The 58,353-nt window shown below is 40.0% G+C and overlaps 5 protein-coding genes and 1 long non-coding RNA gene across 10 annotated transcripts; 3 read left to right on the top strand and 3 right to left on the bottom strand.

Moving 5' to 3' along the window:
* Window positions 1-2,268: 2,268 nt before the first annotated feature.
* On the bottom strand, window positions 2,269-4,439 carry LOC137949531 (RING-H2 finger protein ATL13-like). The gene has a single exon (XM_068795596.1). The coding sequence runs from the start codon at window positions 3,888-3,890 to the stop codon at window positions 2,475-2,477; it is 1,416 nt and encodes a 471-aa protein (XP_068651697.1). The 5' UTR covers window positions 3,891-4,439; the 3' UTR covers window positions 2,269-2,474.
* A 2,997-nt stretch (window positions 4,440-7,436) lies between these two features.
* LOC137949529 (probable E3 ubiquitin-protein ligase XBOS32) lies at window positions 7,437-15,563 on the top strand. Of its 4 annotated transcripts, none has more exons than XM_068795592.1 (11): window positions 7,437-7,680; window positions 8,280-8,420; window positions 8,565-8,624; window positions 8,762-8,833; window positions 8,918-9,093; window positions 9,201-9,361; window positions 10,347-10,405; window positions 10,490-10,536; window positions 10,740-10,877; window positions 14,199-14,290; window positions 14,787-15,563. In XM_068795592.1, the coding sequence occupies exons 1-11, from the start codon at window positions 7,453-7,455 to the stop codon at window positions 15,290-15,292; spliced, it is 1,680 nt and encodes a 559-aa protein (XP_068651693.1). In that variant the 5' UTR covers window positions 7,437-7,452; the 3' UTR covers window positions 15,293-15,563. The 4 variants fall into 4 exon arrangements, with proteins under 4 accessions (XP_068651693.1, XP_068651696.1, XP_068651694.1 ...); XM_068795595.1 differs by having other exon boundaries at window positions 7,584-7,680; window positions 8,280-8,431; XM_068795593.1 differs by having other exon boundaries at window positions 7,593-8,202; window positions 8,280-8,431.
* A 3,038-nt stretch (window positions 15,564-18,601) lies between these two features.
* Window positions 18,602-22,930, top strand: LOC137950742 (uncharacterized). Of its 2 annotated transcripts, XR_011111988.1 has the most exons (5): window positions 18,602-18,833; window positions 19,334-19,498; window positions 19,575-19,671; window positions 21,315-21,390; window positions 22,358-22,930. It is a non-coding gene; the product is annotated as an uncharacterized lncRNA (long non-coding RNA). The 2 variants fall into 2 exon arrangements; XR_011111987.1 differs by lacking the exon at window positions 18,602-18,833 and having other exon boundaries at window positions 18,849-19,498.
* A 233-nt stretch (window positions 22,931-23,163) lies between these two features.
* LOC137950741 (VAN3-binding protein) lies at window positions 23,164-25,281 on the bottom strand. Its single transcript, XM_068797349.1, has 8 exons — window positions 25,102-25,281; window positions 24,969-25,031; window positions 24,810-24,878; window positions 24,361-24,709; window positions 23,753-23,920; window positions 23,596-23,645; window positions 23,462-23,522; window positions 23,164-23,363 (listed from the first exon to the last, which is right to left on the bottom strand). Exons 1-8 carry the CDS (start codon window positions 25,279-25,281, stop codon window positions 23,164-23,166), a joined length of 1,140 nt encoding a protein of 379 aa, XP_068653450.1.
* A 7,935-nt stretch (window positions 25,282-33,216) lies between these two features.
* LOC137950490 (transcription factor IBH1-like 1) lies at window positions 33,217-35,436 on the top strand. Its single transcript, XM_068796976.1, has one exon. The coding sequence runs from the start codon at window positions 33,714-33,716 to the stop codon at window positions 34,269-34,271; it is 558 nt and encodes a 185-aa protein (XP_068653077.1). The 5' UTR covers window positions 33,217-33,713; the 3' UTR covers window positions 34,272-35,436.
* A 12,260-nt stretch (window positions 35,437-47,696) lies between these two features.
* On the bottom strand, window positions 47,697-52,067 carry LOC137949846 (very-long-chain aldehyde decarbonylase GL1-1). The gene is made up of 11 exons (XM_068796054.1): window positions 51,640-52,067; window positions 51,230-51,450; window positions 50,886-51,118; window positions 50,539-50,758; window positions 49,821-49,942; window positions 49,297-49,553; window positions 49,062-49,169; window positions 48,643-48,849; window positions 48,422-48,532; window positions 48,166-48,339; window positions 47,697-48,075 (listed from the first exon to the last, which is right to left on the bottom strand). The coding sequence occupies exons 1-11, from the start codon at window positions 51,688-51,690 to the stop codon at window positions 47,920-47,922; spliced, it is 1,860 nt and encodes a 619-aa protein (XP_068652155.1). The 5' UTR covers window positions 51,691-52,067; the 3' UTR covers window positions 47,697-47,919.
* Between the last annotated feature and the right edge of the window lie 6,286 nt (window positions 52,068-58,353).

Below are 58,353 nucleotides of genomic sequence, written 5' to 3'. Positions count from 1 at the left end.
ACAATGGCGGAAATTGATCTTAGGAGATCGCGACCTTTCAACATTATTCTCTGACTGTCAAATCAATCAGCCTTCTTTCCTGTTTCTTACCCATAATTGAAAGATCTGTCTTCTTCCCCCATCGGTTACGGAGTTCTTCACCTTTTAGCATTCTCTGTGTCGGTGGATGAGAATTAAGAAGCCTTATAGCCTTTATCCTGAACTGATTCCAATAGTTCCACCTCCCAAACCCATCAACTTCAATTGTTTAATTACGTACTTCGTGGCTCACTCTCGTCGATTCTTGTATCTGCCTCAAGAAATAAAGTCGGCGTTGGCAATTCCTGGCCGAACCCTGTTTAAATTCGGGTCGCCATGGCCATGGACTTGATCTGTCACCGTTGGGTCCAATAAATTCATTCAAGATTTCATTTTCCTGCTACCAACATTAGTTCAATGCAGGGTTTAGAAAATTTACACTAACAACTTCGCTGCAAATTATAATGAAAGTTATATGTGGTTTAGAGAGACGAGAGATGGAGAGAGGAGCAGGGAAAAGCAGGGGGAGGTGGTTGACTGATGAAATGATCAATCATGGTAGTGGTCCATCCTAAGCCTTTTCTTGAATCATTAATGGAGTTATCGGTTTCTCTCTCCACCCACATGTTTCCTGATGGACCTCGGCGTGCTGTCTCTTCTACCAAGGGACCTCAGATTCTTTCAAGTAAGAATTATTATTGCATTTGTAGGGATGTAAATATTGGTCAACAAGTGATAAATTCTTGCCCGTTAAGCTCATTATTATACTAACTCGCCATGCCTGCTGGTGTTATATAAATTTTTTGACAGGGGTAACATTAATTAACATGAAGAGAACACAGAGAAGGCCATTATGGAAATCGATATTTGATGGAAATCTAAAAAGGAACTGAAAGTTATTTCCAGTACAAACGGCTACCAATACCATCCACCATGGACGCAGCTAAGCAATCTTCTTACAGTAAAGACAACACCAGTACCTTACTTACCCTCGTTTCTTAATTCCATTAAAAAATCGTGTATTGATCTTCTCCTTCAGAAACCTAACCATGTGAAGATCATACAGTGACAGTCTATTCATCTTAAAAAGACTCCAAATACGACCCAACTCATGTCTCTCTGCTTAGCAAATAGCCTTCGCATAAGAACAAACTCTTCCATTAATAAATTTGGGGCGCTTGGCCCATTTTGGACAAGTTGAGCTACGGGTTTCTGTTCCAGAAAAGAAACAGAAAGGAGTGAGGTCATCGAGGTTTTCTGTGATAAGGTTTGAATCAATGGCTAGCTTACGATGGGTAGCAGACAACCCATGAGGGGTTTGTAGGACCCGCATCAACTGCTTCTTGTGACCCAAATTAAATGAGCAGTAAAAGCAGGTGAGTGCCTCTATCCTTCATAAATCAGTCGCAGTTCAGCGTCTTCTACCCTGTTGCAATTACTCCAACAGCCTGTACACGCGAAGCAACTTGTTTTGCACTCCTGCCTTTTTCATCTTTTGCGCAATGGTGTCTTCGGTTCGAGGAATTGGAAGAAGATTACTTCCAGAACTTTGAAATTTCAGAATTCAAACTGCTTATTTAAGGAGTTCTTATTTCTGCTTATACGGATAGTTTGGAGCTCCAACTGTGTGTCAGGTGTGTTTATCTGATTTTGGGTGCCCGAAATTAAAGAGGAAAATTTTACATTAATAAGAAGTCGATAGACTTTGTAAGTTGAGATTAGAATTTCGATGCAGCCCTTTTGTTCATTTACTAGTTGGAAACAGAAAATCAGCCTTATGTCATACTTTTGAGATGCTTTTGTTGCCTCTTCTGTGCTATCATCTGTGGTTCGATCGAAAGTAAAGGAGAAGAAACCAAGCAGAGGAGTGAAGACTGAAAATTTTGGATGAATGCGTCTCTGGAATGAGACGTTTCACTTCCCATTTTGCTTCGTGTCTGGAGCAATTAACTAAACAATTTCAGAGAAGGATGGAACAAAGAGAAAGAAAAAGCGAGGAGCGCAGAAGGAGAACAACAAAGGGAAGAGACGTATATTTGAATTTGAACAGAAGAAACTTTAAGACAAATAAAAAGCTCTTGTTGGGTCGTTTTCCCTTTCAGGCATCTCCTGCTATACCTCTGCTGCACATCATACCTAAAAAATGGGTCGCGAGGAAAGGGAAAGTTAACAATCTCCTTCACGAAACCGAGAACATGCAATCTGGAAATTTCAAGAATCAACAAGATGAACAATAATCAACAAATACAGTAAAGCAAGGAGGAAACGTTTGAAATTGAATAAATAATCGGCCTCCTACATTCATAGAAACATTTTAACATTTTACAACAAAACTGAAAGATTTTGTATGTTTTTCACTGTCACTGTTCTCAAAAAAAAAAAAATTTCTTTTTTTTTTTCTTTTGCCCACATCTGCTCCTGTTTCCCTGCAAAATTCAGGAACTACTGTAAACAGCTCATACACTAGGCGTTGAAGACGAATGGACCACCTTATTTTGTCTTCCCACAAGCCAAAGCAAAGTTCTCCTCGCAAACGAAGGTGGGTTTGGCTGCGACTCCAAGCTACGGCAACTGCCAGCGTCCTCATCGCAACCGAATTCGCTATGATTCACCCATTCTTCCAGATCGATTTCTGAACCAGCCCTTCTGCTAGTATTACCCTTCGGCTTAGAATCGTCGCCTGCCGCGGCTCGATGCAAGGGCAACCGGAAGGAGAAGGCCCGCCTTGACGTATCCCCTGTTTGAGCCTTCTCTTTCTTCCCTCGAAGCCAGATTTTTGAAACAGAAAAGCTCTCTCTTTTGCTCCTTTCAACTTTAGCAGCGCCAGCAGCAGTGACGTTAACAATACTACTGCCATTGATCTCAAACCCATTAAATCCTTCTCTAGTAGAGTGACAATCACAATCAGACATGGCCGCTCGGTGGCCGGGTGTGGAAGGCAAAGGAAGCTTTTTGATCGCCTGTTTTTTGGAGGGGGGTCTAATGGGAACTTGTAAGGAGGAGGTCTCATCCAAAACATACTCGAAAGATCCCATGGAGAAACACCTTCGTCCATCCACACTACTATTGGTACTTGTACCTTCGCCTCCCGCAACAGCCCCGTCGACATTCCTGAACTTCCCAAGCTTCACAGGCACTACTTTGTCCGGCAAAATGTCAGTACCCACGTCGTTGGTTACCCCAATTTCGACCGACTTCTGAGAATTTTCATTCCGAAAAGACCCAAATTCTTCTTCTCCTGAAATGACCACCTGGGAATCGGCGGAATTCGCCGCGGTGGAAGCAATGGCTTCTCTATCTGCAACGACTTCTCTGGAGCTTTCGCTGCCGGATTCAAGAACAAGAACGATTGGACAGGCATCGTTGGAGGAGCAATCTGGGATCAAGCTCCCTCTGCAAAGAGGGCAAGTAGAGTGTGACAAAAGCCATGTGTCTATACACTCAAGATGGAAGGCGTGACTACATTTCGGTAGCAGCCTCAGCTTGTCATCTGCCTCAAATTCACAGAGACAAACAGCACAATCAAATGGGTTTTTCAGGCCAATAATGGCTTTGTAAAGAAAAATAGGGAGGGTATCTATGAAGGATTGATCTACTCCAGAATCATGGAGGTGGAATAACTGTTGTAACTGCCCTTGTAGAGCAGTTACATTGTCCGCGTCCTCTGGGTCTCTGATGGAAGGTCTGAGAAGGAATCTCACAAGGAGATGAAGCAACCCAGATATGAAGAAGATAACCGCAAGAATTATGATGATTAGCAGGATACTGGGACTGATCCTGTTGTCGACACCGGAGGTAGAAGAAGACGGTGGTGGAGGCGATATACCGAGAAAAGGCGCCTCTGCTCGGCCTTCCAGCAAAACTCTATACATCTTGTCAAGGAGAGCATCAAAGAGGAATCACCAGAAAAGCAGACCCAGATCCGTTTCACCGCCTCTCCTGAAATCCATCCGGGAAAGAAGCTGAAAGGAAAACGCCAGAAACTTTTCAGCTCATCACCTGTGGTGATGTGGTATTATGTAAGACCGGCAGACCATTGATAAGGTTGATAAGGACATCTGGGTTTTCGCCGTGTATTTTGAATCGGAAAGGGAGATCCAAACAGAAGCAGAAAATAAAAAGGAAACTGCGTGAGTCTGCAAGTCAATGGAAGAGGCAGGAAGGGGTGAAATAAAAATAGAACCAGCGGCGAGGCGGAGAAATAAATGGAGGCAGTGCAATAAATCTTTATCAGAGCAAATAAATGTTTCCACTCACTTCACATCTACACTTACAAAAATCAAAAATCGATTTACACCGCGCCAAACAATAAAATAGAATGCCTATCCACAGGAACCAAGAACTCTTCTACAAATCCAAAGCTTCTGTTGACTAGCAGCACCTCCAATGCCCATTAAATTCTGTTTACGGAAAAAGAGATAAATCCAAGCTATTGAGTACTGTGTAAATTTGCAAATGTAACTGAAATTGTTCCGAGAACGACACTCTCAGAGGTCTGGAAGATGGGTTATGAATCTAAGGCAAGAAACCATGCGACAATCAAGCTGGATCACAGAGCAGTGATTGGGCATCATTTCACACTCATCTCCATCTTGCATTGCAAATTGGATTTATAAAATTAAAATTATTTTTACTATTCTATTTATTTATCTGATTATCTATAAATAAATAATATTTACAATTTATATTATATTACCATTTATGGCCCTTTATATTTGGATATTATTGGTGCCTAAACTGGGAATATTAAACCGAAGACAAGAGGAAAGTTTCAAAAGTGGCCCAGAGAGAAGTGAAAATTTTCCGGCTCCATATTTTTGACAGTCCGGTAGATGATGCATTGGATACGCCGGTTTTGACATTGAAAAGGCAGACAGTAGAAGCTTGAGGTGGGAGAGTGCGTTTGGGCATCATTTGGTTGCACTCATCGATCCATGTATTCGGTCTCACTTTTCGTGCCGCCAAAAGGGGAGCCATGCGCTCACACGACGACTAATTTCTTCCCAAAAGTTTGATTACTTTTTGGTCTCGGGTCTCCTCCACCGTCCAGAAACTCTTCTTCTGCTTTCTTTGGCCTGTAGCAACGACAACCACAGTAGCCAGATGGGTTTCCTCCACAGTCCAGAAACTCTTCTTTTTGCTTCTTTGGCCTGTAACAACGACAACCACAGCAGCCAGATGGGTCTATTCTAATATTGACTTTTTTGGCGCCCAAACTCGAAAGGTTGTGTGGATCACAAATTTGCTCCAGTTGATTGCCACCTGATCGTTTATACTCGTTTATGGTTTGATGGATCAGAAGTGTCTAACAGGCTTAGGAAAGCATGAGGTGTAGATGAGGCCGCATGCAGACTGTTTGTGGAAAAGACGCAGAGAGTTTTTATTGTTGTTTTAAGAGCAAGGGTCAATCAAAAGCAACCAACGCGTTACCTAACTTAACAACTTCTGTCTCATGCAAAGAAGAGCTGCACTGGCCGCCTCAAGTTCAATATCACACCCGAATCCAATGCAACTTCCTCGCCCTTGACTAAGTTTGGTAGATTGAAAATGAATCTCAGAATAGAGCAGAAAGTCTGCCCAAACTTGTTCCAGCTCTAGTGATTGGATCAAAGTTCAAATTTGTCAAACACAGGGGAATTAAGAAGACGATGGCGGGAGAGAGTGGTTTGTTACGCCACTTTAGTGATTGAAAATGAGGAACTATGGCAAACACTCGTGATACCTTTTGATATTGTATTATAAGTTGTTGGGCAATCCTTACCTGCTGCAGATGTTTACAACCAGTGTTGAGTGTTCGTGCATTGATGTTCTCTCTTTCAGACTTTTTTCTTCTTGATCACGGCCAAGTGAGGCAAAAAATTTGAGAAATGTTTTCACGTTCGATTTAATCTGGCTGAACTGATCGATTCAGTCCGATTTTAACAATAAACTGTAAATTTGGTAGATATTATTCATACCCGATCAGGAAAACAAAAATTGTAAATGTTTTGAAATTCGAGCTCAAAGAATTATTAATTCATCGACCGGATAGATGCAACGGGTGGAAACCCTGTCCACCATCTTCCTTATCTCATCACCGCTCGAGAGATTTATCAATGCGGGTTGGTGATAAACTTGATGATAATACTCGTGGAATTCCATGTGCGACTAAGGTGTCTCTCCTGAGCTGTTCCAGAAGAACTGGAAAACCAATCGGGAGACTCATTAGTCAGATCTATCAATCTTCAACAACTGACCCCTTGATATACTGAGCCGGGTCGAGATTCATTCGAGTAAACTCAACTGGAAGGTCATGGTAAGCAGCAGTCAGCAGTCAAGCAGTTTTCATGACCTTTCGAGGTGCCAAAAGAAAGAGATTCTGATCCTTCTCTGTCGGAAATGTTCGGCTGTTCTCATCGACGTAGCTATCGATTCTGATTTCAGAGCTCATTAATTCGGCCGAGCAGCCTACAAAAATTTAAAAGGTAAAGTAACTGGAGACGTCTGAAACGGGTAAAGTTTTTACCAGACCAGACGTACTTTAGTCTTTCGCATCAATCAAAGTAAGAAGAAGATAGTGGCCATGGAACCAACCGAACCCCTTTTCTGATTTACTCGATTCGGATTTATTCATTATTTCAGTTTTTTTTATCAAGATTATATCCATTTATATTTACACACATGATAAGAGGGTGGTCTCATGAATGGGACCTTGATCAGTGATCATCCACATGAGTAGGTCAATTACAATTCCTTGTTTCAAGTACTTAAAACCACCTATTTTCTGAATATAAATCCTATTGGTTTGGACGGTTCATACATAGTCGTGTTTATTAGAAGATAAGATATTGGATTATTATCTTCTTAACAAAAAGAAAGATTTAGCATAGGATAATATCTCAACTGAAATTTGACTGAAAAATAGTAGAGTCTCAAAGTCTGAAAATTTACCAGAGTTTTTAGTTTCATGTAATCTCAGTTTTTCTGTTTCTGCGAAGAGGATCGCCGTGGGAGAAAAAAAACACAGAAGTTGCTGCTCGTAATCGTATACTGCGTCAGTAACAAGGAATCATTTATCCATGTCGCACGGAGTCTCGGATTTCCATGCGGCAGCTCAAATATCCTCGCAGAATGTCGAGGACGGAGGAGTGAAGGGGTGGCGGAGGTTGATACATGGAAGGGCAGAATCCGTACCGTACCCAGAAATTTCCGGAAAACATAGTGGTGGCCCACGAAATGAGCCGGAGCAAAAAAAGAAACCAGAATACAGCTCCCTTTGACTGGCAGCCCTCCAATCATAGAGACACGCTTTTCCTGCAGGCCTTGTTGGTTGGGCTATGGAGACAGCGGCAAGAAAGCATATAACAGTTTTCTTCTTGTTTCTTCATTATTTATTTTGTTGTGATGTTGCATCCCCATCACCCCGTAACTATTCTTCTCTCTCTTTTCTAATAAATGTTAAAAACCGTTAATGGGAAATGTGGGATTTCCACTCTTTCTTCTTCTTCCACGTACGGCTGTAAATTCGTCTTCTATAGTTGGCCCTCTTCCTCATTTGGGGAAAACTCTTTTAAGGATCAAAACGCTGAGACAGGATGCCCAAATGGGGAGACTCTGATGGATAGTAAGGAAATCTCATCTGGGTCGTCCTCTTTTTGGGTGGAATGCAAGGGCTTTTTGGAGGTACAGGAAAAGATTCCCGTATGTTTCCGCTTGGAGTTTTCTTTGATTCAGGATTTTGGGGAGTGGCGGTGGCGGAATTTTTCCACTCCTACTGGAACTTGAGGTTTCTTTTCATGTAAATTTGTCTAGTGATACGAGCCGAGTGCTGATTACGATTTTTTCGTTTTGGTTTTTGTTTGATTTTTGGCTGTGAATTTCATCATTGCGTTCTTCTTTCGGCGAGACTTAAGGGTTAGTCATTTGTACAAAGCGAGGCTGGGTTCAGTACTCTCGTGTAATTGAATGATCACGCGACTGGTTGGTATCAACGGCGATTGATATCTCTTCGGAGGATGTTTTGCTAAGGATTGACATCCTTGGATTTGTTGTAAGGGATTATTGCTGGAGAAGATTTGATATTTCTTTGTTGTCGGTAGACAAATTTTTGCATGATCGTATTGGATGGTTGGTGTGGATTTCTAATGTGGTTTTCGATTCTGTGGTTCTTGTGGTGGAAAATTGAAGTAAACATTTCCAAGCGAGGTGTGGTTCCGCCTCTTTTTCCTCTATAAAGATCATGGGATTTTTAAGTATTATGAGAAATTCATTTGGATGTTCAGCATCGGGCGAGCGCCTGGTATCTGCTGCTAGAGATGGGGATCTTCAAGAAGCTAAGGCTCTTCTGGATTATAATCCTCGTTTGGCACGTTATTCTACCTTCGGTGTCCGTAATTCCCCTCTCCATTATTCAGCAGCTCAAGGTCATCATGAGGTGATCCTTTTCATTTATATGGTTTGAAGAGTTGTTATCTATTCGATAAATCCAAAAAGCGATAATGTTAAACATTACAAATTCCATCTTTCTCATTATTTTTCTCCGATGCTTCCTCGGTTCTTGTCTTCAGATTGTTTCCCTCTTGCTTGAATCTGGAGTTGATATTAACCTCAGGAATTACCGTGGGCAGGTGATAATTAATTCTGAAGATTGTTTGTTGCTTATTATGGTTTACAGATAATACTGAACCCGTAAAAGACTAATTTATTTTCAATGGCCTTTTGGCTATAACATTTTTCACCACAACCATGTTCTTGCCATGAACAGACGGCTTTGATGCAAGCCTGCCAATATGGTCATTGGGAAGTCGTTCAGAATCTCATGCTTTTCAGGGCCAATGTAAGATGTCCATTTGTTTGTTCATTTATATTAGATATAGTTTTGTTGCATTAACTCTGATTGGTTTTTGTATTTTTATTTTAGGTACATAAAACTGACTATCTAAATGGAGGAACAGCTCTCCACTTTGCTGCATTAAATGGTCACACTCGCTGCATACGCCTTCTCCTTGTTGATTATGTGCCTAGTATACCAAATTTCTGGGACCTTATAAGAAGAAGGTCAAGCCAACAGAATCCAGTAGTGGGTTTTGAAATGGGGTACAAAATCTGCTATTTGAACTCAAAGTGATCACAGTGTTATCCTTTTGGTCTTTTATCTCCCAGATTGGTCTAACTCTGTACATGTATTATTTGTTTTCCCGTAGGGCCCTGTTAAGAATAATTAATAAACCTGCAGATGGTGGGATCACTGCTCTGCATATGGCTGCTCTAAATGGGCATGTTGAGAGCACCCACTTACTCTTGGACTTTGGAGCTTCTGTATCCGATGTCACGGTGGAAGATGGGACTACCATTGACCTAATTGGTAGCTTCTTTCTCTCCAAGTTACTTGCATTGTTAACAAAATAATTGGGTCACTTTAGATGGTGTGAGAGAGTATTTTTTGTTTAGATGCTCTTTGTTCCCCATGGAATTATTCTTTGTTTTTTGGTAATGAAAAATTTGTCCAGGTGGTACCTATCACTTTTCTCAACAAAGTACTTGTATTTTAAAGTGTATTGGTTCTCAAAGTTGTATGAAGATGAAATTACTCATGAGTTGCATCATGCATGATCAAGAAAGGAAGTGATACTGTTGAGTAGAAAACTGTTCAAATTTTAGAGTTCATTAACATAAATGTGGATAACTTGAATATTGTGTTATTTGGAGAAAATCTTTGTCGGAATCTTAAATATTGATACTACCACTATTTTTCCTGTTAGTCCTATTCATTGACTATCTTATCTATTTTTTGATTTGTTTTATTTAGTCCAACAGTAAAACCTTATAGCTTTCTTATCAACAATAAAATGCAATAGAAACTTGAACTAGTTAGATTTATTCATGTACTAACCTAAATCAAGTGAAAGGTATGGCAGTCAAAGATTTGGTAGGCGACCTGTCTGAAAGTCGTAATTACTAAATCTTACATAGGAAATCATGTTTCATTTGATTAATTTGTAAAACTGCCAACTTAGGGGTGTTTATGTTAGAGCAGAATCAAATGAAAAGAACTATACCAGTAGAGGATTTGTTAGGCCAGCTGTCCTAAAGTTGGGTTGCAAAGGCTTATTTAGGACACTGTATTTCTTATGGTAAATTTCCTAAAGACCTATTTGTTATTGATGCAATCTGTGATTGAACTCAATCCAACATAATTTCTAATAATTGCCGCTCTGACTGAAGTTTTGAGGCTTCTCAGTTTCTGTGATAATCTAGGTTTTTTAATGTCAAGAAGGTTTAGTAATGACAAAGATCCACATCATCATACGAAGTGCTAATGAATTTTTCTGCTTGATGCTATGTTGCAGGAGCTGGAAGTACACCCCTTCATTATGCTGCTTGCGGAGGAAATGTACAATGCTGTCAAGTACGAAGTCTTGATCTTGACTTTCATTGTAGAGTTTTAATATATCTTTTGAAAGGTAATTTACTTTGTGTTTATGTTGAACAGGTTCTTATTGCCAGGGGTGCCAGTTTGACCGCAAAAAATGCAAATGGGTTCGTAAAACAATTATATCTGATAGAGCATATACTCTGTTATTTTTTGTATCTTCATTGCTTGGTTGCCATATGATGTCAAGAATTGAGCAAACTTTGATATCATGAGAAGTACTGTCTGGGACAAAGAACTGATTTAGAAGAAAAGTAAGTTAATATAACAGATTTTGTTCTTAATTTTTTCCTTATGTTCCTTCTTATAGTTGGACCCCGTTGATGGTTGCTCGTTCGTGGCATAGACACTGGCTTGAAGGGATTCTGAATAAAAAACCAGAGGCTCGCCGTGTACTTCCTTCCTCTTATCTGTCTCTCCCCCTAATGAGTGTTGTGAAAATTGCAAGGTGAGTGAGCCTTCATATTTGTCAACGTCATCTGAGGCTAATCAATTGAATATTTGCATTGTTTTCTTACATATTTGGGACAATGATCTAATCTTTAGTATGATGATGAAAACCAATTAACAATTTTTTTTAGTGAAATATTTCAATAGGATTCTTCAAAGAAAAAAAGAAAATCTATAGGATTGTGGTTTCCAGTATCCTAGAAGTTCATGAATAATCAAATGAAGTAAAGCTGCACATAACTTGGATGCATCTGGTGCTACCGACCAAAAGAAAAGAACAAAAAATACACCATTACAAAAACGTATTAATATTTTGTTGTAGCTGACTAATAAATAAACATTTAACAATAAATGTGGCCTCTTTTGTAGAGTAGAAATGCCTAGATTTATTTTACAGCGTAGACCAGCAAAGAACTAGTGAGTCATACTTAATTGCATGCCAGGTCAGCAAAAAAGTTGGCTGTCCTGTGCTCTCAAATTGTATGGATGCTGGATCAATCTCATTCTGTAGACTCTTCGATTCATCCAGTGGAGCTTAGTATCAGACTGTCAACTAGGACTGTGCAATCACAGTATACTATGCAAATTGTTGTCCTGCCTATTAAATAACCACTAACTTGGCTGGGCGTGATATGCTCATCGCACTAAACATACATCACAGTTCTTGTAACTGCTTCTAAGGCCAATCTATATATTGGCTGGTTGGTAGTTGTGATTAGGATTTACTTTATATGTGCATTATTAAGAATCCCATTATTCTGGCTCTAGAAATCCATAATGGAACTTTTATAATTCAAATAGATTAAACTGTTGATTCCTGCGGGAGCTAAGCCTGCATTAGTTTTTTCAGACCATAGGTACCATCTTGAGTAAGAAAATAACAGCAGATTTTGGAAAATTTTGCGTTTTACATCAATTAAAATTTTCCAATAGCATAACTGCTTTTTTTTTTTGCTTTTAAAATATATAATAATTGGTAGAAAAGTGGCATCTAAATGTCAATCTAAGGGTCCATTCAATGTCAAATAATAAGGTAAATTTAAAAAATTAAAAAATTAATTACTAAAAGGTTTGAATGGTAATTTGTATCTGGACCGATAACTTTTGTGCATGGTTGTGATCTCTGTTTGAGACTCACAATCAATGCTATAAAATCGACCTGGTCACCGATCCAGTGAGGTGATTGGGTCTGATTCAACCCAGGTCAATTGGGTTTAACAGCCTGATATCTTTCTCCTCCAATTGTCATTTTACAGAGGGAGAGGGGTACCTCGCCCCTCCTCCTCCCCCTCCCCCTCCTCTCTAAAAACAGAGACCCCTAAAAAATTACATCTTTTCTTCCATTATGTGTGCAAAATCCACAAACTTCACATGAGCCCCTCCCAGCTTTGGTTTCTCCTCTCCTTTTTCATACAGTATGAAAACCGATGACGAGTACAAGTGGAAAAAAGTCTGCTCCTCAAACAAGCTTTGAGCTCAAGATTGCACCAAAATCTCCTATGAATCATAAGCAGCCGATGCAAAAGCACAAGCTTGTTCTGAGTCTTGACCACACTCAGTTCAGACAAGATGAACTTAGAATAACCCTCACATTCTCCACCTTGAACCCTTCACAACATTCTTTTATCTGACTTCCAAAACAGAGTCTCCATTACTGACCTACAAGTTGGAGACCCAAAAACCCAATCTTAGCAGCAAAATCTTCACTCGCATTGTATAGGGTATTCTTTCGAAAAATCGCCATGTTAGGAACCTTGGGCAGAATCTCAAATCAAGCTTGGTAGAAAGGTAGCCTACAGTGAGAAATTCTCCATCACCCATGTCCACTCCCTAAACTCTCTGTTCATTGTCCTATGTAACTAGTCTCTCCATGATTTGTCCAAAAGCATTCCCTTCAAATAATCCCTTTTATCTATTCAAATCACACAAGAAAGACAAGAGAAAATGATAGGATTGGCACCTGTGACGAGGATGATAAGAATACACAGATGTCCATCATCAATAACATGAATGCTCTAGAGAGCAATACCGGCCATTTTCTTGAAGATTTCAGCCAGCTGATGCGGGACTCATCTTAAGATTAATGATGGAGGGATGGGAGAGATGATCAATAAGGTCCTGCAACAGGAGATGGGATGCATGCCAAAGCCATGGAACTCATGAGAGGAAGTGTCTAGAAGAAGAGAGGAAAAAAGTAGCAAATGGGGGATGGAAAGCAGGGGAGACTAACCTGGCTGACCAAGTTGGGTTATCCGGTTTGCCAGTTAAACCGGTAAATCCAGCCAGGTCAGATGGGTTTTAGCCCTCCGCCATTTTTTCTTATTAAACGAACTGGACAAGGAGTAGGGTCTGGTTGAACCCAGTTCAACTAGCCGGTGTAGTACAGATTTTATTACACTGCTCAAGATTAGTTTATTTTGAGTTTCAAAAAGGTTTCGGAGAAGAATTAAAGAACAAAAGATTCTGTCAATTGTCAACAGCTCTCTTACGGCACTTCCTTTTTTATTTTCTCCTCATTTCTGTTTTTTGACATTTGACCCTTTGTTTTTGCTAGTGCTGTAGTTTATTTGCTTTTTTCACTTTGTATCTGTATCGGCTTGCTTATGAATTTCCTCTTTCTCATAATTCTTAAAAAAAAATGATTTCTGAGAAAGAATAGCTTTTCATATTTGAAACTAGTTGTCTGTGAAATGAGTTTCCCCTGCACCTTAAACTTTGATATCTAGCAGTAGTTTGGACCTAGAAATATGGTATGTTGTGCTGAGGCAATTTCATAGGTGCTCAAAGAATGGATGGCAAAGAGTTTTCACGTTAGCTTTTGAAATGTGTTCCTTTTCCATTACCTCTTGAGTTAAAATAATCTGAACTATCACTCAGAAAAACAGGCATGAGAAGGTTGCAGTGAAGAATCTGTTTCATGGTGAGGCAACTCTACTACTAAAAGATGAATATCACTAAAAGAATATATGTAATCCAAGCAAATTGGCTAGTTTGAAAATTTCAAGTTAAAAGATGAAATTTATTATCAGAGGTTGCGCTACCTCCTTGATTAAGGTCTTTCAGATACAGAATGATGTGAAAGTTTTATGACTTTAATTCTCAAAATTAAAACACTCGGGTGCTTTAACATCTGTGCACTTTTCCTTATGGGTTTTAATATCTTAGATGGACTGTGGCTGCACAGGCGATTTAAGTCTGAGCAACCATGCATACCTTTTTGTAGAATGATACAGAAAAATATTATCAAGAGTTTGTACTGAAATCTCAAAAATTAAATTACTGATTGCTGTTTCTTCTTGTCTTATTCTTTTCTTCGCAGAGATTGTGGATGGAGGAACTCTGACGTGCAACCCTCTTGCTTTGATCCATGTGTAGTTTGTTTAGAAAGGAAGTGCACTGTAGCTGCTGAAGGTAATCTTTTCAGAAAAACTTGCAAATTAAGGCCTTTTTAGGGAAAGTTTAGTGACGCCTTCAAGTCCAAGATACATGTATGCCATGCATAGTGACCATGGTGGTCTACTGGATCATCACAAATATGGGACTAGGTTCCTAGAGAGGGAGGGAGAGGGGTGATTTAGATCTGCTAGACCGTGTTCTAGCAAAACGGTTGGTCCCTTCCAACCATACGGGAAGGAGAAGTTGAACCTATCTCTCTATGTAAATGGGTCCCATGTGATTGGAGGGGTGTTTAAATTTGATTTACATTTTAAAAACGGTTTCTCTTTTACATTGTTAAAAAAAGAGCAAATGCTTTTCCTCTACCGTTATTTGCATATGACCATAGAACTTCATGTAATTCTTGTTCACTCTGTTTGTCTTGACGTTTCCCTTCTGATTCTAGCAGTCTTGATTCGCACTATCTTTCAATTGATCAAAATAACTTGTAATTCATTCATCAAAATTGCAGGTTGTGGACATGAATTCTGCACGAGATGCGCATTATATCTCTGCTCTACCAACAGCACTTCCGCTGTTAAGACAGACCCTCCTGGTTCCATCGCCTGCCCTCTCTGTAGAAAAGGGATATTCTCCTTTGTCAAGCTTCCTGGCACACACCCTATCAAGGAAATTCCAAGGACAAGCTTGTCATTAAGTCTATGCACCGCATGTTCAAGTGAAAGTTCGGATTCTGTTTCCATTTCTGCTTCTCTTTGCAAACCAGATTTTCATTGCGCCCAGCTCTCTCCTTCAACCAGATGTTCTCTTCGCACCTTCGGCTGTCAAAAGCTTCCCACGATGAAATTTAATGCCAGCCTCTGCCTCGGAGGTTCAAAAGCAGAACCTTCTTTTGTTCCACATGGAGAACATGATCAAAGGGTGAGAAACCAGTTGAGGTGTTTAAGAGCTAGTCTCCGCCGGTCTGTGTCAGAAAGTGATACTAAAACATCATGCTTCCCTTTTGTAAATCCGTAACCCTCGTCACCATTGTTTGTTTGGCTGCTTCCACTGGTTGTATCAACAAATCTAGAACTCCTAAGAATATTTTAAATTCCACGACCCATTATGAATGCAAAGCTGTATATACCAGTATATGGATCTCTATCTATCGATGGAAAGACGATAGAACTGTCCGCAGTCCTGTAACGTGCAATGACTGCCAAATTTTAGGCCATTTTTTTACATTCTTAAGCTGGTAGAGTTGTAATTTGAAACCAGTGCAGTTTTATACTGAATTTAAACACAAAATTTCCATGGTTATTGATGGACTCGCGCTCAAAATTGTAATTATATCTGAATTTAGAAAATTCCTTGCAAATGTATTAGCAGAAGAGAGATTAAACTTCGAGCAGTATTTCTGATGGACGAAGACTTGAGAGTTATTATCGGGTAGGCTGGCGTTCGGAATGTAAACCGTGCGGAAGAAGGAAAGAATCGTTGCGCCGCCAACCGAATGAATCTTTCGTATCCCAATGAAATCTAGATTTCATTGCTTAAAACAGATTTTAAGCACATATAATGAGAGCCGCAATGGGTAGGGAAAACGACTGAAACACAACGGCAATTACAAGACGATATTTTCTTCTTCGTAGCAGTCAGTCCCCCACGCCAGCTTTATTTTCTTCAACGTCCGGCGGTTTAACTGGCCATCCTCGATGAATTCAGTAAGACGTTCGATAAACACGAAAGAAGTTTTATCAAGTGAATTCTCATAGATGCTGGTTGGTTATTTTACAAGCAAGAGGGATAGACTAAGAAGGGAGAAGGTGAGAGGAGAGCAGAGAATAAAACTACACAGATAGATTGAAACGGAGTCGAGGGCGGCCATGGAAGGAATAACAACTTTTGAAGCCTTGCAAGGTCAAGAAAACTTAACGAAGTGGGGGAAAAAAAGAAAATTTCCCGACAAAGGGAGAAAGCTCCGGAAAGATAGCACCTGAAATCATCAAAGCAGCCTTTTCCACTTCCGATTCTTGTAAACTTCAAAACCGCCGAGGAAGGATACGGAACCTTCCCGTCTGCTGAATGATGGATAAAAATGCGAAGGGACCGGAGAAGAGGAAGCCGGAGAAGTGAAGCCACCAGAGGAGGAATGATGGAAAGGCATCACGTTCTTGATCTTGACGTATCGCCGTCAATTGAAACGAAAAGGCACGTCGAAGTATTATTAACAACTGAATCGAAAGGGGTATATATATAGGATAGAGGGAGATAAATAAATGAGATAACAGAGGCCTGACATTCCAAACGGGTGTTTCTTCCCAAAACGACGAAGGAATGGTGACTGATTTGAATGGAGAGGAAAAGTACACAAATTTTCTTCAGCAGCGGAGTTACCACGAAGACCAAATCTTTTGCCGTCCAACACACGCAAATCAGAAACAAAAGGTACTCGCAAGGGGAAGAAGTACAAGGGGGAGGAAGCTCTCTGTTGCACGGCTGTGCTCCGCGGGATGCCTCTGCAATCTCCCTTGTAACCTACATTCATTTGCAGACTGAGCTCTGAAGATTGGTAGTCATTTTTGACATGGTTATCGGAAGAAGGCTACTCTGGTGAAACTAGACTGCGGCTTAAGCCTCAAAATAATTCCTTTTGGAGCTAAAATGTTGATTGACTAGATCGTTTTAACGAACATTTTGGGGAATTGTTAGCTTCAAGCAACATTCATCTCAAATACTATGAATACCCATTAAACCTAAAACCCTGGAAATGCTGCGATTCAAGGCATGAATCATCAAATCAAGTAACACACTTCAAGTTCTATCGCCATAGTCATGCATCAGAAGATAAATGGAATGCATGCAATGGTGGGCATGAGTGGATGAACTAACAGTTAACGTCCGTACTGAGTCCGAGATTATACATCTCAGCTCGTATCTTTTGCTCAGCTTAGGCTGAGAAAACCATAAACTAGGATATGCTTTCTGCAGGTTTTAGGTGATATACCGAGGTTTTTCTTCTGCTCTGAGGCCTATTTTTTGAGGAATGAACTCGGTAGTCTAGAACCCTGAGTAGGCAGAGAATCTGTTCAGACATGACTGCCCTTCTCTGCTTATTTACGCAACCTACCTACACAACAGGCTTATCGAAGTCCAGGAAACTATTTTAAAAAGCAAGCAGAAGACCATAAGGGCAATACGATCTTTTACGCTCAACGGAGGTTCTTCACTAGAAGCCAGATATGTATAAACGATGGCATAAACGAGGATGAGATCAACAAAAATGTTAAGTATGTATCTGCCTTTGTAATTTGCATTTTTTGTCTGCGAAATTTGTTTCTTCTTTCGAGTCTTTCACCTCCCTGTTTTAATTCCCTGCCGAAGTCTCTCTCTCTCTCCCTTGCTGAAACTGACTTCGTTGTCGTCATAGTCTCCTTGTGGACATGACAACACATGGTCAATCAGTCTCCGCGGCAGTGAGATTTCAGTACACTTACGTAATATCGCTCCCAGCAGAGAAGGGAGCGAAGCTCAAAGTAGGACAGTTTTAGCTCCGATCAGAAGGCTGTGCACTCATTTAATGTAAACCATCTTATCCTGCAGCTCCTCTCCTCTTTCACCGACTGCGTTTACGTGCTGTGGAGGCGAAATTAATGGAGGAAGCACGGTGGGATTACTCCATTAACTAGACTTGAGTTGAACCTCCTATAATTGAATCCACCGTGTAATATAGTTAAGTCTAAATTGAAGAAATTAATGGTTTTTATCATTTTAGACTTAACTAGACTTGAGTCGAACCTCCTTTAATTGAATCCACCGTGTAATATAGTTAAGTCTAAATTGAAGAAATTAATGGTTAATACCAGTAACCTCAAGAAGGAATAAAAACGAAGTCGAAGGAAACATCTGATTTCTGACCAGACCGACCTGCATCAAGAGCAGTTAACGTTCTAGTCTTCACGACTGACACCCTTTTTGTGCCCCTGTATAATTAGATTCGAAAGCAAATAGGGGACATGGGAAGGACTTGTCCCCCGAACGTTCCTCATTTCACTTTTGGGAGAGAGCTCTACTGACTGTACAGCCGAGATCAATTGAAGATGGCAATGCAGCCAAAAGAAAATATGTTCTTAATCGACGGACAACCCGAGGAGAAGAAAAGATTCGATTCTCCTCCTGCTGATGCCAACAGAATCACTCCCTTTTTTCGAGGTGGACCAAATACTTGCATACAGAGAGGATAATGGAGCTTCACTCTGCCTCTGTGGAGCCTCTCATCCCTTCCACCTCTTCCGACTATTCCACTACTCCTCGGACTTGCGCGCTCTTTCTTAAGTACCCATATTCGTTGCCCATATGCGCTTCTTGTGTTTCTTTATCTCATATAACTTGCGCGGAGAGATTTGCTGCTCGGGGTTCCCGTTTTGTTGTTGCCCGATTTGCACGCATGAGCCCTTAATCCTTGACGGGTCTGCTTTGACTGTGTGAGGCTGTTTCTGATTCGGAGCTTTGGGCTGCTTCTCGTCTCCGGGTTCGAACTTTTTACGAGTGTATTCAGTCTTCCTATGGGGTTGAGGTGAGGCGATTCATTTGGGGCTTTATTTACTTTTTCTTGTCTCCGCTTTCCCGAGGAGTAAAATTCTGCCTCTCCGCTTCGTGATTGCTGGAGGTTACAGTTAACTGAATCGTGGTTGTCTGCCTAACCTACTCGGAGGGTACTGAGATCAGCATTTTTCTAAGCATCATTTTTGCTCTTTGTTTTTATCATTACCCTTGGAGATTGAGCTGCATTTCAATTGATTTCGTTGTCTAAGTAATCATTTCTCCATATAGACATAGTCGAGGACGTTCGATAACTGTTTTGCTTGATTTGTTTTCTCTTTACCTTTTTTGTCTTCTTTCTTTATTTATTGGAATGAGAAAAATTCTCCATCATCCATACTCGTGACGTTTGGATAAGGTATTTGGTCTGTCATTTGCTCTCTGTGAATGGCTTCAATAGAGCCCTTTGGACCGGTGGGCGTTTACAATGCTTCAATAGCATTGTAGAACTGATGGTACGTGTACGATGTCAAGTGATGTTAGGATCACAAGAGGTACTTGGCGGAGCGTGAGTTTGAAGCCGTAAAGGATCGAATTGCTGGGAAGAGGTTTGGTTTTAAAAGAGTCTCTTGCGTAAATGCCACCCTTCCAGTCCCTCAAGCATTAGGATCTGCCGTTGAATTGTGCTCGTCTTGTAAGGTAAGAACAGTTAAGTTTGACCATTTTATTGGTGATGAAAAACTCACAGGCATGTTAATGGGGACGTTTGTTGTAGTTTTCCGAGGACGGAGAGGAGCTGAGTGCTGGTTGGGTCCCTTGATCTTAACCAGTATCCCAGACTTGCAGATGAAATAACTGGAAAGAGACCAGAGGTATATTTCGTTTAGACATTTAAACTTTGCGTAATTTTTTATTTTTTATTTTTGGGTGGGGTGGAAGAGGGATGTGAATCCAGCATGGATACAATGTACCTGCTTAGGTTATTTTTCAATTTTTATATATGATGCCTGTTGCAAGTTTGGACATTCTTGGAATGGAGCTTGTAAATGATCTTATGGAGTTTCTCAGTGAAGATTTTTAATCTGATATGGTTATTGTTAGGTTGGAGGAACAAGTAAAATGAAGGTGTACCATCTGAATATAGGTGTGGCTTGAAAATATATTGGGGACCGAGGGCATGCCACGAATGCAATTAGCTAGAAAAAACCCAGGCTTTGGCTAAATGGCCACATGGGGGTTTCTATTGTGAGGTCTTAGGTGCAAGTCTGACTAGGGTTTGGGGTTACAACATTCAAAAAAGAAAAAAAAATTACCTTGAGGCAGAAAAATATAATAGAGAGTAATGTGATACAAGAATAATGGAACCATTTGAAAAAACAAAAAAACATTTTAACTAGGCTCAATGAAATTGAGAAAGTTAAATGAAAAACACCATTGTTGGATTTCTGTTCTCCTTATGAATCTATCATGTTCTGTTTTGAACAAGCAATGAACAGATTATCTTCGGTTATTGGGCACTGATCGAAGGGTGGCATTATTTTATAAGAGAAGGACTACATTTATCCATCATCGCCATGCATTTGTCAGTAACTACCATTTAACTGGGAGATGAGTAGGAATGTTGAAATAACCTTTGAGGGGTGAATCCCAAAAGAAAATGAGAAACTATTAGCAAGACGAGAGAACACTCAGAGCAATTTCATTGCTCTGTTTGATTAGTCACATCTTTTTAGAAAGTGTATTTATAAATATATATCAAAATATTATTTTCTAGGGCAGTAGTATAAGTTGAGTAATAGCCAAATAATGCCAACTTATGCCACCAACATCATGTGTGTATGAAGGTAGTCATTATTTGTGACTAGTAGTGGCACATCCTCTCAGAGATGGTACCAAATGCTATGATCATTCCTTCACGTGCATGAAAGCATCTTAGCTTCATATATGAAGTAGATCTCCAACTCTAATAATGTGCATGTCTTTACTGTACTGGGGAAATTTTGGTGTTCTGTTGTAAAATGTTAGAACTATCTAAATGTGATTGAGTTGACCTCGTTATAAAATATCTTAGGTCATGCAGTTCATTCATCAGGAAGGGCAGTTGTGTGTCTGCAGATGGCTTGTTTGTAGCACAAATTGCCTGTGCCGAGTGCTGAGCTGCACAATTCAAGCAACACGATGAACAGAGGATCAATCATTCACAATGTCTGTTCTAAAAATGCTTTATGATAAGGTCATCTGGTTATCATATGGATACTTCAGTCTGTTGATTATAGCAGAAATTTTGTTAGAGAGTGATTTAAAATAGTCTAGATTCTGTTTTGTTTCTAAGAATTCTAGATCTAGGATATGTTATTTCCAGGAATAAAGTCTTGTTATCATTCTTGTTTGGTAAAGAGCTGCCTGTGTACAGAACTCCGTCTTTTGCCAACTCTGAACCTACCTTCTTTCACCAGGATAAGACTATTGAGCAAGATTTAGCTTATGGTTACTGTTGTTTTTTTCTTGATTTCAGCACTCGACTGTGCCATGTTGTGTCTGATGCTGTGCTTTCAAGGGTTAGGAAGTTTTTTGTGTTCACATGGATTCAAGTAAGCTTTTATCTGCTGTAGTTTCATTACAAAATGCTTTTGAAAAGTAAACTTATGTGGGACACTTGGATGTCACCAGAGATGTCAGGTTGTTGAAAAAGGAAGAGATGTAGCTATAATTTGTCATGAGACCTTTCAAAAAAATAAGCAGTGGGCCTTTTGTTTCTTGTGCTAGATGGCTTGTGATTTCAGAAATCTCTAATTTAATATAGCAGACACATGTCAGCCACTGCTTTGGTTATAACACATGGCACCATGTGGTCCAAATATTATATAGCACCATCTCATTGACAAAGGGGGCACTCTCTCCCAAAGACAACTAATGTGATTAGAATTTTGGAGGGGGCTTATTCCATTGGTGTATCTGCTTGCGTCAAATATGCGCAACAACTTTGATAAAAATCTTCCTCTTATGATTCTTCACCAAGTTGCAACCTGCTGCATCTTTCTTTGTTTTTTGTGGCTATTGCTGAATCAAGTAAGCTTAAAGAAAACAAGAACTTATTAATCTACTGGTCTTAATTCATGTGAAGATCACTTAGATCAAGAATGCATTCATATTCCGAGAAGTAAGCTTATTTAGGTGTGGTCTTATGAAAGTGAAATCTTTAAAATCAACCAGATACACTTTCCATAAGAGCCTTGCATAGTTGTATTTGGTTGTTGCATGCTCTTTGTTTATTAAGACTTTCTCCATGTAATGTTAGCCTGTTTCATTTCTCAATCTTGTGGGGGACCAAAATTTTCCCAGATATAATTGACGGAAATGAACATGTTGTGGTTTTGTGTACCGTCCAATTGTTCTCAATGGTTTTTTTTGGTTACTGTACTCATTCTTGTTATTTATCTGTCAAGTTGCTTCTATAATTTTTGCCATGTAAGTCTTTCTATTGTTGGATTATATTGCAGAATTCTGTTCAATTTGAGAACGATCTTTCTTTTTGTAAAATTGGATCAACTTTAACAGGGCATAGGAGCTGATTTTGCTAGAGCTTACCTGAGTAACGTGTGTGTGGCCAAGGAGCTGCATCAAAATGGTGTGGGCTATGCACTGGTTTCCGAGTCGAAGAAAGTTGCTCATGAATGGGGTAATAGTTCTTTTTCTGGTAATATGTCAAATAGAGAACAACTCCTTTGGGAGCTTTTTCATTTTTATTGAAAAAAAAGGAACAAGAAAACATGTATTTTTCTCTAAGGGTTTCTTGAGATATGCTGCTATCGAGCTTGGAAAATATATCCCACTTCATTTAGATGCTTAGAGGGTGAATAACTGAGATCATGGTTTTCTTCAAGCGTTACCGATCTGTATGCCCAAGTAACCATTGACAATGAAGCATCAAAGAAGTTGTACACTAAGACTGGTTTCATCTATGAGAGATGAACCTGCTTGGCAAGCCAGATTCCTGGATAGGCCTGGACGACTTCTTCTATGGGTTGGCCTCAACTCTGAGACATAATAACAGAGATATATCTGCGACTATGTTATCATTGTTTGGTGCTATACAATATTGTTTTTTCCATTGTAATATTTTCCTGTTTATCAAACAAAAAGATGCAGATGTGTACTTCCGTTTTAGAAGAACGAAATAAAGTATTATTCTCTCTCTTGAACTGGGAGCATATCATCCTTGCAGGGAGACCACTACTGCAGGCCGAGAGATCTTTTATATATCAAGGAGAAAACTGAACTTCATTTGCAATAACCTACAGTCCCTCGTGGACCACATCTGGAAAATAAATAACTTTAAAAGGACACCAGGAGAAGCATTCAGATCAGTTTCTGTAGTACTGGAGTTCGTAACCACCGAAGGACGTGGAGAGCATTAGCATGTGATTAATTGTCAAAAGCCACAGTTTGTACTGATCATAATCATTCATCTCTAGCTTCATCATCCCTCCACTGGTTTTCAAAACTACGGAGGTTGGCCCATCGACCTCGGAGATCGAGTCTTCATGTAAATCTGTTATTGTGCCTGTCACCAATAGTGATTGATGAGATACACTTGCCCTTTAAGATAGAATTTCAGATTTGACTGCTCAGAAGTTAATTCATTCAAATTCATTGGCTTACTTTCTTTGGTACTGGTGAAGGCCTGCAACGAGCTCCTCCTGTTCTTCGATCTCAGTAGTACCTGTCACAGAATAGATCAGAAATATTTTTGTTCTAATGTGGTGGGATCAAGCTTTAGTAGATAGAGAAGCAACCTTTGCTTGGGTATTCAGTATAACTGACACGAATCTTAGTTTGCAACGTCCTGCATATGATATCACAAGAGGAGAGAAGCAGTAGAAGGTTAATGAGAAACTGAACCTGGAAATGAATTAAAGCAGTGATAACTGATAAACGTTGCCTACAACTAACCATCTGCTGTTCTAACTTTTAGCTCAGAGCCTTTTGCCAGCACTGCCCTGTACTTGTCGTAGTCCATCTCAAAGCCCTTATGTCCCTCAAATGGAAGAATGTGCCCACCACCGTCCCCTCTCTCTTTACGGCCTGGCCTTGCTTTAAGTGTCGCCGCCCCTCTCAGTGCTACAAAGTGAATGAGATGTCAATGACTCATATAGTACTATATTCTTATATTCTTCAATTGGTACAGTCCTTTCCCAAAGAAAATTCTCAGAAGCTAGTCCGACTGGGACATTCTAGATATCAGAGTTGGATCATTTTATTAGTTAAACGACCCTTTGGTCTGTAAGGCCATCAACTGGTTTCTGTAGGGCATGATTCGTCATATCGTTCAATGTATCGGGTGATGGGTGATCTCTGCTGGCACAGCCTAAATACCAGCGGACATAGTTTGGTTAAACAGCACAACCCATACCGATATGACGATCCATGAGCAGGACCTCAGGTGGAGCTTTTCAAGGAAAGAGTACAGACAGGTTTTGTGTCCACGAGCAGGAGCCTAGATGAGGAAGGACTGTACGAGTCTTTGTTTAAGGGAAGGAAGAGAGTTTGGGACTACATACACGTTGCAGCTGCAGCAGTGAATGTTATTATATCACTCACACCAGTAGCCACCATGGCTGAACTCATGGCAGTGCTTAGCTGCTCCCGGTTGGCACCCATGTCTTCTGCTATTTGGGCACATTGTGCTGCAACCAGTGCCGCTGCTGAAGCAATGGCAGCCTCTTTTGTTGTGTTGTGTTGGTTTTCCTTCACGTTTTCTGCTGCAACAGCCGCGAGTGCGGCTGCGACACTTGCAATCGATACTGCTGCATGCACTTCTGCCTTCTGCAGCCTTTCGTCCTCTTTCCTCTTTTGCTTGAGCTCCTTCATCCATTTCCCGATTGATATCTCTTTCAACGGAATTAGCTTCTTAGGAAGATGTAGAGACTGTTTTGTTGTTCACCTGTCAGCCAATGTAAATTTCGATGTGTGTGCTTACAAGTTTCGATCAATGAAAAGAGGTACATACCCATTTCTTTCGGAAACATCGCTTGTAGTTTAGTTCTGGGTGAATTGCCTGCTGCAGCCATATCCATGACTAAACAAAGCAAGATGTCATTAAAATTGCTACCTTAAATTTGTTCCTTCTATTACAACCTTGTGTATGGAGTTCGGTTCTAAAAGGTACCTTTAGATCGTCTGTTTTCCAGGGTGGTAATGGCTTTGTATCTCCCCTGTCCATGTCCATCTTCTGCAAGTTCATTTCCAAGTCAACCAGAGCATTATATCGTGAAGAGTATGGATTAGATACAGCTACTTACTGATGATGGAGGACTGGTATCGCTCTTAACAATCTTGATGAAGTTCTCTTGAAGTGCCAGCGATCGATCGTGTGGTGCTGGTTGCATGACATGAGCTGCAGCGTTGCACCACAGCTGTGAAAGAGAATCTGCCATGTCTGAAGGAGCTTCAGGAGCTTTCATCTTCAAATTTGAATCCATGCAATCAGACTCGGAACGAAACAATAAGGAGTGCCAGTAATGAACCAGCAACCACCAATATATTGAGCTTCAAGGGGGCTAAATGACTAAGATGACCCCAACTAAGATTTGAAATTATAACTCTACCCTTCATCAAGCTTTCTTTCTCAACAGACTCAACTGTCCAATAGCAAAACATGTAGGAGATGAAGCTAATCTGTTGTCCAGATTTAGGGAACATTAAAGCCTGAACCAAGGAAAGTAGAGAGCCAGAAATAAAAGAGAGAAATTTTACTGATCTGACAGCTAGCATTATCACCCACCAGACATTATAAAATATTTGAAGTTGGGAAACAAAGCGGCCTTTCTGCATCTACAAAAGCCTGTGTGAATCAGGTTTTGATTGAAGAATGCTCTAAGAACCAATAACGCAAACACATGCCAGCCATGATAGTACCATATATTTTTATTAGATAACTCATTGACAAAGAGAAACAGCAAATGCTAGGCCCTCATCTTTGCTGCCTTTAGTTCCTAGCCAGGAATTCTGGCTGAGCACAAAGTGTCTCCTGGAGAAGATTGTTGGAAACTCAAGCTGGGTGAGTCTTGAGGGCCACTATATTCATCTCTGTAACCCCAAAAGAGAAACTAAAAAGGGATGGGGATGGCCATCATCATCGCCCAGCGTGCCCTTGGGCCACATTAATAAAATCGGAGTCCTCTAAAGGGAAGACATATATCATTGACTCTAACCACTGTTTACTTGTAAGAGCACAAGGGATTGCCTTCCCAGTTCTTGAACTTAACGATGACGCCGAAACCAAGCTTTGGTTTGATCTTTTAACATAGAAGATTCATCATAACTAGCTTCTAATTTGAAAGGGTGGACAGGGAACAATAGTCTGAACACCGGGGGGGGGGGGGGGAGAGGAATTTTCATGGGTCTAACGCCGATTTGGCGTCGCATGCTTGGAAGAAATAAAAACTTATAAAGAGCCATCTTTGATAACAGAGAGAATCGAACTAAAGCAGGAGATGGTGATTAAATCATTAGAGTTAGCCTTTCAGAACGTATCTCTGGAGAAAGAAAGCTAGAAAAAAAAGGTGCAAAGCATAAACACTAGGTTGTAATCAGTATTAAATCGACTTGTCGATGAACAGAATCCATCAAATAGACCAACATCACATTATGCCGATCATCATGAGCTGAACCTTTATGAATTACTGCACGCGGTGTTATGAGTAGGCTTATTTAACTAAACTAACCTGATTAAGATGCCTTGTTCAAATCGTTCGTCCATTTCTTATCGCAATCCCAATCAATGATATTAAAGTTTCATTAGATGCATTGAACTAAATAAAAAATTACCATCTAGGTGAGCTCCAATAATAACTTACTGAAATAGAGTCAAAATTTTCTAAAGTGGAATTTATACACTTCGCCTTTTTGTTACCTGAGGTTTTATTTGCTTCCTCCTACCAGGTTAAGATTTGTGATGTTTTACCATTGAATTTCCTTGTGAAGCTTTAAAACCTAATTAAAATCTGAAAGTTGAAGAGATAACATCCATTAATGGCCTCTAGGCCCATTGCCCACTCGATACAGGAACGTACATAAAAAGGCCACCAAGAAGGAAATCTGAAACTTGGGCTCCTTTAGCAGTAAATGATTCTTTCATCTCCTCTTGCAGAGAAGAAGGATAAAAGTTGAGATGAGCTGAAGATGGTTCAGAATCATGTACCGCGTCGAGCAAGGGGCCGGCAGCTGCTCTCGTCTTCCCTTTCGAAAATAATCTTTAACGGGCAATATAAAGTTCAGGGGTGGTGATTAAATGCTTAAGCCTTGATTTCAATTAAACATGCTAAATGATACTACCTTACCCATTTGGTTTCAAGTCAGTGGAGGGATTCAAGCCCACCCTATCGATTGCCAGCCCCAGCGGAAGTTTGGCATGGATGGCTTCCTTATAACGGGGTAAAACAAGCTTTCTTCAAGCAAATTTCACCATCTTCCCCTCTTCGTTGAGTTGGTTCAATCTTCCATTCAGAGGATGTTTGATCTTATGCGTAAACTAAACCTAGCCATGGAAGAACTGGTTTCGAATGAAGTGAAATGGTCCAGGTTAGATGTTCGTTGAGTCATTCCATGCAATTTCACTGAAGAGTGAGAATACCATCCGGCTCTACTCTGTTTAGTTGTTCCTTGAGAAGCTGCTGATTCGGCCTTGGTCACTCTCACAATGCTCGTAAGTTTATTCGTGAGAAGACAGGTGAGTTGATAAGCTGTGGCAAGTGGGTGTCCTCTGCCTCATTGACGTCTCCTTTGCGATTGATTTGCCATTCATATACAAAGTGGAGTTGGCACAGCAACTTGTGCCATGAGTGTTATGTCCCTACGTCCAATCTTCTCTCTTCTTTGGCTCATGGGTGTGACACAAGTTACTCTGAGATTGTGACTCTTCTGTTTGTTGCTATTCCAGACATTTCAAACTGTCAACCATCCAACGACTAGTCCAGTTCACAAGCTCAGAAAATAGATCTGATGGAGATGGAGAACCTCTTATTCGTTTCATTTTTTTTTCCCGTTCAAAACTTTCAAGGCCTTGGTCACTCTTAAATCTCCCCTATCCCATAATTTTTGTCTTGATTTTTTTTCCAAATTGGTTATTTTAAGTTGTGTTAAAAAGAATAGCCTTATATGAGAATTATGTTTTTAAAATCTTTTTTATTATTACAATCCATCTCAAAACTTTCTTTATTGGAGTCTTTTTAGGTGTTTTCAGTCATACATGTTCGTAGTGGAATTATTTTATTTCATTTGAGTAAAATGATAACTTTTTCATCCATCTATTGGCATCATCTTTTTATTTAGAAGTATAAAGAGTTGCATTGTACGCATCCTTCCATTTGAAGTATGAAAGTGTTGAAGACTCAATAGCTAACCAAGTCACCCAAAGGAGGTGCCGCTGACTCACTAAGTTAATTGCTTTTAGTTTCATATTTTTTATTATTTTTAAGTATATTTTTCATTAAATGTTTAAGGCAAGAGTCCGTAGGGGTAGAATTGTAACTATTAAACCCTAAACTCTATTTGCGTCAAACCCTATTTTGAGGGCAAATGAATGAAGAAAAGACAAGTCTGATTTTAAGTTAAACAAGGTTAAGAGTTTTCCTTGATGAGCTCTAGGGTTTGGAGTTCTCCTTGACGAGCACTAGGTCCAGGTTCCCTCTTGAATCTAATTCCTCTCCTACCCCTTTTTTATATCTCTTGTTCTCCACAACCTTACCAAGAGAGAAGAGGTTCAATTTCTAAATTTTTGTGACAAAAAGAGGCTAAAAATCCTCTCTTTCTGTGAAGCGCAAGAGGTTTCTCAACCTTTCATCCATGAGCAGCAAGGGGGTCATTATTTCTCCTTTTTCGAGTTCCATAAGAGGTTCTTATACCTCTTACCGAGAGCAGTAGCATCTACTAATGCTAAACTCGTTTTTCACATTCTGAATTCAGCACTCCCACGCCGAGTTACTAGATCTATGGCAAGGGACCATAACAACGTGGTATCAGAGTTATACCGATGTTGCGAGTTCGAATCCCAGAGGCAGAGACCTAGAGCCAAATGTGGTTAGAGCAATAAAAGCGGACCACGTCTCTAGAGTGAGGCCGCCGTGGACGTCGGCTCATAACGGTGGGAGTATTGTTGTGGTCTTGGGGTTAAATGTTTGGCTTTTTATTACCTACCAGATCGATCTTTTGAGTATTATTAGCTAGGTACTTAACATTTGGTATCAGAGCTATACTGCTGTTGCGAGTTCAAATCTCGGAAGGGACGACCTAGAGCCAGATATGGTTAGAGTGACAAAAGCGGGCCACCGTGGACGTCGACTCATAATGGTGAGAGTATTGTTGTGGTTCTGGGGTTAAGTGTTTGGTTTTCCGCTACCTACCAAATCGATCTTTTGGGTAGTATTGGCTAGGTACTTAAATGAAAGTTGTTATCTTTTTAATCACATGTTTCAATTCCTCAAATTATTTCTTCAGAACAGCACCTATAGACTCTTTTTTTCGCCCTAAAATTGGGCTCGTCTGCCATTAAGTTTGAACGGACTTTTTAGACTAGTGTTTGGAGTTTAGTCGTTTGGCTAGGAGTAATTTTTCTTCTCTCAAATTTATTTTGTGCAAGTTGGGCTTCTTAACAAAGAAAAAAGTGGTCCCAAGTTTGAGAGTGAAAAGTAGAAGAAGAATAAATAAAGAAGTAGCCAAAAATGAAGACTTTTACACAATGTCTTAATCAATTTTATGAAATTTTAGATGACTAGAATATCAAAGGGAAAGAATAAAAAGAAGGTTTATTTTTTAATTTTTTAATTTTTCAGCCACATAAGAATGTGGACTAAGATTTTTTGGAAGTTGAAATTACAAACTCCAAGTTGAGTAGTGTTGAAGAAACCATATCAAAGAGTCTAAGATGAGTCTCATGCAAAACATATTTCACAAGTTTCATAGAGTAAGGTGAATCTCATGTAAAACAAGTCTCACAAGAGAATCAAACTCAAAGGAAAAAACAGGAATTTGTGTTTTATCTCTTTTATATTTAATTTAATTAAAAAGTTATATTTTGGGTGTAATTGGGGTTTTGAGAAAGTTTATTTTTAGGAGGATTCACAAGTTGTTTTCCATTAAAGAAGGACATGATGTAAGAAAGCAACCTATCTCTCTCATTATGATTTCAAAGCAAGACCAATGTACCAGTCTTTGTCCTTTAGTTTTTTGTCTCACGTTTCTTCTCCATTCTTCTCTCCTATTTTCCAAAAATCAACAAAAAGACTAGGTTATACACAGTCATGTTAATTGGGTCTCACTCCCAAATCAGAACATGGGTTAGATAGTCTTGGTCGGGTTCAACAAGGTCGAATCTCAGCTCCTTGTGCTTCGAAAGAATGGATTTGTAAAGCAAAAACACAAAAAAAACAAAACTATACATGAAAACCACAAAGAAGGCTCATGCACAGAAAAAAATTGCTGAAAATATTACTACATTGACCTCGGATTAGAGAAACTTGTAACTTCTGCTTAGTGAATTTTGGATAGACTTTTTTGTTTGGAAACCTTTCAGGCAAATACTGCCATTTAGTTTTGTCAAAATTTACTACAGTCCCATCTTCTGCTCTCCAACAAAGAAAACTGAAAACTGAAGCAGAATGTCGGCTGAGTTTTACTGTATTAAATAAAACTTCATTCACATGGGACCAAATGAAAACCCGAGGGCCTGCTCTGGTAGAGAGTCACCTCAGCAGTAATCTACCATAGGCAACATATATGGTCCCGGAGGTTCACCAAAAAAACCCATTAATCTGTTCGTTCTCTTCCCTGTATTAATTTTTATTTTCATCTTCTCCGAGAGTCCAATAATGCAAAGAGAGAAAGGGTTGGTTAAATTGCGTCGCCTGGGGGAAGAGAAGAGGAGAAAACTGGTGATCTCTTCCACAAACACATGATGTTCCCTCCTGTCCAATCTCCAAACCAGGGCTCATTTAACCCCCTCCACCCACCATTTCTCTACACGTGCACCCCATTCAATGCTGTACACGAGAGATCGAGACATTCACGTGGTTACCCAATCCCTCCATGATCCACTCTTCCCTGTCCTCTTTTCCTCCCAAAAAAGACTCCTACTGTCTGCTCTTTGATGCACAGTCTCCTTCCCCACCCTAGGTGGACCAACTCTCTCCGCAAATCTCTCCCCCCCTTCCCTTCTCACTCCATTATTCTTCTCATAAAAACTTGTTAAAACAGTCCAGTTGTTACCCATTGCCATCAATCTAGGCTTATAATATGTACCAAAATTTTACGATACAATGAGCCTCATCATTGTTTGAATTCAAGGAAAGTGTTTAGAGCTCTTTCCCTGGTATATTTCTGATTGTTTCATCGTCTTTGACCAAGTGTCTCTCTGGAATGATACTCTGGATAGTGAAGAATCTGATGAAAATCTGTGAACAGAAGTTCAAATCCAAGATTTTATTAAACGCCTCCCTTGATTTTAGTGGGTATAAAATTCCTTGGTGGAACATGACTCTCTTTCTCCAACATGCTTTGTCTCCTCATCTCAAGGACACTGTACTGCTTAGATTAGGAGACGAAGACAAAGTTTAGCAAATAATGCTTCGATTCATCCCTTGTTTTAAGGAGAAGATAACAGTAATCAAATAGATATTGGCTGGAAAGCTAATTAGACAACAAAAGAAGGTAAGGAAGTTAAACTAGAGTGAAACTAAACCTAACCCTTCAAGCCCCACTACCCTGTTATCTTACCATTATTCCAGTCTTTTCCTTTGCTTAATCCTCAAACAAATTAAATCAATACCAAGCCAAAGTGCTTAAGTATTGATCACTACTGAGACAAAGGTGCACTCTCCTCTCATCATTCATGGGTGGAGAGCTGTACAGCTTTGTAGAGACATGGGGAGCCCATCCATGTGTCTGCATGTGTGCCCAAGCCGAGTGGGGTTTGGCAATGCACACACACACACACATGTGGAAACACATGCACACACATGCCACACATGTGCATGCTTTGGTGCCTAAGCACCCAACCGATGTAGGACTCCAATGGTGCACACCCATTGCCATATACTATCCTCGACTTTCCCATGAGATTGTTGGTAAAGAAGCCAATAATAATAGTCAAATTCTCATTTTCTGTTTTGTTGGAGGTTGAAGACAAACCCAAAGTTGGCAGATAGAGTGGTAACAGTAGAATTGGGGTGTAATGGTAGGGCAGGGAGGGGAGCACGCGCGTCTGCACTCTTGATTTCATAATCGCTGTTGAAGGAAAGCTGCGGGCGAAAGAATGAGGGCCACAGACTCATTCCCCAAAGTACACAGGCAGCCGGATCCATTAGTCATCCACACAACCAAAGTTGCTCTCCACTACTCTTTTTTACAGAGTAAAAATCAAATGACTTGGAAACTGAATTCTGCTAAGAACAGTTCCAGTATTTGATGATTAAAAAGTCTTTTGTCTAACATTAAAAGAAGGGGCCCAGGTCGGGAGGGGAGGAGATATTTGGTTTGAATATCCGGAGAGGGAGAGCAGGTGAGGTAGATGTCTCTGTAGCTTCTGTACTTTGGATTGAACGAGGAAGAAAGGGGAGGAGGAAGCGGGCAAAGTGGGAAGGCAACCGCTTGTGAAAGTCCAAGTGATTAAAAACCCCATGTGGAGACCATGTGAGATTTCGCAAACCCAACCCCCAGAATTCTTTTTGGGTAGGTCCCATTTAATATTGCCATGTTTTCCGGATCCTGCCAATCTGCCTTTTCAATCATCTGCAGCTTTGATAACAACTAGGAAACCCTTGCCTTTTTTTTATCTGCAGCCTCCAGCCTCTGGCCATGTTTCGTATCAATTTATCTGTGAAACACCGGGAAAAACAAAAAAAAAAAAAAAAGTCTTTCTTGCTTTCACCGTAACAGGGTTTTCAATTTCGATGATGGTTTTTGAAGTTTTGGGAGAAGAAATTGCAGCAATGGAAGATGACGGGCCGTGTCTCGACCTGGATAAGGCTCGGAGTAACATCAATTAATTCCTGCAGAGCTACTAGATCGATCAGTAAAATAAAAAAACCAACTAGAAAAAAGGATAGGAAACAGAAAAGCAAATAGAATCTGTACCTTTTTCATAATAGACAAAAAAGCAAACACTCGTTTCCTAGGTTGCACAAGCATTCGATTTCTTTCATTTGCTAGCTCCTTAATGTGCATCTGTTTTTACAAGGTATGGTGGTGGACCAGGGCCTGCATGTGCATGCATGTGATGTGTCTGTTCACTGCAGGCCCCGCAGCCCTCTACTTTGAGCAAATAAATTGGCTTCCAGCGCAAATCTCTGTGATTTTTAACTCTCCTTTTTTTTTCCCCTTTTCAAGGCATCTAAAACTTTGTAGGTCCTTCGAACGCCTCCCTTCCCTGCAACCCTACTCTCTTCTTGTACTTTTATCTCCTACAGTTTTCTCTTATTTCGATTATTCTGCCTCCAGCAGACCACCTTGCCAGGTACATGTCATTCACTCTTCCTCCTTCCGTCCCACCGGAGGAACTTATAAAACTCCTCTTTTCAAATCATACTTCATCCATATTATATGCTTCCGATCAACGCCGGTTTGGAGCTTAAGGCCTTCCTTTCCGCTTCTTCTTGGGTTGACAGCTTTCTTTCCTGAATATTAGACCACCCAAAACTCCTTTATCTGATCCCCTGGAGCAATTCCCATGTCATATCACAAACTTTTTTTCCTTCCCCTAGCTTCTCATTTCTACAAAATCAACCTGTCAAGTTCTTGCTTTTGAAGCCGCTGGGATTGATCTCATTTCAAATCACAAGTCTTCTCCTTGAAGCTGTTTCCTGCGGATCACGAGTTTTCTCCGCCGGCTGTCTTTTTTATATTCCTCTCATCTGCAGCAATGCAAGTCTCAAACTCCTTCAAGAGAGATTTCCTGAGGAAGCTCTTGCTGGGTCTTCAACAAAGTGGTATTCCGTCCAAGAGCATGAGTCTTCTGGAAAGGAAACGAGCCATCAAGCTATCATCGGATGTTGCCTTGGCCGCGACCAGAGATGGAGGAGTCAAATGGAGCCGAGCACTCATCACCAACCTCTCCAAACAAGAACCCAGCAAGACCTTTGTGAGAAACATACTGGGTAACGAATTCCAGAGGCTCACAAACCCACCGCTTTCTCCTCTCATCTGCAAGCAAATGAAGAGCCGGAGCATCTTGAAGAGAAGCTGCTTGATGCGCAGGATGAGAAAGAGTGAACCCAAGAGTACTGTTCGAGCCACCACCCTCGCTATGAGGTTGCAAAAGAGGAGGACCCAAATACTGAAAGCGCTTGTACCAGGGGGACAGTACATGGATGAGCTCTCTTTGATGGAAGAAACCGTTGATTACGTTCTCTACCTGAGGGCTCAGGTCGATGTAATGCGCTATCTGGCCAATGCATTGGAGCAACCGAGTAACGAGTAAGATTATCGAGCATTAGCATTTTGTTCATTTCTCCTTTTCTCTCCCTTTTGGCCTTTTCCTTTTTTTTCTTTTTTCCCTCCTCTTTGCCAAGTGAGAAACCCCTTCAAAAGAAGCCCTGGCAAGAAATAGAAGCTGCTGTATATCCCAGGCATGTACAGATGAAATATTATTAAAATTAGCTTTTTGTTTGCCTTGTTTGGATCTATTTTTTCCTTGATGGCTTTTACGAGGACTTGCGGTTAACTCAGACATGAGTGATCAGGAAAAAATAAAGAAAATCTTATTTTTCTCGTCCAGTTTCTGCTAATGGCATGCAGTAGCAGAGAACGACATTCGATCAATTCAACTTGCCATAAGAGTAACTAGAGCTCAAAGAAAACGAGTTGGGATCTGCCCAAGAAGCAACGGCCGGGAAAGAGCCAACGCTGAAACTCGAGAGGAGCACATAAATGTCTGCCTCTTGGAGCAGTCTGTGATGTCTCCGGGGTTTTGTCTTTTCCAAATTTAGAGCAGATATGAGCATGGGGTTCTGTACTAGATTTAGTAGAGAAAATGCTAATTCTCAGGCCTGTGTACATCACCCCTGATGCGTAAGAAGATGGTGACAAGAGCATGAGATCACCCTGTCAGATTGGGTGAATCCAGACAGCTCCCAGAAGTGAGAAACAAAACCCTGCAAAATTTTGAAAATATGGTACCACCGATATATAAGAAGAATTTTTCTTCTCTGCTTGGAAAAACTTGAACGTCTAGCTTCATTCTGACCTTCATGCCGTGAAATTTTTAAAGCTGATTAGGTCACTACAGAAATTGAGTCGTGGGAAGAGCTAAACGACAGCAGATCAGGCGGGTTGCGATTCAGGGATTCCTATTTTTATTATTTTTTTATGAGTCTCTTCCTGTCAAAGCTCAAAATCCGGAGAACGGGTTGCTCAAAATGTATCACGAGGACACCTAGGAGGACAGCAAAGTTTCCAGGAACAGCACAATTTTGTTTACAGAAAAGCCATAAATGGATATAATGTCTGCCAAATGGGATAGAGCAGGAGGCGAATGCCTCTCATGAAGATGGTCAGAGTGAAACTCTTACCTTCTTCAGTTCAAACACTGTTTTAAAAGCCATGAAGCATGATGCCAGGCTTTCCAGCATCAAATGGAAATAAATGACCTCAACTGGCAACCAGTAATTCATTTCAATTACCCGGGTTTTGAAGTCTGTAAAACTTCAATACGACGAGCGACCCTTATCCCGCAGCCTTCCAACCGAAACCATAAATTATTTTTTTGTTCCAGAAATCCTCCGCCCAAAAGACCTGGAACATTTCTAGGATTACAGGAATATATCTTCCCGGCAAGAGAAAAGATAATTTACCTACATTCATCATTGGCTGCGAGCAATGGCTTCCAACAATCTAAGGCTCATAAGCCAAACCGAGCGTCATTTCTCTTTATCATACTTTTGTATTGTTGTTTATTGTTCAGAGACTGGCCTGTTACAACTTACAACAGTATTCAATTCTATGCTTCAATTTTTCTCTTTTGCCTTCTGAATTAGATAGTGCTTAGCTCACCTCCTAAGAAGCCTTCTTAACTATCTCTCATCCATGGAAAATTTGTCGTTGAAGAGAAGTAGCGGAGGAAATAGTCTTATACATGTCAAGTTCTTAAACAATCTCCATTTCCAAACACTTTTATGTGCTTATCTGAAAAATGAATTCAAAAGCTTCTTGGAAAAGACTGCAATACTTAATAAGCGTGTCAAGGCCTTTTCCTCACTTCCCAGTCAGGGGTGATAGAGAGACAAGCCAAGAATATGGTCTAACCCCATGATTGTTCTCTCACTTTCAGCATCATAATTGATCTCTTTCGGTCCTCACTCTGGGTTCTATATGAGGTTTAAGGTCGGTTGGTCGGCTCGCATCTACTCCCACCCAATCTCATAATCACCATTTAGTGCAAATGGGAAACATTAAACCAACATTTACAAGCCTCCATGGCGGAAACAGGACAACCTTCCCATGGAACCCGATAGAGCTGCAACAAATCCTGTACCAGCAGCACTGCCACACCCTCTTCTTCTCACTTGGTCAATGGTGGGAAAACTGGGAACTCGGAAACGAGGAAAAGTACAGTCAGAAGGTTTTACTTGGGTCGGCCGAGAAGCCCAGTTAGGGAATGAGAGACACTCTTCCAAGAATCAAGGAAGACAAAGCGAAATGGTGGGGTCATGAGCTTACCTCTCAAGGGAGGATGGAGCTTAGTACACAGACCATGTGGTTTCGTGTCAGTGATGAGAGCAGATACAATGGCAATCTGCTATCAACAAAACGCCAATAGAGAATCGCAGACCCAATCCATGCAGGCACATGGTGATTGTCATCCTCAACGTGGAGCATCTCTTTGGTTGCTCCACGTTAGTATTCCAGACTGCTCGTAAGAGAGCGATATTAATCAGAAAAAACAATAGCACTCTTAAGAAATATTTATAGGATCTAGTAAGCAAACAACTACAGACAAGGAAAGAAATAGTCTTCATGTCCGATCTTGAAGCCAATGCCATTGATGAACCTTTTTTTTTCCTTTCCTGAAGGTAATTGCCCAAGGCCTTATCTTTAAACAATTTGAACTCTTCTCGACAGATCAGAGAACTTTGGAACCAATATAATTCCACGAGTTAATTTGATGGACATAATGAATGGTAGCACATTGGTTGAGATATGGTTTTATACTTAGAAGTTTGAAAAAAATTGATCTTCATATTTTTCAATTAATGACAAATATAAAGTGACACACTTCAGGCTTTTGTCTCATAGAACAGCCACAATCCAATCACATGCTGATAGACCACTGCAATTATTTCTGAAACTCCACCAAGAGAAGAAGTTCTTAACCTGGGCATGATTGATTAGATGTGGTCTTTCTTAATGAAAACCACACATTATGATTCTAAGAGTTCTGCACTATCTGGGTTTTCTGTGATAAATATGATTTTACCCAAATCAATGCACTTAAAATTGATCAGACTCTCCAATCAGTGGGATTTCCTTCTGACAATTAGTCATCAATCCCTGGCCATTTCTTTGACACGAAGCACAACTATGATCGCATTAGTTGTGAAACAGGAAGTTATGACAATCTTATGCCACGGGCATGTTTCCATCAAACCCTAATATAAACAGTAGTTGCACACCCATCAGGGCTCCCTCTATCGAAACACTGGCGAACTCCCACCGACAACGCTTTAGGGGGCCCCGTTTCACGCTACGGGTAAAACACACCATCATGAAATGGACCAACATGGGCTGATCGAACACAGGCATGGGTTGAGTCGATAAATCATATGAGGAGATCAGTCTCGAGAGTAGAGGTACGACAGACAGACAAGCAGTGCACGTAATCTGCGCAATATCCGCTAGCTTGTCGAAATTTTAAGTGGCTGGGCTGCTTCAGCAGTAAAATGGAGTTAAAATCTTTGGGGAAAAAACAAAGAAAAGAAATGCACGCATCTAACAAAGAAACAGTAGGCTGCACAGTCCTGTAGTCTGTACTTCTACCAACTACAGACAACTGCGATGCTGCTGCTGGGTTGAATCAATTGTGATCTTCGGCCGAAAGGCAGGAGTCCAGCGTCCGGCCATGTCATCCTCTGAGTACTAGAGGACAAGGAAGCAAAGCTAAATGAAGAGACATTTATCCTTAATATCTAAAAACAGTTTAGTTGTACAAAGATAAGAGAGTTTAGTACACCACTTTTTAAGTACAATTAGCTCTGTGTTTTCCTAAAGAGCTTCTGTATCTGCGTCAAATGCATCTCCTTCCCTGAAAATAAAAACAGTTATTTGAAAGTTACATCACCTCAAACTGCAGCGACAAGCAACTTCATGGGCAACAGCACATTGCGCAAGCTAAAGAGGTAGAGTAGAACGAACTCATTAAAATAAAGAGCCAAAAACAGGTAATCCTCTTGTCAGTGGTTCTCAGATAAGCCAAGCAGCACAATCTTCTTAGCTGCCACAAAAAAGCTGCAGTCTTTTTATCATTCAGCCTCAAATTGGAAAGCTAGTCAGAATGCACTGCACAGATATCCAATTCAACTTTCTGACTAACTTGGATTTCGACTTCCAATATAATTATACTCATAAGCGTGTAATTTGTTAGAACAATCCCATGAGGTTTTGTTAATTATCAGAATAATCATGTATTTGTTACTAGTGAAGAGACATACTTAGGCTAATCAGTTTCGGTTAGACCTGAACACAAACACTTTCGCATAAGATCAGAGTGTTAAAAAAGGATCCAACATCGATGTATGATTAAAAAAGCTCTGCTAACCTCAGCTAGTCATTTTAATGATGGTTTTGAACATAACTTTAACATTATTGTGGCAATAGAAAGCTATAAGGAAAACACATAAATAAAATTTCATTTAAACAAAAAAAAAGTTATGTTTTTTATCTGTTCCATGGAAATGGAAAAAAAAATAAATCTATTCCTCAATTCCAATAAGAAACATGTGAAAAAGAATCTAAAATTGGAAGACACAAACCCAATAAAACAAGTCAAAGAGTAGTTATTTTTACTAAAAAGATTTTCTAACATGAAATTTGGTCAAAAGGGATATGAATTTCCCACTGTTTCCAATGGTTCCTGGGGATAATCAATTGCAAAAGATCCATTCCGGGAAGATAGGTTATCTCAACAAACTAATAAGCTTTATCCACATCCACCACAAAAGCTTCTCAATTCTCATGCAGACTTTTAAGTTCCAATTTGTTGCCTCTGTTCTGGTTTTCAAAGGATAGGCCAGAGATCTTATCATGCAATGTACTAATTTCTATTCCAACGGGAATGTTACCCGCTGATTTCTTCTAACTAACAGTAGTTGATTCTTTTTATCTGGCTAGGATTCTTCCACTTCGATAAAGAATTCCGACTATGAAGCCAAATCTCACTCCACGATAGTACGTCCTCGTACAAGGAACGGGTATAGAAGTGTCGCCTAAACCTTCAAATTTCCAACTCTGGAATTTAATTTTATCCAATCTTCAATTTAGAAGTGCAGAAGCTACAATTTACAGGTCTCTTAGGGCTGAAGCAATTTTATGAAAACATAGTTTACACTAATTGACGCATCGATATAATTTTTTTTTCCTTTTGGAACAACTGCAACGACCGGCAGATCGAAAAAGGAACAAAAGCATTCAGCATTGCTAGGAAAAAAGAAAGAGAAACTCACTAGTTGAAGATGAATGGATCTTGGGCATTGAGGGATCGACGGGATGCGGAACCAAAGGAGCGTACATGTAAGAATCGGAAGTGAGATAGTCCGCAATCGTCTTAAGGAATTTCTTTTTTCGTTTGATAGTCTTCTTCTGTACTCCCAAGCTTCTCTTCTCCATTTTTACCTCTTCTTCTTCTTCTTCTTCTTCCAAGTCCGCGGAAAATCTGGCAATCTTCGAAACCGATCAAAGTTACTGTTTGCGGTTAGGACTTCGGGGCAACGACAATCTCTGTCAACAGAGTTTCACGAAACGTGTCAAGCAATTTGGGCATCCAAATGTCATCGAGTGGACACGTGTCTAAAGAGAAAAATGGGCTTTTGAACAGTCTTGTAGGCTAGAAAGGATGAGCCAAGAAGTTTTACAGAATCAAGCCCAGTTCAAGAAGCCCAAATAAAAGAAGAAGGTTGATCTTGACCATGATTATCTGGGATAATTGGTTAATCTCGATGTAGTTATTATTTTATTAAAACAACTAAACACTTAAAAATCTTAATCTTTTTTCAAATACATAATTTTTTAAAGGTTTATGAAGCTTGATACATCTGTCAAGATAACAAATAAGGACCTTCGGTTTTTATAATTTTATCTAAATTTACGTGGTTAAGGATGATTAAATTCTTATGCAGAATCTTGGTTAGAAGGTGGAAACTATGCAGAGATGCGATCAAACTCTAGTAAAAATGAAGCCAAATGTGAAACCATTCTCAAAATATGCTTACAAGTTCATAAAATGGGCATAGCTTCAATGGGTCGGATGCAGTTGTCTGATTTTCTTTGGATCTTCCAAATTTGTTCCACGTGATCATCTCCGAGTTACTGAAGAAATCATTAAATGGTTTTTAAGTATCCTTCAATTCAATTAGGTTATCACTCACAAAAATGGTATTCTTTGCAGTCTTACGAAGACAAAGACCAAGAAGAAGAAAAAGAAGAAGAAGAAGAAGACGAAGAAGAAGAAAAAGATGAGGATGACAACGACGATGAAGAAGAAGAAGAAGATGTTGAAAAATAACTATCAGATTTAACAGGGAAGCAAATATAACAAAATACTATTTTTAACGTGGTTCACCCAACTTTGGCTACGTCCATAGGATGTTGCATATATTTTATTATAGGAAGAAAATATATAAGGTGTTTACAACACTCTCAAATCACAACCCATAACTCAATCCAAGCATCATAAGCCCGAAAAAGTACATATCCAAAGGTAATCATCAACGCCAGATCAACATAGCAAAAGGCAAGAAGACAAGGTAGGACAAAAATACATTTTCGACCAGGTGTTGTTGACCAAGAGCAAGTAGACGATGCAGTTGGTCAAACTATACGCAGAGAACAACTACCTCCCCTTCTAGCAGTTCGCGGAATCCATGGTCAAGATGGGCAACATCTCGCCGTTGACTGGGAAAAACAGAGAGATCAAGAAGCACTGCAGGGGAGTCAACAACAGTTGAGGATCGACGACGGGCAGCAAGCAAAGCTGGATAGTGGAGAGTTCCCTTTCCCAACCACTTTCCCTCTTCTGTCACTATGCGAAAAATTCGCTGAAGAAGAAGACACACTTGAATACAATGCACGCCTTCTTTATAAAAAAAATGTCGCCTATGTCCCGTCGCCCATGCCTTCTCTGACACTACCCATGCCTTCTCTGATAATCTCCCACTTGAAGACTAATATCAATCTACCTTCACACATATCAATGCAGCAACTCTTTCTTGGTCTCATCATTCTTGCAGGCCCACTGAAGCTGAACATAGCTTCAATTTATTAATAGTTACCATTTTTGTTAGCATATCCATTGGATTTCTGTTACCTTGGATCTTCTTCAGTGTTAACACCTCATCCTCTAACAGAGATCTAATGAAGTGATAATGTAGTCTAATATGTTTGGTTCTAGAATGAAATGCAGAATTCTTTGCCAGATGTATCACATTTTGACTGTCATTGTACAAAGCATTCTTCTTTTGTTTGAATCCTAGCTCGATTAACAATCTTAGAAGCCATATCATCTCTTTACTGGCTTATGTTATTGAAGGCAGTGGTGGATAATGCAACAATCTTCTGTATTTATGACATCCAACTAACAGTTGTTGTGCCCATGGTAAACACATAACCAGTGGTGCTTCTCCGGTGATCAACTTCTCCTGCATAATCTGCATTTACGTACCCTTGTACTTTCAATTCACCTTTACCAAAGTACAAACACTTATCTGTGGTGCCTCGTAGATATCTCAAGATCCACTTTACTACTTTTTAGCGGGTCTCTTTTAGGTTTGACATAAACTTGCTAATAGCTCCCACTGCATGGCCAATATCTGGTCTCGTACAGACCATTGCATACATCAAACTACCAATGGCTGAGGTGTAGGGAACCTTATCCATAAACTCTCTCTATTCTTCCATTTGAGGGGACTGATCCTTGGATAAGCATAAGTGTTTGTCCAAGGGTGTGTTGAATCTTTGCAAAACACGATTGATGTACTCTGTTTGAGATAACTGCAAAACTCCTATTTGCTTGTGATTTGCATTCCGAGAATTTTTTTTGCTGGACCCAAGTCTTTCATGTCAAATTCTTTTGACAATTGCTGCTTCAAACTTCTGATTTCATCCATATCTAAGCCAACTACTAACATATTATCGACCTAAAGTAGCAAAATGATATAACTGGACTTGTACCTTTTGAAGTGGCAACAGTGATCGGCATTGCATTTCTGGAAACCGTATGCATGAAACTGTCAAACTTTTTGTACCACTATCTTGGGGCCAGTTTCAAACTATACAAACTCTTTTTGAGTTTGCACGCCATATTCTCTTTCTCATTTTATGAGAAACCTTATGGTTGATGCATATATAACTCCTTATCCAAGTCTCCGTGAAGAAATACAGTTTTCACATCCAACTGCTCCAGATAGAGATCTTTAGTGGCAAAAATACTCAACACTGTTGTGATAGTCTTGAGCTTCACAATTGGAGAAAAAATGTCGGTGTAATCAATTCCTTCCTTCTGTTGGAATCCTTTGACAACTAGTCAGACTTTGTATCTCTTAGAGCCATCATGCTCCTCTTTCACCCGATACACCCATTTTGTTATGAAGGTCCTTCTTCCGTATGAGTAACTCAACTAGTTCCCATGTCTAGTTGGAGATTAGAGAATTCATCTCGTCTTTCATAACAAACTCTCACTTGCTAGCATCTTCAGTCTGACATGCCTCTTCATAATATTCAAGTTCTCCTCCATCAGTCAACAATAGATAATTCATGTATTTCCAGTTAAGCACATGAGGTCGAGAAGACCTTCTCAATATACAAATTAGAGCAGGAGACTGTGATGTGTCAGACTGTTGTGCACTATTCTGTTCAATAGATTCCTTTGGCTGAGGGCTTGCTATAGAATCATCTGGGACACCATCCACATTTGCGTATATTGGCTCACTTTTTACTAAGTTATTGGCGTCTGCAGTATGTTTGTCCTTGTACATCAGTTTTTCATTGAAAATCACATATCTGTTACGCATCACTTTGTTGTTTTCATCTTCCCATATGCGGTATCCAAACTCATCATCGCCATAACCGATGTGGGTACATTTCTTGGACTTGGAATCAAGCTTATTCCTGCCTTGATCACTGATGTGCACATACTCCACACAACCTGAGAGTTTTACTTCCTTTCCGCTCCATACCTCTTCTGGTATTCTATACTCCAGTGGAACTGATGGACCTCAGTTGATCAAATAAGCTACTGTGTTGACTGCTTCTGCCCAAAATTACTTTGATAGGCCTGACTGCATAAGCATACTTCTGTCTCTCTCTGTCAAAATTATGTTGATACACTCAGCTACACCATTGTGTTGAAGCATACCTGGTATGGTTCTCTCCATTCAGATCTCATGGTCATAACAGAACTTCTTGAATCTAGTATCTTCATATTTACCCCCATTATCAGTCCTAAGTTTTTTTTTATCTTAAGACCTGTCTCATTTTCAACAATGGTTTTCCATCTTCTGAAAGTATTAAATACTTCATATTTGTGACTTAGAAAGTAAACCCATACCTTCCGAGAGTGATCATCGATGAATCTCATGAAGTAGTGTTTTCACCAATGGATGAAATAGTTGTTGGCCCTCAAACATCAGAATGAATGAGCTCCAGCCTTTCCTTCTTCAGAGTTCGGCCACTTGTCTGAAAGCTAACTCTCTTCTGCTTACCTAGTATGCATTCCTCGCATATGTCAATTTCTACTGACTATAAACCTAATAGTTTCCCCATGAAATGCATAATCTTCATTCCTTTCTCACTCATGTGGCCAAGTTTCTAGTGCCATAGGTTGGAACTTTGGTTGCTTGCTGCAACTGCAATTGTACAACATGTCTTTGTTGTCATGTAAAGAGTATCACTCTTCTTTCCTCATGCAACCACCAATGCACCATTTGAAATCTTCCAATCATCAGCATGGAAAGTCGTGGTGTAGCCTTCATTGGCAAACTGCCCTACTGAGACTAAGTTCTTTCTCAGGTCGGGAATATGCCTGACATTTTTCAGCTCCCAAACATACTCATTCAACTTAATCTTCACTACACCTTTGCCTACAATGTCACAAGGTTGATCATCACCGAGATATGCTTTACCAAGGTTTTTGGACACACATTTCTCAAAGAGTTCTTTCTACGAGGTAGCGTGGAACAATGCTCCAGAGTATAACACCCAAGACCCTTCCTTGCTCTCCAAAGAACATAGCAATGTGTTATCATTCCCAGTGGTGGAAGCAATATTTACTTCCACCTTCGCCTCCTGATCCTTCGGCGTTGTTGCACTGGATTTAGACCTTCTATTCTGAGATCTACCTTGATGGATTGACCTACCACGCCTATTTCCTTTAGGTCTTCTCTTACCTCTGTAGACAATGTTGAAGAAGTCGACGCTTCACCCGACGTTTTTCTTCTGATTTTTTTGCTGAGAACTAAATCACGAAGATCATTGAATTTTAACTTATTGCTTCCTAACGAGCTACTCAATGCTGTAACGGTGGCATTCTATCTTTCTGGTAGGGAAGACAAAAGTATCAATGCATGTACTTTTTCGTCAAATTCAATTTCAATTGAACTCAACTGAGTTGTGATTTTATTGAGTTCGTTGATATGTTGAGTTATTGATGCTCCTTCTGTCATTCGCAAATTGAACAAATGTGTCATCAGATGCACTTTATTTTAGGCCGATGACTTCTCGTACATACTGGCGAGAGCCTTCATAAGACCTGATGTGGTCTTCTCCTTTACTATGTTGAAATCAATATTTCAGGATAATGTTAATCGGATAACTCCAAAGGTTTTTCTGTCGAGAAGTTTCCACTCTTCATCCCTCATAGCTTTTTGCTTCACTCTTTCAAGTGGTAGATATAAAATTTTCTGATATAGATAATTCTCTATCTGTATTTTTCAGAAACCAAAGTCTTGGCCATCGAACTTTTCAATTTTCACCTTCCCTTCATCTGTGGCCATTGCTCCCACTCGAATCTGGTTATCTTTGGGTTGTTATTGACTTTCTCTACAACCTTGCTATGAAACCAGTTGTTGAGAAATAACTACTAGATTTAACGAGGAAGCAAATATAACAAGACACTATTTTTAACGTGGTTCACCCAACTCTGGCTACGTCCACAGGTTACTGCAGATATTTTATTATAGGGAGAAAAATACACAGGGTATTTACAACACTCTCAAATCACAACCCATAACTCAATCCAAGCATCATAAACCCTTGCTTTGATACCAGTTGTTGAGAAATAACTACTAGATTTAACGAGGAAGCAAATATGACAAGATATTATTTTTAACGTGGTTCACCCAACTCTGGCTACGTCCACAGGTTGCTATAGATATTTTATTATAGGGAGAAAAATACATAGAGTGTTTACAACATTCTCAAATCACAACCCATAACTCAATCCAAGCATCATAAACCCGACAAAGTACTTCTCCAGAGGTAATCATCAACGGCAGATCAACATAGCAAAAGGCAAGAAGACAAGGTAGGCCCAAAATACCTTTCGACCAGGTATTGTTGACCAAGAGCGAGCAGACGATGCAGCTGGTCAAATTGTACACAGAGAACAACGACCTCTCCTTCTAGCAGTTTGTGGTATCCATGGTCAAGATGGGCAACATCTCGCCGTTGACTGGGAAGAATAGAGAGATCAAGAAGCACTGCAGGGGAGTCAACAGCAGCTGAGGATCGACGACGGGCAACAAACAAAGTTGGACAATGGAGAGTTCCCTTTTTCAACCGCTCTCCCTCTTCTACCACCATGCAAAAAATTCGCCAAAGAAGAAGACACACACTTGAGTACAGTACACCCCTTCTTTAAAAAAAATGTCGTCGGTGTCCCATCTCCCATGCCTTCTCTGACAAAAAAAATACGGTGTTCAAATATTATTATTGCCTGTAGGCCCTCGAATTTTCCATACTGCATGGATTTGTGAAGCAGTTTAGCATGCAGAGCTATTTGGAACCATCCCAACTGAACGATCAATATTTCATTTTCTTTCATTAACCTTTGACGAGGACGCATCTCTTCTTCTTTGTCGTTCGGAAGGAAACAACCGAAACGTCTGATAATCTTCCGCGGGATTGAAACTGCATTAAATGGTTAGCTGGAGAGGATCTATTTCTTATCTGAGGTTGCATATCCAACATATCATTTATCACATGGATCTCTTTTACTCTTTTTTTTTCTGGGTTGTCTACAGTTGACACGATGCAAGATCTACTACTGCTCAAGGGAATTACTGGAAATGAAGCTGTAAATCCTAGAACATCGATGTGTTCTTTCGATTGGTGGAGAGTGGAATGATAGTAATGTAAAAAGGTTGACGTTATTAGAACCAAGATCAAAGATGATTCCAATGTTGGTGGAAATCAAACTTAAGATCTTCGTTGAACCGACAATCTAATTAAGCACTTTGCTTGTATTGTTAAACTGACAACCTCACCCACCACTATGACTCATTGAGGGCAAATTTATGTTGATAAGACCAGTAGTCACAGCCATATCCTCTGATTAAGACAATATATGGATTTGTTGCTTGTTAGATTTAATGAAGTCAATATAATTAGGTAAAACAAAAAATATTATATCTTAATTATTTTGTCAATTTTTTTAAATTAATATTTATTTATAATTTAAAAAAAAAACAACAAAAGGGGTTGTCTAATAATTTTAAAAATTAATAAAATTTTAAAAAATAATTCTAATAGCTCTTTCTTAGCAGTTTTTCGAAGAGATTGACCATAATTTAGGAACTATCAAAAAATTAGTAATAATCAAGGTAAGAAGACAGTTGTTGACCTTTTAATTATCTTACAATGAACATATCTTGTCAATCACACATACTCACCCAATTGTGCAGGACAAGACCAAGACCACATTTGTATTGTATTAAAATGTCACAACAAAGAAAAAGTTGTTAACATCATATATCAATATTGGCAACTTTTTGAACTCTTTAAGACCTTTTTTAAGATTCTTAAAAAAAAAAAAAAAGGTGCAAAAAGGTTAGAATTGGATACTAATTTTATTTTTTTTTAAGAAAACAAAAGACATTAATTAACTATCATGTTTGTGTTCACTCCTAGGTGACAACAACCTCTCCTAAACAATCAGTTTCAAATCTGGTTTCAGTCCAATCAGGTTAGATCTGATATATTGGTTTCAATTAGGCCATCTTCTTATTTTTTGTGTATATATATAGGAATCGGTCGGTATTCGATTGGTTGATACTACCTAAGTAAAAAAAAATTACCATTTTTCATAAGAAACTGATTGAACCCTACTGAAGGTATTCATGTTTTAAGCCAAAAATTATATTCCTAATGTGGGACTTGATGTGGGAACCAAAAAAGGATCTGGTTCAAGTTCAATTGAGTTGAACCGATTGGTCCGGTCTGATTTTGACAACACTGATACAAACATAAGAACATCGATACTGAGAAGGTTATAATAAAATTCTATTTTCGTCACACATTTGGAATTTGAAAATAAAATTCTAAAGGTTATAATGAAAGAGGGTGAATAGATCATATTCATAACTCTGGACCAACCCTTCTGTTGTTCTTCAAGCTAAGTACTTTCGGAATTTAACAAAACGTGTAAGAAGTATCTATAGTTGTCTTTATTGATTTAAAACCGGGAAGATGAGGACATTAGTAGCATTAGAAATACAAAGGGAAGCATGGCATTTGTGTTTTTCTGGTTCTCCCTTCAGTTCTGATCTCTGTCTACGTGCTTTAATCAGCAATAAACCTCCTAGGTGAACTGTCGCCTGGTGGAATTGGATTTTATTTCACACCCGTTTACAGATAATAATATCCCTTTAAACAGGTCTTAACCCATGTTTTAATGCAGCATTCCAAACTATATCAATCTTATCAACGTCGAGGGCGCCGACTTCATGGTGATTCCAGCCTTCGAGCGAATGAACAAGACCGCCGGCGTGACAGGCATGTACTACTCCTCGTTCTAACGTGTACTGATTCAGGTTGTCATTCAAGTATTAATCACCTCTTTTAAGCAAGTTTAAAGGGAAATTAAGAGCAATGGCGATGAAGAAATCACTTACCTCGCATGCTCCTAATCCTTCCACGTCTTCGGGCATTCTCATGGCCGCCAGTTTCCCGTATGTGCAATCTCGCCGGAAGGGGAAGATGGGCGGGACGACGAATTGGTGGAAACAAGTGCCCTGAGGAGCCCACTTTTGTTCTCTTGGAGAAAGCCACTTACCCACAATCCATGTCTGATTATAACAGTAAAATCAAGTAGTAGTGGGTTAACAGCTTAAGAATAATACTTGTCAATCTTGAGCTACAAGTTATCACCTGGCAATCCCGTGCAGCTTGGTACTTGGTGACACGAACAAGGTATTGCTGGAATTCCTGCGGAGCTTCTCTTTGAATTGCTTGGAATCTCTCAGTAGAAAGGGTCAGCATCTGCATAAATCATCAAATTGCGTCTAGTTATAGGAAAACTTACACACGATCTTTTTCTTTTTTTCTTGGAAACAAACTGCGAAGCCGAATCAAGATTGTGAATCGATTACCAAAACTCTAACTCTCTTGCGGCAAAGGTAGAGAGAAATTGCGCGGCCTAACTTGGATGTGGCCCCTGTAAGGAACACCTCCTTGCAGTCCTTTGGAATTTCGTTTAGAATGACGGCTGCTGTCAAGGTGTTCCCATGTACAACGCGCACCCTCAAGTCTGGATGCTTCTTCACAAACAATGTCCCACCTCCATTAAGAGACTCATTCTGCATTCATAGAAGAAGAAATAAGTTTGAAGCAAGTTTTTACTGGAACTGACTGAACTTTACTCAATTTGAACTCCAAAAATAACATCCAGAGATAGGAAAAAAAGAATGCCGTCTCACACTTATCCCCGTTAGTATAATCTTTGGCTATAAACTTCATATGGAGTAATTACAAGTCACGCAAAGGCATACAGATACAGACGGATTCCCACCTTATTCAATGCCGCGAGGCTGATGATCTTGACACCCAATCTATCTGCCCTTAAAATGGCTTGTTCGATCTGGTTATTGATGCCATCTTTGGCAAAGGGTAGGAAGTACTGCCACGGAAGTGCAACAAGACGTCAAGAAGCGATATCAATCGCTACACTAAATTCCCCCACAAGAGGGGAAAAAGAGAACAGGAGGAAGAAGATAGTCAGGATGAACTGGGGGTATCCGACCTACCTGAAATCCGTAGCGAGGAACGACCCACGTCTGGTGATAACGGCCTCGCAACATGTAAAAATAGCAGAGGAAGGTTTTCGATACAGCCCACATAATACACATGCAGCAAAATGCGAAGGGCCACATAATGAAGAAAGCGATGCGAGGCGCAAAGGGCAGGGAGCCGAGGGAGCGCAGTACAAAAGGAACATGCAGGGACGAGAACACATCAACAATATGGGCAAGAAACACAAAGTCCGGAACTCGATCGTTTTCACCTGCAAGGAAGACAATCTTAGTTAATAAGATCACTAAGATTACTACGGAAACTCTAAAAACTGTTCAGAAAAAAAAAAGTGCTTCTTGTATCAACTGAACTGCTATTTGATTTTCATTATAATCAGACCATGGTGGTTTTAGTTTATAAGATCACTAAGATTACTACGAAAACTCTAAAACTGTTCAGAAAAAAAAAAAAAAAAAAGTGTTTCTTGTATCTACTGAACTATGTTGGCTTGTGGAGAGTGCTTGTATAAGGGTCACACCTGAACTTGTCTTTTTGTGGAGATCCCATGATCTGTCATTCAGAGTATTGCCTAGCTTGTCAAAGAGAGGCATAAACAGACAGAAATTTGTATTCATCTCCGTGTGGTGTAGACTATGGTATCTGCATAAACATATCCAGAGAAAGAAAGATATTGGTGAACACTTGCTATCTGAAAAAAAAGGTTTATTTAAGACGTAAAGCAACGTACTGTTCAAAAGCTTAGACGAGAGAGGAAAAGAGAAAACATAGAAGTATGGTTTCTTGCAGATGGAAGAAAGAGCATTTTGCTCAAAATAAATGGGAGCCAGAAGCAATAAGATCGTGGTCCCAGAAATTTCCAGACTGAGAAAATTGAAGCCTCTCAGAGTTCAATAAACACTAGCAACTCCGGTTGGTGAGTAACCACTGGAAAGGAGTTATCTCTACATCGTGCTCTATAATAAAGGAAAGACGTATCTCCCTGCCACCGCGTCAGAACCCCGAAGATTGAATTGAATCTTCCGGTTTACATAAATTTGCCAAAGATCCAGCTTTCTCCATTACTAAATCAAGTTAATATGACAGATCCTCTCTACGAAAGAGGGTAGGCAGCCGGTAACCCATTATTGCGAATGGCCTCTCCTTCCAAAAAAAAATGTGTTTTACATATAATAAGGAAGGGATAACAGATGGGTTATTTAAGTGTGCAGCCAAAGAATGACAGACAAATCACTTACGTAGGCGTGTAGAGAAGATGCTTGAGGAATGGAAGAGTCTTGAAAAGGCCGTGTGGCAGCACTTCAACGTTGCTGTGCCCCATACATCTCAGAAAATCAAATATCATAATATAGGAATAGATCAAGCTTACGGAGCCCACTCCCATTAAAGAAGCTCCCAGTATGGGCACTGCCGTTACCCCACTCAAGATGAGGTGCTCTAATGGCGTCCCATGTCCAGCTGCATCATAAACAAGTCCGAATTGGACAAAGAAGGATTAAAAAATATCGATTTGAAATGAAATATTTCTCTGAAATGGATTTCAAGAAGAAGAAAATATATTAAAATAGAGAGATGGGATGAGTACCAGTGAAAGGCTGGGGCACCGGAGATGAATGGTGAAGAGAATGGTAATGTGTGAAAAGGTAACCAGTGTGTAAACGCTTGTGAAACCAGTAATACAGAGGTTCTGAGACACCCATGTGAAGAGCCAGTGCAAGGACAAAACCTTTCCAGTTCAACAAGGGGAGATCTCTGAGCACGGGGAAGGTGTAACAGGCTATGGCTGCAATCAGTGCTTGCAAAATTAAGAAGTTGTCCCTGCTCAAGGAGAGAGAAGATGGACAAATAGAGATCCATGAGCAACTGTTAACAAAAAAAGATAAAAAAAAAAAAATAGAAACATACAAAACAATAAGCAATAACTGTTACCAGTTCCATTCACTGTCAATCTGCTTAAAACCTACACCTTGCTTAAGAATTCTCCTGTTTCTTGTGAGGAACAGCATGTTACTGTAAGTGCACCACAGCTGATGAACTAGCCCTCTCAGGCCAAATATGATGAGAATATGAAGACACCAGGTATCTCCCATGCCGTCTCCATACACAAATGGATAGATAGCCTTGGCAAGAAGCGGGCCATATAGCAAATACTGAACCAATTTTGGGAATAAAAGAAAAAGGAACAGGGTCAGTTTCTCTCACAGAAACAAAAACCGTAACCAATCAAACAATCAGAAGAGAGAAAAAAAAAACAGAAGAAAGAGAAGAAGAAGAAGAAGAAGAAGAAGAAGGAGAAGGAGGAGAAGGAGGAGGAGGAGGAGAAAAGAAATGTGTTTTGCCTTGAAGCTTCCTAGGTTTTCCCATGGCCAGGTTGACAATGGAGCGCCCATGTTGCTCCCACGTAACAAAAACTGATGTTTTCTGTTTTTTTCTTTCCCTGTGGCGTCCCTTCGCTGGTATTCTGAGATGACTGCTGGTCTACCTCTCTTCTATATAATATTATGAAAAGCAGACCAATGGACAAAACCAGTCGATTCAAAAGAGAAACCAATAGACAAAACCCAAAAGATCGAAAAAAGAAGCCCAGCGGTACCGGAGCAGCTCACAGACGGACAATCTCACACAACAAGCAAAGTGAAGAAAATGGCGGCGTCCCACGGTTGCCGCTGCGTCTAGATGACCGTCCGGTATCGAAAACGTTGGGCTCTCTCCTTTTTAGCTTCTAAAAGATCTCTGTACGGTTGAACCTCTGTTTGATCTCTCCTCCCATTTCTCCGACCCCAGAACCACTATTTAATAGCTATCCCAGCCGACCCTCCCTTCTGATCGGTTAAGCCTCCTAATCAATGCTGTTTGATTTTTCAACGCTTTGAAACAGTTTGCATCGCATCATCAAGCTACATGAATTTATCGCGTTCCCACGCGTTAGCTGCCAGCTGGATGGCTGGGCCGAGTGATATACGCTGAAATCAACGAGAGCGACACAAGCAGCGAGAGTCGTTGGGTGTGGCTTCCAGGGAGAGAAACGCCGCCGTGGCTCCTATACTGGCCACGTCCGAACGGACCTCCTCCTCCTCCTTCTTATTATTTTCTACCGCAGCAGAGAAGGGAGAGAGAGAGAGAGAGAGAGAGAGAGAGAGAGAGTGAAAGGGAAATTTCTTCGAGCTTCAGCCTGTCGATCGACTCCTACGTACCCAGTCCGAATCCCATAGAAGCCTAAACTGCTGCTCCACCAAACCTCTGCTGGAAGAGAGGAACCCTTCTGTTTTTTTGCAGTGTTTCTCGTAATTATTCGGGCCATGACGAGAGGAAGCTTGCATTTTCGTAGTTTTTCTCCCAAACATATGCTTTGATGTGACTATTGGACGTAAGAGGCTCACGGCACCAAGTCAAGAACGAAATTATTTATCAGTAGTAAAGAATGGACTGACACACATTTGAGTGATTGATGCGTGGTCGGTCCTCAACTGAAGATGGATTACGAACAGTCTCAAATCAGAAAACAGCTCCTCCAAGATCAGTTTACAGTTTATACTCCTCCTCCCAGTTTTTAAATTATTATTTTTTATCACCAAAAGGATATAAGTAAATATTTAATACCCTTAAACTTCAATTTAAAAAGAAAAACAATTGGTCGCATGTGACAGTTTGATTTGAAAATGATTGATTCTTGCCTACTGTTTTACATAAATGTTCGAAAATAGAGGAAGAAAACCGAAAGGAAAATACATTTAGAAATGAGCTCTAATTGAAGTTAAATTTAAAGACTCAGTAAATGAGGTAATTAATTAAGTCACATGGACGTTAATACATCCATTTCAGTCTGCTTTAGTGCTGGGATTATCTGTTCTTCTTTTTTTTACTCTTGTGAGGTCAGGACACTTAAAGATTGATCTGGTTTTCTGAAGTAAAATGTTGCAGAGGAGACGCAGCAGTGTACATAGTTCTTGCAAGCGTAAACCAGGGCATCTATGGGGAGTTCAGACTGCTTTATCTTTCATGTTTTTCCAAGTGTTCTTGGCGAGATACTTGTCTGTGCTCTAAATACTGCAACTTTTTCATGGTCAATTCTCTGAAAGTGCTAACGTGAAATGCTTTATAAAATGAAGAAAAATTGGTGGAAACCAAAACAATTCGATCCCCTCAGCTTAGATTAAAGATTTCTTCTCCTTTTTTTCCAAAACATTACTTGATACGATGAAGCACACGATAAACAACTATGATTCCCACAGAAAAGATTTTTTGGATCATGAAGAAGACTGCAAAGAAGACGCCATTATAACAAAAATCATCCATCTTCACCAGAAAACCTCTCCGAATCACCTGAGACTCCAACACGGTCGGAATTCTTATATGACTACAAGACCGACTTCGCCTGTTTCCTACCTACGCCACCGACTTTGCCACCTCTGAAGCAGTTGGATCAGACATGGTCAGAAACGTTAACAGTGATGATCCTCCATGCAGAAAGTTTGAGTGGTTCAAAAGAACGGATCTCGTGGTTTACAGTTCCAACTGATCATTTGAACAGGTCAGTAGTTTCATCATTCAAGCTACCTGATTTCCATTCATTGCCCACTACCATCCAACTATTCAAGTTACATGCACCGCATTTCCTTAATCAAGTCTTCAAGCTGTATTGATAGATGGATCTCCCACACTTTGTAGGTTGTTGCTGGTTCTATGGCTTCTCTTCTGTAAATCAACCAACAAGACAAAGAGTCCCTAACACGAATTAAAAAAACCTGGTCCTTTGAAGCTTTATTTTGTTTCTTATTTCTTTCTTTTTTTTTTTTTCAGTAATAAGTTTTGACTAGCAATGCTGCATGAAGATGGAAGCTAATTGTTAAAATATGGAGGGTGGCTCTTCCCATCTCTCTCCCATGTGCCATTTCCTTCTCCTTTTGTTCCACTTCTTCCATTCCTCTCCCACTCTCACAACCACTCCATGCACGTTTCACTTTATTGCTCAGTGAGGGTGCAATCTCTCACATAAATCTCCACACTAGCCAGGTCGTTTGCTTCTCCTGGCCATCTCTCTGGTGTGGTCAGCCGCAAGGTAAGACCCACCTCTACGCATAAAAGGTTTACTGTGCTCAAGTTTGATGAGTTCGTTGGTTCCCGATCTCATCAACGGAGACTGGAGAGCCATAGGAAACAAGAAACTTCCCTGGTTTGCTGTGTCTATAAGAAGATTTCTTGTTGGGGAATTTTAACAAATAGTCTCCCTTCAGTCTTCTAGTACTGGGTGTGATGGATGCGTTGAGAAGTGAATTTACTCAACTGCCTGAGGATCTGTGGGAGATTGGATCACTTCTCCGCTAATAGTAATTTCATGGAATATGAAAGTATCCTTGGCATAGATAACAGCATTTTCACAAGGTCTTTCTTAAGCACTTGAGCTTCTGAATACAATAACTTTATATCATCTTTACGACTTCCCCATAAGCAAAATCAGCCAGAGACATACCATGAGGCATGTGAAAAATTCTCAAAACCGGTACAGAATTTCCTCGAAGACCTTGATCAACAGAAAACGAATATTTTAAACTTCCTCCGCCTTTTCATCATTTCTTTTGAGGTGCTTTGCTTATGTAAGAAATTAGGAACCTTAGACGGGTTTCTTGGCATTGGCATTTCTTGTCGCCCATAAATTTTACATTTGATTCATGCATGAGGCGCGATGGCACCATGCTTTACATTTTAAGGTCGTCTCATGTGCTAGTTGCAGTATAAGGTGACGATGGTTGAAAGTGAAGGTGCCTAATCCAATAATGGAGCGGTGGATGGTATGGATACAGTTACGGTGATAGGAATTAAAGACGGTCCGTAGTTTCCGGCCGTGGTCTCCGCAAGCCTTCCCTCCCATTTGCCTTCCACATGTGGGTGTTGAAAGTTTAAACACTAAAACTTTCCTCATTCCTCACTCCTGGGTTGATATGGGAATATCATCGAACAGTTTGAATGGATAATTCAAATTGCCTTAATTTTTCTCTGAAGCAAAGAAACTGAACCTATGACCTATGAATCTCAGGAAGGACGAGGAGCGAATGGAAACAAGAAAGAATATTAACAGAAGAAATAAACGTGAACTGCACTCCCTTGTGCCTTTTATTGATGGTCCAAAGGAGGAGACAGAGAGACGCAGCAACAGCTCACCGTCGAGTACAAAAAACGATCAATATTGAGCAAATGACTGCAAAATGATCGAGGAGTCATAACTTGGTAATATGTCCTCGAAATTAAGTCAAATCATCACTGAGCATTGCCTGGTTTAGAATCCAATGATATTCATTTGCTGAATAATTTGGTGGCCGATGTAGGCGAGGCAATCGTGAAATCACTGCAATTTTATTTTCTTGGTTTAAAATGGAAATTCCAGATTTTGGAAATCCCTGGACTTTGATGGGGCTTCGTACAATTCAACCAGGATAAAAAAAATCCCACCCCATGGCTTCAACCAAGAAAAAAAGAAAACTCCATCTTTCAAATGAGAGAGAATTTCAATTCACGAGTAAATAATGGTGTCCTCTTTCTATTCTGGTCAATAAGGGAAAATGTTGGAACACGGATTACCCAACAAAAAATTCAAAAGGGTGGCAGAGAATATGAATGTTCATGAATTAATGTACCAATTAAGATATCATGTTTACTTTATACGAATAAATTTCGTGAAATATCTCTGGATGAGATAACTACGAATTCAAATCATCCGTTCACATGGAACCTCTACGTCCTGTTTTATTTAAGCCAGAGGAAGAAGACGATGATAATGGAAGAAGATAAAGCCTTGCCTTGCCCTTATTAATTTAAAGATGACAACAGTGGTTTTTGTGATTAATACTCATTCTTTAACATTTGTCACTTTCACTTATTCTTCGATAAATAATCAATTAAAAACAGTTTACTACATCCTGGTCTCATCCTCTGTCCATCTCCGAGTTGTTCTTCAGACATTCAGAAACAAGTCCGGAAGAAGGAGCATATAGAATGCTGAACCGCAAGTTTACTTGCAAGAAACTAAGCAGAATAGCAGTTTACTTGGAAGAATGTAACTCGGAGAAGAGTAAGGAAGTAGTAATTGAAGTTAAAGCAAGGGCTTGAGCATTGACTGTACTGGGCTCTGATTTCGCATTTACAAGTTTCCTATGGAAAGTTTGAATGTCACTGTTTCTTAATTGGTTAAACGGGAAGGAAAATCGATTACTTACAAGAAAGTAAACAAAAGTCGTAGTTTACTTGCAAGAAAGTAACATCTTTACGAGACAACAGTACAGAGTTGTAAAAACCTTGGAACAACTCGGCGAAATTTGCAGGCATCTTTCTAGAATAAGATGATCAGATCATGAACGTAGCTCATCATGCAGAAAAGACGAATTCAGAGCAATCCCGGGAAAGACAGGTCATATGGACTACGATCATCAAACCAGATGAAAGATGATGAGTCGCAATCTGTTCAAGTAGGTGCTTAAAAGAGGTGACTTTAATCAACGAAGAGCTCATCTCGATCGGTTTCATTACGTATTCGTTTCGTCCCACTCTTATCACAAAACAGATCAAACATTTATCTACCATTTCGCGGCAACAGCTACGTCTCTCTTGTGCTGTACCTTTCCGATCGCAACTAATGGCGACCAAACCATTTCTGTGCAAAGCTTAAACAAGCATCGGCTGGAGGGGTTAAAACTGAAACCAGAATGACATTTCTTCAGAAAAGGCTGCGTCTCAGATTTGCATACTTGTTTTGCTCGGGTGTGTACAGAAACTTGATTAGAGATGGAGGAAGCTAACAGCTGCTGCCGCTCCTCTTTATGTCTTCTGGATTATACTATTTAACGTTTTTCGCTGTCCTTTTGTCTGTAGTCTGCACCATCCTCCTCTTCGAAAATTGCTTTTTCAGGACAAAAAAGCGCCCATTGAAGAACTGAAAATATCTTATGGAGTACCAACATGGAACACTCTCAAAAGTTGCAGTGACTATTCACGGATGGACAGAAAAACAGCAAATTTGGTTCGATCACATGGAGAAAAAGTAGGTTTTACTGTGAGAAATCAATGCCAGCGCGAGCATCCATGTGAAGTGATGCCAACCCACCGCTTTTTTCAATTAATGCCACCCCATTTTTATAAGTAACACTATGCGTTTAATAAGAGGTTTAATGGCCTTATTATCGTTTCGACGTACACAAAGAACAGTAAAACCACACCAGAGCCAGTGAGAGCGCCATTCCGATGGGCCGCCGAAGGCGAGTCTGTATCACGAAGGCTGTAATGTAACTGAAACATCAAAGCTTATTCAGGTCAGAGGAGCTTCCCATACTCCAGCCCAAACCTTGGAGTTCATGGGTGATTTAAATAACTGCAAGCCGACTGGCAGAGACCCATTCTGCACTCTCAATTAAGGAAATAATATCAATAGGGATCAAAATTCAGGTTCGAGAGAACTGATTATATCTAACTTGGGAGAAATCAACAACTGTCTCCAGCCATGGAAGTAAGAAGAAAGAATGAAAAAAGATGTAGAGAAAAAGTCATTGATGTTGGAATTATGGTTTCAAATATATAATTTATAAAATAAAATTACCATGATATTAGAGGCGTGGGGTCCATTTCTAGATGTTGTTATTGAATGTTCAGTATAGGGAATAATGGCCAACACATCCCCCTGTAGAGGTAGATTCATTGGGTGCATTGATTGGACACATCCCTTGGGCATAAAGAGATGTATCTCTCTTGAGGGGATGTATCTCTCCTTAAAGGATGTATCTCTCTTAGGGGATGTATCTCTCTAGAGGATGTATCTCTCTTAGGGGATGTATCTCTCCTTAGAGGTTGTATTTCTCTTAGGGGATGTATCCTTATGAATAGTCATAAGTGTCACACCCTTTGGAAATCTATAAATTCCTCTATGGTGTTACAAGTGAGGCTAAGGCTATTTGCACACCCAGTCTGGCTGAACGGGAGCAAGCTTATCACTTGTAACGAATTATCAAAGGTTATCTTGTGCACTTCAAGTTATATTTATGTTCTTCAAGATGAAAGGTACGCTCTCT

This window comes from Aristolochia californica, unplaced genomic scaffold (assembly GCF_029961685.1).
Source record: "Aristolochia californica isolate CCGP_79_NKW_82.1479 unplaced genomic scaffold, dmAriCali1.0.hap1 SCAF_14, whole genome shotgun sequence".
Classification (NCBI taxonomy): Eukaryota; Viridiplantae; Streptophyta; class Magnoliopsida; order Piperales; family Aristolochiaceae; genus Aristolochia; species Aristolochia californica.
Note: the sequence above shows the minus strand (reverse complement) of the source record. Positions and strands in the feature narration are given on the sequence as shown.

Bases quoted from the DNA above. Each gene is read 5' to 3' on its own strand.
- LOC137949531 (XM_068795596.1), bottom strand. From the start codon at position 3,890: ATGTATAGAGTTTTGCTGGAAGGCCGAGCAGAGGCGCCTTTTCTCGGT.
- LOC137949529 (XM_068795592.1), top strand. From the start codon at position 7,453: ATGTTAAAAACCGTTAATGGGAAATGTGGGATTTCCACTCTTTCTTCT. The intron at 8,421-8,564 runs GTCATCATGAGG...TCTTGTCTTCAG, and splicing joins CCATTATTCAGCAGCTCAAG to ATTGTTTCCCTCTTGCTTGA. The intron at 9,362-10,346 runs GTAGCTTCTTTC...GCTATGTTGCAG, and splicing joins GACTACCATTGACCTAATTG to GAGCTGGAAGTACACCCCTT.
- LOC137950741 (XM_068797349.1), bottom strand. From the start codon at position 25,281: ATGGATTCAAATTTGAAGATGAAAGCTCCTGAAGCTCCTTCAGACATG. The intron at 24,879-24,968 runs GTACCTTTTAGA...TGCTTTGTTTAG, and splicing joins GGAAAACAGACGATCTAAAG to TCATGGATATGGCTGCAGCA. The intron at 24,710-24,809 runs GTATGTACCTCT...CATCTTCCTAAG, and splicing joins GATGTTTCCGAAAGAAATGG to AAGCTAATTCCGTTGAAAGA.
- LOC137950490 (XM_068796976.1), top strand. From the start codon at position 33,714: ATGCAAGTCTCAAACTCCTTCAAGAGAGATTTCCTGAGGAAGCTCTTG.
- LOC137949846 (XM_068796054.1), bottom strand. From the start codon at position 51,690: ATGGGCGCTCCATTGTCAACCTGGCCATGGGAAAACCTAGGAAGCTTC. The intron at 48,850-49,061 runs GTGGGAATCCGT...CTATGAATGCAG, and splicing joins GCCTCGCGGCATTGAATAAG to AATGAGTCTCTTAATGGAGG. The intron at 48,340-48,421 runs GTGATAACTTGT...TGTTATAATCAG, and splicing joins AAGCTGCACGGGATTGCCAG to ACATGGATTGTGGGTAAGTG.